Source organism: Acanthochromis polyacanthus, chromosome 14 (genome assembly GCF_021347895.1).
Source record: "Acanthochromis polyacanthus isolate Apoly-LR-REF ecotype Palm Island chromosome 14, KAUST_Apoly_ChrSc, whole genome shotgun sequence".
Lineage (NCBI taxonomy): Eukaryota > Metazoa > Chordata > Actinopteri > Pomacentridae > Acanthochromis > Acanthochromis polyacanthus.
Genome location: NC_067126.1, coordinates 23,861,079 through 23,920,997, shown reverse-complemented (window position 1 = coordinate 23,920,997; position 59,919 = coordinate 23,861,079). Strand labels below are relative to the sequence as shown.

Genomic DNA, 59,919 nt, shown 5'->3' with positions numbered 1-59,919 from the left:
TATCTTGCAAAGAGCTGGTCCTGAACACGAGGTGAATGGACCGCTAAGCCAGATAAATTGCTCTGCAGATAAAGAGCGGCGAGAGTAGTTTCATTTTGAAATGTGTCTTGGCAAAATGAGCCGGCCGCTTGAGAAATATATACCCTATGAGAAAACATGAGTGATTCTCTCAAAGGAACCTGTCATCATTGCAACATCCTGAAACAACACTTGCTGCATGGAGAATTACTCATTATCCCACATCACTGTAGTGGGTGAATAAACATTGTGATGACCTTACAATGTATCTTTTACTCATTTCTCTCGCTCACGCCCACTCCCTTAAATCTCCTTACATCTGTCCCGCATCTCTCTTCCTCTCTCTCTCTCACTCCATCACACACAAACACAGTTTTGCTTATGACTGTCATTTATCAAACCTCTCTGCCCCACATCCTCTCCTTCTTCTCTGTTATCTTGGGTTGTGAAAACATGGCTGCCAGAGGTTGGTGGGAGACAGAGGGGGTCTGGTGTCTGTTGTGGCTGCTTTGGCTCAGGGTCTGCTCCTGCGTGAAGACAGGGCAGGCCTCATTCTCTTTAGGAAAGAGATAATAAACATGGTTATTTGTACAATAACAGTCGTGGAATGCCTTGATGGGAAGCAGGCAACAAGGTTAGCAAAGTGCTCACACATGTGCAAGGGCAACTGTGATCAGTATGCATGGCATCTTTTGCATTTGCATATTTTTCTAATGGAGTAGATACTGCAGGTGATAGGAAATAATGTCCCACAAGGAATGTATGATTATCCTTAGCCTCAGTTAAGTGGAACTGCTACAGCAGTTGGGCAGTAAAAGGTTCAGTTGCTGCACAATACTGCAAATTCACTTTAATTCAGGTCCAATATGGCAATAATCTGAGCAGTGTTCGTTTTTTTTGTTAGTCCTGAGCAGTGCATGATTTTGGTGTTTGAACACAAGATGGCATCCTTGGAGCAGAAAGCTGATATACATGCATGCTCTCCCTCTCTCTCCCTCTATCTTATCTGGCCTGACAGACTTTATTGAGAGGACTGATGACACTAATAACACTAATACTGATGAAAAATAACATCAAATACAGCATCAATTGCACCTAAAGTAGAATGTCCAATGTTTGGCTCTGCCAGACAGCTCAGTGCCCAGTGGTAGTGCTTAGATTGGTTTCTATGCTTCTATGCCAGTGTCACATGTAGCCTCACATAGTATATTGTGCACCGGAAGGAGAAAGAGATGTTTTTATTCATTTTTAGCTGGGCAGGCCGTATAATTATCCAACTGTTCTTTGTATGCCAATTTTGCTCTGAAGCTATGATGGGGCTTTGTAAACACATTCTTGGGACTGCTACCTTGCATACCGCCCGAGTCGAATTGCACAAACACAAAAGCACGTACTGAGCCTGCACATACACAGGCACTATGACACAAGCATTTTTGCAACAACAATCCCATGCAAACATGTTGTAATCATCCGTAATTAGGGATACCCAGGAGTAAGTGAGCCAGTAAGGAAAACAAGCACATCTGATTTCTCTGAGCAAAAAGTTTTGAATGATTTGAGCTGAATGGGGGTGAATAAATACATGCATGCATTTTTTTCTTTTGCATTTCATGTGTTTTTAGAATAGCGCTATTTGTCCTTCCTCTCCAGCCTCCTGCTTCTCCAACAGCCTTAGCGAGACACCTTTCTGATCTGTGATTAAGAAACAAAACATTTACAAGGGTGAATGCAGATGTTGAAAATGAGTTTTGATGTGCTGTATTCTTTTGGGATCTGCTTTTGAAGCAATTCTTGTCAGCTCAAGAGACCATGGGATAAATCTCATCAAAGTGTCCTATTTGGCCTTTATTGTAGGTAGTAGTGAAGAGAGTGAGCATTAAGGCAGAATAAGGCCTTAGAAAAGTTGTGGATTGGGCTTAAACCCAGGAAATGATGAAATAAACAGTATCAGGTAAGTGTGGCCAACTGCAACCTGTCAAAAAGAGGTGCTATTTTTCTAAACTTAAGTGAAACTTGGCTTTTTTGTCTTTTCTTTCTTTCTTTCTCTTCAAATTCACAAAGCAACATAGATAGTTTAAATGTAAGGCAGTTTTAATCAATCCATTATTGTGACCCAAATAAAATCCCATGTGAGCTGGTTATTGCAAACACGCATCCAAACTTTGCTCAAAGCCACTAAATCAATAAATCAGGTTTAAAATTGAAGCCCCAGAGTCCAAAAATTCAAAGTTTCCACAAATGCAAAATATGTCAGCCTGATTGATGATAACATTTATATCAAATGATGCATATTATATCTGGAATATTTCCTTTTGACAACAATAACAAGGGTCTTGGGTTAGAGAATAACAGTTTTCCTAATGGAGAAAAATATAAAGCAGTCATCGCAGGGAAAAAAGAAGAAAGGTGACACTATAAAAGCTTGTAATTGAGTAATTCAGTATTTTCCTCTGTGTAAACATCATGTCAGTTTAATGTAGTTGGACCAAGTGATGTTGAGTGATGAAAAAGAGCATTTTAGCAAACCTATCTAAAGGTGAAATTTGTGCATGCTTTGTCAGATTCAGTTATTATCATTTCACAGTCTGTTAGCTGTCTGTTCCATGTGTGTGCTAAAAAACAAACCCCAGCGTACGTACACAACTCATACAAAACGGCTTGGATCTGTTTGCAGTTCTGCAAATACAGACTGGGAGGTAGGATGTGGGAAAGGGGGCAGTCAGAGCAAGCGGGACTATAAAGGTGCCACATGCAAACTACAGTTGCTAACTAGCTTAGCTTTCTCCAGTGACGCAGACTCTATCTTAATAGGAAACAAAAAAGAGGAAAATGTCTGTTTAGGGGTTAAACTAAAATGTTACTGTAGCACCTTTAGGTTTCCAAAACATGACTGTTTCACTTTCTCCCCATCCCAAAAAATACAACCTGAAAATATTTTCTTTTCCATTCACCAGGGGGAGAAAAATCATGGAAGTTCAGCATCTCACTCTGGTGCCTGTTTTGTTAAAGGAACCTCGGTGAAGTGTTATCTCCCCTCAGGCTTGTGTTCTCTGTACATTCTGTGAATCATCGTGATCATCCAAAATAAAGCCAGTTCTCACTACCCTAGGATATTTTCATTCCCCACAAAAATGGGTTAATTGATTAGAACCACGCTGGGATTGCAACATAGATACAATACGTTACAATAAGAAACAACTTTGTTTCTGCTCTAATAACATGCATGTGTTTCTGACACTGCAGCTTCGTTACATCTACAGCTTGGATGTTTATGTTGTAGGTTATTGAAAGAAACTGAGATCCAGAGAAATATAGAATATATAATATTAAATGTCAACCATAGTGAAGAAATTGAAACCCTGCTGATTTACCTGCTGATTTAAAATTCTGTCCTTTTTCTGTTGTAAGATAAGGCAAAGTTATGCAGTTGTTTTATTCAGTGTACTCTGGGCAAAGGGATTCAGAGGAAGAATGAAGTGAAGTGGTATGATAAAGGTGAGCAAGAATGCTTGGATATAAGGGCTTTGTTTTTAGCTTTCCTTTTCAAACCCACATTTCAATCACATGCCATCGATCTCGGACACAGATTGTTTAACTGGGAGCCCTGTCATTTGTCCCAGCATGATATAATTGCACAGCTGTTCCTTCCTTTGCTCTGTTTGTCCTACCCTGCCTGTTTTTCACGTTCCACAAAAAAATCTCTCACAAAACATGTGTCCCTGTGCAAAAAAACCACTCTCAATTGACAGCCTCCTGCACCTACACTGTTATTTTTCTCTCTCTTCCTCTCACTCTCTCTCTTTCTCTGTCTTCTGTGCTCACACAAAAACACACACGGATCCAAAAATTTGCTTGTTAGAAGTTTGTTACGAGAGTTGAGCCTTGTAATTGACTAACCTCTGCTCTGCCGCACTCCTCTGCTTTGCTCATTTTCGTCAGCTCAGGCCAAAACTCTCCAAGAAACGTGAACTTCGCTTGAACTCCCTTTTCAGAGACACACTGAGAGCGAAGGGTGTGACAAACATAACTTATGTTAGTTAAAGCTTCACAGCCTACTGTCACAGTGTTATTGGTCCATGTGCTGAGGTAAAGCGTGAGGTAAAGAAGGGCCAAAACCCAGAGATATGCGGGGGGATTTTGCAAAACATCCACAAGCTATCTTTAAATGGCTGCATGTTGTAATTAGTCCTGAATTTCTATCATAAATCCCATCAGCGTAAAACTACCTTCTACTTAATTTTTGGGATGTATCAGAGTTGGGGTTCGGAGATGAAAGTAACCAGGATACCCGCTCTGCAATTTCTTCAACAATGAAGTTAATCTTAAAAAGTTTACGAGTGTAAAAAGAAGAAAGGCTTTAAGCTAATGGAAGCCCATTACTGAACTGTATAAAATGCACCAAAGTACATACACAATAGGAAGCCTCGACAGTGTAAAAGGCAGGAATACACTACGCTTCCATTTACATATCACCTTTGACTTTACAAGTGTGAAAGACGTAATCAGACCACAGTTGCTATGGTTTTCAACCAGGCATGAAAGCAGCCATGCAGCTGAACTATGCAGTTAACAGGAAGGAAATCATCCACCTGCTAAATTTATACGTTCTGGTGCAGTTTAAGCAATACATGACATAGTAGGAAACAGCACCTAAATATGAAGATGCAGCAGACCACTGGTTAGCTTAGCTTAGCACAATCATTGAAAACACAGTGAAGGAGCTAGACTGGCTCAGCACTAACCTGAACAAAATAATGTCAGGTTAAAAAAAAACATTTAAAATGCAACAGTTTGAATTGATCTTTCTGAGGCATGACAACCTCTAATGAAATTATTCATCAATTTACATTAAAATAAAACTGAAACTGAAATTGTCCAGAATAATTAAGAGAGCAGGGGACTAGAAATCCTGCTGTCAAGGTTAGTAAAAATAAAGTTATTAAATCAATTTCATGAAGTTATCTGAACTTAAATTTAGTTTTAAATTAACAACAATGAAGAAATTTTACTTTAATTACACACACTATTAAGTTGATACAGTTACCATCATTAAGTCAACCTCAAACATTAAAATAACATCCGCAACTTAAAACTTTTATTGAAATCAGTGAATAGGTCCCTTGAATTGCTTTTCAGAGCATCTCCGAAGGTTAAAGGTTGCATCTAAAATTCAACAATTAACTCCATGTATCCGATTTCCTGAAATAGCACAAAAAAAACAACAAAATCTGAGCAGCTCATCAGGGTCTGCTGTTTCCAACATTTTCCCTAAACTAAACTACTGATAACTGGTGATTGCTTCATATTTAGAAGACACGCAAGAAAGCAGTATTGATCTTCTCATGTGATTGTGGTTTCAGTGACAGCAAATATTTCAATTATATAATAATTAAGAACCAAACCATTCTCCTGCTAACTCCAAAATTAATCTATTTTGCTGGGGAGCAGCTGTGGTGTGATTATGCTTTCACACTTTTGAAGTCAGCCTGATATAATAATTACTCCGCCAAGGAATGTGGTAGAGTTATGTGACGATCAGTGTATGATTGTCCTTCTGTCTGTTTGTCTGTTAGCAACATTACTCAAAAATGAACCAACGGATTTGGATGAATTTTTCAGGCAAGGTCAGAAATGACACAAGGACCAAATGTTATATTTTGCCAGTGATGCGGCTTATAGTCTGGATCCACGGATTTATTAAAGATTTCTGTTTCATTGTAAGACAGCGGCACAGTGTCACTGTAACTACGTTATCTGCCTGCTGATCCTACGACGAATTGCGATCCTACTACTTATCAGGACTTATCCATCGGAAATGATACAAGGAACAGTTGACTAAATTCTAGGGGTGTGTCCAAGTCCCATCAATTCCCGTCACCCGCAGATGTGATTTGATATCTGTACATAACATACACATGCATAACACCAGCACAAGGTCATTTTGTCTGTGAGTACATCTATATTAAAAGGCCACATTCTATGGTGCCATGATTTCTGCCACTATTTATTTTATTTTTTTAAAGATTTGAGCCTTCAGAAATCATACAATGACTGAGCATCCTTGGCAGAGTACTGCGCTCTCTGAGTGCTTTTCTTGTTGAATATGTTGTCATTGATGTGTGTATCATGGGTTGAATTCTAAATGTGAAGGAAATCTTACCTGTAGATCTATTTTGTCTTGTAAGTTGTTTTGCACAACAAGTATAAACTATAATTTTAGAATTGTTTCAGAGGAAAAAGCCTAAGATGAATGTACTGGTAATAAAATGTTGTATTATTTGTTTTAATTTGGTTTCCAATGAATGTTGTTATTAAAAGTTTCCCTTTTTATAATATGGGAAAAGATGTGCTGAAGGGGTGTCTGGCTTTGTAGAACATATGATATAAATTTGCATACAGGGTGAAAGGTTCAGCATTCAGGTCAGTGGAAAACAAGCAATCACTGTAATGGTGCTAGAGACTGTCTTTCGAAAGCCACTCTGTGTTTTGGCTTTAACGACACATGAACGTAAGATTCTAAAACTGGATTTCTCAAGAAAACAAACAGAAGAAGCGTCCAGTTGAAATCCTATATTTCCCTATATTTCACTTTTGTGGTAAATCATTGCTGTTCCATCACACCACCACACTAAAAGTTAACAATCTGATTGCACAAGACCATAAACTATATATGCATAGATGCTGTATGACCTAATGTGTTTACATGGCACTCGCCACTAGACTGTGAAAACTTAGCTCAGTCATGTCTCTCCCTCCAGGACAATAAAGATTCAGCTGAAGCAGACACTGCAACTCGATAAAAATACAGGCGCTATTGGGAAACTCAGTGTTTTAGTTTATTATTGAATTAAATGTTTGGCGGTTTCATATTTCATGTAGCAGAGCAAGTGAAATTGGGCAGTGCAAGATAGAAATAATAACTGCTTTTTAGGGGCTATAGGAATATCGTGTTAAAGCAAAAAACCTTCAGGAACAAAACTGGAAACTATGAAATGAAGCTGGCATAAGCGTCTGACAAAAATAAAGTCTTTATGTCTCCAGACGCTAGAGTCAAGTTGAACTGAGAATAGCACTGTGGTGTTTCCCACATCAGTTTTAATGAATGTAACTGAACAGGAATATACTGGCTGATGAAGTATGGGAAACAGTTAAAGGTGTGAGCATGTGTGCGTGAGAGACAGAGAAAGATTGAGACATGAAGACAGAAACAGAGGAGAAAAAGGAGAAAAGCACAGAAAGAGGTAAGAGGAGAGAAAGAGGAGAGAGGAGAGAGAACAAGACGACCGACTCAAGTCTTTGGCAAACAGCTCGGGTCCAGATGTGGAAGTTGTCTGAATTATATTCCTGCATGTCTGTGAGTGTGTGCACACAATCTCCTTTTTCACTATGAATATGTAAAAGCGCTGTTGCCTGCTGGGACCTACACTTGCCATTCACATTTTGAAAAATGGGCCTCAAAGTCATCATCCTTGACGTGTTTTGCAAATATTGATGTTTAAATAAAAACAGGTGACCATTATAGTTTGTAATGATATTTGCTTAAAGTCCCTCTCTGGTCATTGATTAAATCCCTAAATAACCATTTGTGATGTTCATCAAAGTTACATGTTTTCTTTCCTCCATAAAATGAATCCCTTCATGCCTTATAATGGCTCCAATGTAACTCTAGACTGCCTCCTTTAAAATGTGCAAATCTATGAAGTCTCCATCCACGTCCTACACTAATCGCTGCAGCTTAATCACACCAGCTCACCGACAAGTCGGCTGAGACACCTTAAAACTCCTCTGCATGACACAGTGATTCAGCCATACATGTTTGGACTGAGGGCAGTAGCTTGGTGGTTTGAAATTTTGCCTTGCAGCGAGAAGATCCCAGGTTCTCTTCCCGGTGTCTTTCTGCATGGAGTTTGCACAGTCCAAAAATATGCTGAGGTTTATTGGTAATTCTGAATTGCACATAGGTGTGAATGTAGATGTGATTGTTTGTCTGTATATGTAGTCCTGCGATGGATTGGTGACCTGTCCAGGGTGTCCCCTGCCTTCACCCTAAGTCACCTGGGATAGGCTCCAGCCACCCCTGACTCTAATGAGGATTACGCGGTGTATAGATAATGGATGGATGGATGGATGTTTGAACCAGAAACCAATGCAGAGGAAGAAGAATGAATGATGAAGGAAAAACCCCAAACTCCAAGTTGCAGAAGAAGTTCCTTTGGTTTGCTGTGTGTGAAAGCTTGACTGTCTGAATCTATGTTTTTGAGGCTACCACCAGCACACTGCAGTTTTGAGGTGGGAATGCTCAGCCATGGTGTTGACTACTAATTTTGCTAATGATCCAGCATATAAAAACACTATATGGATGTTAACAACGTTAAAAAAACAACTTGATTTTCACCAGAGAAGGTCTTCAAACCACCATGACTAAGTCATACATGAACAATTTGAGGTCGATGACACTCAATCTGAGCCAAAATTAAACAATCAACTTAGTCATTATAGTAACCAAAGTGTTGATGATGAGTCACACTTGTGAAGTACTGATCTCAGCATTTTTACTTGCTGCGTCATCATTTCTACCAGTAAGTCAGGAATGTAGTGCTTCTCACGCACCTTTTAATTGATTTTCACTTCTTTAGTTAAATTCATCATGTATTGTTTTTTTTCTGCTTTTTTATTTCTTGAATTAACACTTAGAGTTTCTAATCCCATAGTTTTCAAGTAGTGCATTTGTTTAAATTAAAATCTCACTGTATTACAGATTCGACTTACAGACATCCATCCTTTATCTATACATCGCTTAATCCTCATTAGGGTCGTGGAAGGCTGGAGTCTATCCCAGCTGACTTAGGGTAAAGGACACCCTGGACAGGTCACTAGTCTATCACTGGGCTACATATAGAGACTTTATTCACACCTTTTTAATTTAGAATTATCAATTAACCTCAGCATGCCTTTTTAATTTATGAAGAGAAATTCTGATTTTCTTTTCAGAATTTTGACGGAATTTTTGACTCACTATTGGCATATTTGACTTCATCAAGATCCCATTTTTAAAAAATCCATTTAATCTTTTTTTTTCAGTACAGGCTTCCATGCATTCCAATTTCTTTTACAGACCACAAAAAGTCCCTTTGACACTATTTCATAATTTTGTGTATAGGACTGCCTCATAGTGTGACAATAAAGGATCTCTCTACTGCTGCTTTTGATTCTCCACATGAGGAGAGAGGGATAATGTATCAGTCATGATGATAAAGACCCGTGATTCAGAAAGTAATGCTATTATCAGTCATAATGTGAGTAAGAGACACTGAGAGACCCAGATGACAGCATGTAACACATCCTGCTAGAACTGGAGTCACAGTCCCAAAACCACTAAGTCTACTAACAATCCAACCCTTCTTACATGTCTTGAAATAATTAAGCACAAAAGTTGCCATCTCTGCCAAATCTCCCAGATCAGGGAGCTGTGATAAATCCCTCTGGGAGAAAATTTGATGTGGGATTGTTTTCCTGATCTTCTAAATTTGTGTATGGCAACTTAATTGCGTCTGAACGCGAAACTCATGTAGTGTTTTACTACTCTGGTGACTCCATGCTGGCAGAGTGCTCGCTTCCCCCTGCAGTGGAGGGGGAAAACCTTTTTATTTGTGGTTTCTGAATCTTTATTCTAAGCTACTCATAAAGCAGTAAGATGAGTGATATCATGTGGTCTTCATCAACAAGGGAGCTTTTTTGTTATACTTTATAGTCGCTTAAATGGAAAGATTAAAGAGCATGACACAGAGGCAAGGTTAGACAGCAAATGGAACCAACTATTTTTCAACAACCTCCCATTTCTTCATTTGACTTCCACAGCGCTTCACATTCACAAAATTACAAACGTTGCAACCCATGTAAAATATACATTTTGTATTATTTTCAAAAAAGTGCTTTACTTGTTACAGTTAGAGCAGAGCTTGTGAACAAGGGGTTTGGTTGGCTATGGAAAATGATCTGCCCCGATGATGTAAGGAGTCACCATGCAGGGTTGGTCTAATGAAATTATACTGCTGATCATATTAGAGGAAGTGTATATCAGGGATTAGTTACCCATACTAGGGTCTACAGGTCAGGATATCTCAGCTTCTCCTGCTTTCATGTTGACCTTTTTTGTTAATATGCTCTCAGAGTGTTCCTTGATTTCAACTCCAACAAGTAGAAGAATAATCCTGGAGGTGCTGAATGATATTATCAACTCAAAAACAAAAAGTTTGAACCGACTTTTTATTTTTTAGTTTGAGTATTTCATTTGAGTGTAATGTTTGGAATTAAACACTGCAGGTTCCACAAAACACATGAATATAGGATACCCAGCTGCAAACATCCACAGCAGCTGAAAGGAATGATTCAAATTAAGAATAAAACTTTACAGAAAATCAGCAACTTTTTTTTCAAAATAAAGGCAGAATTTATTGACTCCCTCTTACAACCTATGAGCAGAATCCTCATCATTCTTATTTTCTCCTTTACTGTTCACTTCATCCTTAATTTAAACAACAACAAAACGATTTCAAACACCCCCCCAAAAAACTTTTCCCTTTGTGCCAAACTGCCTCTCATCCTCACCATCCTCGTCCTCAGCATCGCTCCTCCACTGAATATAAATGTTCCGCCTCACAGAGGGCGCAGGCTAAGTGTTTTTGGTTTCCTTATCTTGAGGGATCTCTATCCTGCTTTAACAAGGCACTTGACCTCCCTCGGCGCTCTCCTACTCCCGGAGTGACGCAAAAAAGTGGGCTGGCAGAGCGCTAAGTGCAGTAGTTTAGAGGACTATCGGTGCGCACCGAAACATCACTACTCCAACAGACTCCATGTAGAACGCCTATAGGTTCTGTCTCTCTCTCTCGGATGTAATACTCGTGCTTGTTGGCGGAGATACCGGCATGTGTGCGGATGTGTTTGACAGGGAAAACACTGACTTTTCCTCACACTTGTAGCAGCCTCCTTCATTCAGTAAGTTGGGAGGTTGGTGAAACTTTTATTGAATGAGTATCCCGCCGCTGGCTGGCGCATCTGGATCTGGAGCTGTCAAGTCCAGCGCGAACTTTTAAGCTGGACCTGATCTGACCCTCCTCTGTTTTTTTCCTTTTTCCCCCTTTTCTTTTTTATCCCTAAACTTTGAGGCGGAATATTGGAATTAGTTTGTATCAAACCCTTCTTTCGTAATTTTTTTATAACTTTTTTCTTGTATTTTTTTCTTTTTTTAATTGCAAGGCACAAAAATGGACTCGGTCCTCAGAATAACATGCGTCTTGGTGGTTGTCTTTCTCCTGGATAAAAGGTGAGTTAAATTATAAAGTGGTGTCTAAATTCAAAGAGTAATAAAGTTAATATATGTACTGGTTTTGTGCAGTTAAAGAGAATCTTTGGCTCATAATATTGTTGCTAATTTATCAGTGGGATATTGTGGACATTTTTACCAACTTTAGATGCTTTAGAGTTGTGTTTCATTAATGTAAATACATGTTAAATAACTTACTAAACAGGAGACATGAAGCATCAGTCTACTTTATTTACTTTTATTTGTATAATTATTATTACTTTTACAGTTATATTATCTTACAAATGATCTGCCTCACTTGCCTGCTCATTTCGAGACAAAGTGTAGTTTAAATTTTTTTTTTAAAGTATTTTGTAGAAGACAGTTGTTGAACATGATCAATCCCAAAGTAGGAATCCCAACAGGTAGCAACATAAGCCAAACTGGTGTTACAGCGCAAAGTCACCTAGAAAGTGCAGCAACACTGTGGAAATGAACAACATTTGATGTCACTGCAAACTGTATTTATTGATTGGATTTAAAGCCACAAATTCTATTCAGAGCTTAAAGTGTTTTGTGAAAGTTGAAGTCTGTGTTTTAAAGGCTTGCACTTGCAGAATTTAACACGTGTTGACAAAACTATGTCAAAAAGGAGTATGCAAAGTAGAGCATGCGTGTGTGTGTGTGTGTGTGTGTGTCACTGTACACTCTGCCCCACACCTGGGTATTTGTGTGTGCATGTCGGGATGTGCTTGAGCATGTGCATATGAGGATGTGTGTGTGTGTGTGTGTGTGTGTGTGTGTGTGTGTGTGTGTGTGTGTGTGTGTGTGTGTGTGTGTGTGTGTGTGTGTGTGTGTGTGCCTGGAATTGTGTGTGTGTGTCTCAGTCATACAAACAGTGAGGCGCACAGCCTGTGTTTTACTTGTGATGAGACGGAAAAGAAAAGCCGGACACCTTGCAGCTCTCAAGCCATCATCGGTGCAGCCTGTGATTTCCTTGTTACTGCCGTTGCTGTTTCTCTGTGAAGTAGAAAAGAGCTGAGGCTGCTGTCAACTGAATTACTGGTGTTCATATGATTGATTTGCAACAGAAGCATCAGCCAGTTGAGTACAGAGACACACCTTACAGCTAATAAGAAATTATTTGCTAAAGTATTTCCTTTAGTGATTTTATGAGGCAGTAAGTTTGTTTTCTTTGTGTCTGTATCTGAAAAGTTTACAAAAACAATCATGCCTTGAATGAATGTTCATGCAGAAAATGTTGGTCATGAATCTGAATTATGACTAAAATTAACATGGCATGCAAGTACTTTTCTGCATACATTTAAATCGGCATTTTATTCTCCCACAGGAGCAAGCAGTCCTTTCTTTTTCACTGTCATTATGCATCAACTATCTTATCACTGTAATATATAAATTTACATTCTTAGTTTGATTTTGGCAAAAACTACTCCATACCAGCAGATATAAGAGTGCACTCCCCCCCTCTAACCGCCAGCATCTGGAGAAGTTTTGTTTTGAGTGTTAACCCTCAGTATGTGTATTTTTGAGGTTTTACAGGAATCAACTGTACTGGGGACCATCAACTCAGGGCATCTTTTTGGTACTGAGGGAACTGAGTCCTGTGAAGACACCCAAAAAACAACAACAAAAACCTTACTATTCCTAACAAGGCATTTGTGACTAAAACGGAGGGAAAAGATTTGAGTCGTATGTTTCTCTTGTCTCTAACCTGACCTGTATCCTCCATGCAGGGTAGACTCCAATGAAATCTTGGGCCTGAAGCTCCCCAACATTGACCCGATCCTGAATGCCAACACGGTGTGTCTGACACTGCCAGGTTTGACTCGGCGCCAGCTGGAGGTGTGCATGCGTAACCCAGATGTGACAGCCTCAGCAATCCAAGGAATCCAGATTGCCATCCACGAGTGCCAGCACCAGTTCAGAGGGCACCGCTGGAACTGCTCCAGCCTGGAGACTAGAAACAAAATACCCTACGACAGCATAGTCTTTAAAAGAGGTCAGTTTCATGGCGGTCACTATCTGCAATATGGGCCTGATGTGTGAACTCATTTGAATTCACATTTCAGTTTCTGCTCTTGTAGGCATTTTGCATATGTTCCATGAAAAAGGTGGTGGAAGCAAAGTTGCCAACTTTTAAAAGTTGCGCAATACCCATTATGGAAAATAAACCTGACGCTTAGTCTAAAAGGCTAAATGACTTTAAAAGAGGCGGTTCAGTAGAGGTGAAATGTCACCACAGGCAAAAGTTTTGTCTTCAAACAGACTGTGATTTCCTCCTTAAACACACTTCAATGGACAACCTTGAAAGGATAAGCTTAAGAAGATTATCTGGCACAGAGATACAAAAGGTCCTGAACAAGAGTTAATATAATACAATTCTTTCAAGCAAAACCATACAAAGAGATCATTTTCCCTATAGTTACAATTCATCAGGGCCATCTCACAAGACATGTTCCAAATGGTCAGGTTATCTCTAGTCACCAGCCGACTGATATATACTTTCTAACGATCTTCGCGTAACTTTTCAATAACCCATACAAAAGAGCAGGTAACTTCAAAAGCAGTTAGTCACCTCCAGATTATCAAACCTCATGCAGATCAGTTTTCTCTGATGCTTTGTAGTGCTTGGAGCTTTGCAAGTCAGCCACAAAGGATGAAAGCGGATCTTCAGAGTTTAGAAGCCTTCAGATGGTCTCAACCCAGGTTATTGACTGGAAAAGGCATCAATTTCTTAGTAGCCTGAGCACCTGGATAGATAGAACAACATGCAGTGGGGTTGGTAGTTTGAATCTTGAGTTCAGTTGGCTTTCAGTTTTTCAGGAAATGTGTCAGATCTGTCTTGTGGGGAGTTGCTAGAATTAATTTTGTCCTTATAGGTAGAGTCAGCGATTTTAATCACATGCAGTTTTTGTCAAATTCATTGAGTATCTCCTCACAGTCTCCTAGTCCTGGCTCTGTAAAAAAGAAACAAAGAAAGTGGCTCTGAACAATCCTCACAACACTATTCCACTGCACCTGTGCATGTTCATGCTCTTGCACGGGGGAAAATGGGTGGAACGGGGCCAGCGAGAGGTATGGCACTTCGATCTAAATATTACAGCTTCCTCCAGAATCACAGACTCACCTTTCTGCACAGCACTCATTTAACTTCAGTTTTGTAACCCTCACTGAGAACGACGTCTTATCTCTGCAGTGGGACCTAAAAATCCCCTCCTAACTAACTACAACATACGCTTACACACCTCTGGTCTTACTTTCACTCCTCACTGACTCATTGAAAGGCTGTTTGTCATTATTAGTAGAGGCAGTTGCTGGTTGTCTGGCATCCCTGGTTTGCCCCGGGTGCAGAAACTCAAAACCACTGACATAAACAACCTCTTTAAATTGGATGATTCATCTGTTACATGTTGATACGATCCTCTCTACAGAAGCTAAAAAATGGATACAAGTTAACATTCTGCAGCCGTTATTGCATGCGGCTACCGCAAAAGGGGCAGTTCTTAGAATGAGAAACATTTGCAGAGATGGATTAAATGGAATTGTGGAGATTAGCAGAAGTTTTCAGTGCAACTTCCCATAAAAAATAAATGGCAGTGTCACACAAGGCGTATGCGAACCAAACTGGTATTTTTGTTTTGCAAATCATGTGACTGTAACAAGTTTATCTGTGGTTTTTAAAAGCTTGTGCAGCACAAAATCATTCTAAAAAAACAGATTTAGATGAAATAATCTGTTTTTGGAACTTCGCCTACTCAAATATTCTTGCAGAGCTTTCCCAAATCCCATATCCGACATTCTGAAAAAGTTTCTGCGAAGACTGTCAGGTGCTCTCGATGTTTGTTTTGGTGCCTAATTTTACTGCATCACATGCTGCTTGGATCCTCTCAGGCTTTGCCACGGATCTCTGTGCTGATGGTCTCTGATAACTTTTATGGACTCATCCCCGGTTAGCTGGCATTAAAATCTAGGCTAAAGAGGATGCCAGGCAAGAGATGGATAGACAGAAATAGGAGAATTTGCCCCTCTCTCTCTGCGTCTGTCTTTCTGTCTCCCTCTCTTTCTCTGTCACTGTGTCTGTGTCCTCCCTCGCTGGGCTGCTCCTAATGCTTTTACTTCCCTTGCCAGTGCAAGTGCTTGTGAATTTGCTCTCAGCACTTTCCCAACTCTCGGCGGCAAAAGCATAAACCTGTTTAGTCGGTTTCTGTAACACAAAGTGACAGTTTCCTTTGAATCTTTAATTCATTTTGCCACTTCCTCTGCCATCAGTTCAGCCGGGCGTGCCGCAGCCGGTGAATTATTTGTTAGATTGATTTGTTCCCAGTCTTCTGGGGGACTGCGTTGTGGAGCCTAGCTCAGAGCAGGGCAAGAGCTAAAACAGGCTTTCTATGTACGAGGATGTGCCTAAGTGCCATCCCTCTCTCTCCTCTCCTAACTTGTGTGGGTCAAGGTGGTCGGGTGGAGGAGGGAGGCAGGTCGCGAGTTAGTGACTCAAATTATACATAAAGTCTTTGCAATTTCAGAGTTTACAGGTGTGCATTTCTTTCTGGGATAAAAACAAAATTATAATTGCTCTGAATCAGATGTTAAACATGGAGACAGCTGTTATAAATGATTTTACAATGGCTGCGGATCAAATGACTGCTTCTCCCCAAGGACTGAGTGGAGACCAGAAACAGAGCTGTGAGGACTGTGGATAGTGAACATAAAATTGTCAGGTGGCCAGACACATGACTCCAGATGAGTGTTGCTACATAGCGCTGGTTTGTTCACATGGTCACTTTAGAAGTGACAACATTTCAGCGCTGGCAGAGGTGTAAAATCAAACTTAAGTAAAAATAATTTAGCATTAGCAGCAAAATGAAGTAAGTAAAGTAGTAAAGTAAAAGCGCTGGTTTGGCCACTCTTACTTGTGTATAGTGTGAAATAATTAGATAATTAATATTGAAGTATCAGCGTGTCAGCAGCATGGTGTGCCTGCTACAGGTTGAGCTACTTTCTATGCAGTTTCATATACATGGACAGCAGATGCATCTCAGGGCTCGTTACATGATTAACTGAAGAGAAAAGAAGAATTTTTCACACAAATTTTTTTGCAGTCTTTGGACTTTTTCTTCCAGTCTTTGATTTCCAGTGAGATGTTGGATCATATGAGTGTTTATTGCAAAGACTATGAGGGCTAAATCACTATGTCCTGGAGTTACCCTTTTTTATGAAGCCAGGAAAGTTGGAAACCACTAGTTGTATTTTAAAAGCTTGTATAAAATCTAAGTCTTCAACATAACTAGTAACTAAAGCGGTCAAGTAAAGAAAGTACAAGCAAAAGTACATTATTCCCCTCTGTTGTCCCTCTAGAAAATGGTATAGAATAGAAGTGCTAAAGTCAAAATTGCACAGAACATGACTACATGTACTTAGTTTTTTCCACCACTGATTACTTGTTACCTGTTAGCAGCGTATAGACATGAAAATTAAGCTGCCTCTGGTGAGCTCACTGTTAAATTAGAAGCTGCTACTGTACAGCAACGCCAGTTAACCCAAATTTAGATCAGGAATGATACTGTTTTGCATCAGAAACTCCTTTATTTTGTTGATTTTAAATGGGAGAATTGTGAAAGTGAGTTTTATTAGTTTTGCCATGTTCATAACTAATTGATTATGCTAAAACAGAGCACATCAGTGGCCATATATGACAATAAGGCAGACAATGCAAGTTTTGTAAAGTTTGAATTTTAAGTATGGAGCAACAACTGGCTGTCTCCTGCTGAATGGAGGATTTTTTTTCTCATGTTTTATTAGACTGCCACTGAGTTCACTGTGAAGTATGCAAAAGCAAAGAAGTTCAGTGTTACACCATATCTCACAAAAATAAAATGGCATCAAGTTCATTTGAAATATATAAATAAGGAAGCAACATCAAACAGTGCTAAAAAGAAGTGTTCCAGTTAATAGCTTTTTATTTGACTCCATCAAGCAGCCTGAATCATTTCCCCCCTCAAGTACCGCGCTATAAACCTCTAAGTGGTTTCTTTTCATGTTTCCTTTACAAGTTTCCATTATAATCCTCGCCGTTTTCTAAACCAGTAAATGACTGCCGGTGGAGCGGCTTTGATAGAACCCGAAGGCACCTTCACATACAGTAAGCTGAGATCTAACAACAAACACTGTCGAGGGTATGAGAGCAAGTGAGTCTGTCGCATTTCATTCGTCAATATTCACGGATTCCACAATTGGACATGGATTTTTTTTTTTTTTTGTCGCAGAAATATATCAACCTGGATTGTATGACTGTGTATGTATGTTTATGTTTCCAGTGTGTAAAGGAGAGGTCTACTATAACATTAGTCTTATGAATTACAGATCAGTCATGGTAGAGTTGCACTCATTACATGTGCTGCATGGAAGTTAGAAGATCCATCATGGAGAAAGGGGTGTGTTCAGATGTGAAGGCAAAAGCAGTCCCATGTTATATGCAGAGATTACATGCATGCTGTATTTAACCACGTCCTGAACATGCAGTAGTCCGCCTTAACCAGTTTGAAGTGATTACAAGGCAGAAGCCGCGGTACGTCATAATCAGCCCTTCTTAGCTAAACATGTGTACATTTGGTGGTAACTTTTCATCACAATATATTTAATGACAAATAAATCTGGACAGAAAAACAAGAAAACATAAGTTAGTGACTAAATCTGCCAGTCGGCTCAGAAGAAAAAGGTAGAAACTATTTCTGATGAAAATTTCATTTTTTGTTTTACCTTGTAATCATGTCCATATGTTTTCTTTTTTACATGCTGGAAGACATATCACGTGTAAAATAAGCAGTTAGGACCATGGCTAAGCATTTCCACCTTGAAACAGTGGTGCACCAAAGATTTGCATTTAAACCTCGTAATGTACGTAGAAAACTTAAGGAACCAATTCTGACAACATGCATGTTTGGAACTTCCTTATATTTTTTCTTCTTTAGAATTACAGTCATAATTACTCCAATATTACAAAATCTCTCGTTAAGTCGTAGTTTTACAGCATTTGAGCTATTGAGTCATAGGTGAGCTGCTGTGCTTGAGGTGCTGTGATTAACAAGTTCTAGAGAAAATAATTATGCAGAGCTGCAGTTAAGCCTTTTAAAGATAGGAAGGGATTATTTTTATGGCATAAAAGGCTTCTAAATATGTCACTTTGAATCACAGAGATGAGTTTTTAGGGGTCAAATCAGTGACCATAGAGGTATTTTAACTATGCAGATGAAAGATCCTTGAAAGATGAGCAGAGATCAAAAGGCAGGCAGGTATACAGGGCAAGAAATGCATCTGCTGCTATTCCCTGGCCATGATGTACAGTGGTGCAGAACAATAGTTTGTCTAAACAGCTGAATATCTTGTCTATGAGCAGTAGGACAGACAGAAGGAGACACAGCCCTGTTTAGTCACACTGTGTGAGTCCCCTGTGAGACCTCTGATGGGAGTGGTGGGGGTCTGTTCATGTTCAGCGGGTCCATAGAGACAAAGTACGCAAGTGTTTGGAACACTTAATTGCCATTGTCCCAGATGTTTCCTCTTGTTTTATGAGTGTTCGCCTGTGTGCATATAAACGTGTGAATAAACTGTTCAGTATATTACTTATCTTGTATAAAATAATGAGTGCAAACCAGCAATGAAGTGCGAACTCACACAGCATCTGGACACATGTTGCTATGTGACAAATTAAGAGTTTGTCTTGATTTGAGCTTCAGGGTAAAGGAAACTTCACATCTTTAGGTTGCATCCATAACTTTTACAACTTTAGTGAGCAGAATAAAATAGCCTTGTTGCTATTTATGATGTTGTTTTGTGGAAAAGTAGGAAACATACAGCACTTAAAGAACATACTTTCAAACTGCACCTTTGTCATAGTCACATGAACGTTGATTATTATTATGCAAATTTCATTTTCCTTCCTCCATTTAGCTTTTAATCCACTCAGTTCAGCTGACAGGCTCATGACACATATGCGTTGGCATGTTCTGCCTGGAGGTTACTGAAAATTCTACAGAAACTCAATCTTAGAGTAAAGCATGTAATGCCTGAATAGCGGCTTCTTAAGAGCTCAATGGCTCATTGCCATATACTACCATGGACCTCATATCAGCTTTTCTAGGGCTTGCGTGTGATGTTTGTCATTTTGGATACAGCAGTAAAACATTTTGTCATTTTAGAGAGTGTAAATCCATCTGCCTCTTGGCAACTTAACTGAAAGCATGTCATTCGTTAAACCTTTGAAACTATTATCATCCTTTTAAAAAAAACATTTTCTTGTCTTTCATTTCCACACCCTGACTGTGACACTTCTTATAATCTTGTACTCCCACATTTGCCCATATATCAACATTGCTACACTCTCTATATGCCTGCAGGTTTTAGAGAGAGTGCCTTTGCATATGCCATCGCAGCAGCAGGCGTGGTGCACGCAGTTGCCAACGCCTGCTCCATGGGCAAACTGAAGGCATGCGGCTGTGACGAGAAACGCCGTGGGGACGAGGAGGCCTTTCGCATTAAGCTGCACCGCTTGCAACTAGAGGCCATCCACCGAGGGAAGGGTATGGTGCACGGCGTCATGGAGCACTTCCCCGCCGACCTGCCGGGGCCCCAGGACTCCTGGGAGTGGGGCGGCTGCAGCCCCGATGTGGAATTCGGACAGAAGTTCTCGCAGGACTTCCTGGATGCCCGTGAGACCTACAAAGACATCCACGCTCGCATGAGGCTGCATAATAATAGAGTTGGGAGACAGGTGAGTGCAAAGTGAGAGGATGTGTGTGTTTTTGGTTCCCAGTTGTGCATCACTGCTGAACATTGGCAATAATGTAAGATTCTGATTTAGTTTAACCACAACTTACAGGTTACCCATATCGCACCCCCCAAATCCATATGTTTGAGTGTTTTCTCAGCACATTTTAGGTCCAGGAACCATAGCTGCATCAATACAGTTACAGGGTTTTTCTTTAAATTGAAATGGCAGGCTGTGGATATTACACATCCAGCTCTGTTTGCTTTTTATATGTTTAACCACTCAATGTGTGGCTGCTGTGGAAGCTTTATCATGCAGGGATCGTGTAACGAAAGTGCCTTATAGCTGCATTATGGTGAAATGTTTTCGGAACGTGACCCACCCCTGACTTCAGTTGAGCACGATCAACAATGTAAACAGGAGGCTGCATAGGCATCACATGGTACCTCCAAAAATGACAGCTTTAGAAGAGATATACATTTGTTTCAGTTATGTTATGTTATGCATACGTATACCTATAATGACTAAGAAACATACAATTATGTTAACTTAGCTGTGGTTATTTACTCATTTAACCATTTGACATATGTGCTGTTTTCCTGGAAAGTAATTTTCTTTCAGCTCATGAAGATTTACATAGTAATTAAAACAAACTTATGTTTCTTGTCAGATATTCTCTTTTACTGTTTAAATAAATCATATATTGGGAAGCTAATGTTAATTTTGTAACACAATTCTGTTAACTACACACCTGATGATTAGTGGGTGTAAAGAATTAGTAACAACTAACCATTGTTCACTGTCTCCTGCTGTTAATATACCTATTAGGCCTTCTCTATACAACTTATGATACAATCAGACAGGTGGAGGGTGGGTGGGTCGAGTGCTGCTGGGCCAGTGAAAACATTATAGTGTACAACACAAACCTATCAAACTGGTCAGCTGGGGCCTGTCAGTGTTACACTGTGTGTTTCTGCTGGCTGGCTTGCAAGGACTGTGTGTTTGTGTGTGTTTGGACGGACTTCACTTGCAGTAAGGCTTACCCTACAGTTTGAGTCTTGCAAAATAATAGAAAGGCTCTTGCTTGAAAATAATCAATTCAAGGATTATTAGAACACTACACACTAACTGCAGCAGATAGATTAGAGCATGTTTTAAGTCAAGACGCCAAACTGGAGAAGTTTAAACAATGTTAAGAGGAATTATGCAAGGCGACAGGAGTTGTTTTCACTAAATAGGAATTATTTGAAAAGCTGAGAAACACTGATTGGATCAGCTTTTTAGTAGCTGAGTTGATTATTTTTTCATTTGTACTGGTTTGCATATTATTTCAGTTGTTGAATTTTGTTTGCATAAGTTGCACAACAGATCAGGAGACCAGATTTGACCGTATGAAGATTACGTCTCTGAAAGCAGAATTCCCAAGAAAAGAAGAAACAAAGTTATTGTTTCGCGTCAGTACGAACTTTGGTGCGTAGTCGAGCATCTTGCACGCTCTGTGCTTTATCATCAACTGTTCAGAGGGAGTTTGTCCTTTTACCCTCCCACAGAGCAGAGCAAGAGGAGAGGTATTTGCCAAGGTAGCCACAGTGGGAATTTGCAATATGATTCTTCTCTTATGTCTTAATACACAGCTGCACGCATTATCTTAATGTATACATTATGTCTGGAGTAGGTTTCCACTTAATTCAAAAAATTGTAGCATATAGTGATAATGATGAAAATATCATATTTTTAAACGAACATCATTCAGTAAAATAAGTATATTACAACACTGAATGAAATTGGAATTGAAATTTAGGGCAAAGAAAGCATTACTTAGAATTTTTTAATACTATTTTGGAATTATAACTTGGATAATGAGACTAATAGATAAAACTAACACCAAAATGTACAGGTCCAGTAGCACATTTAGCACTTGCCTAACTGTAGCTGTTACCTTGTTACCTTGTTTAATTGTTTATTTGGGGGAAATCCTGTAATCTCACCAATTTATGAAGATTTTTCATCATTCTCTGACTTAGACAGATGTTTGTTATTTAGATGATACATTTTGTTATAATTCTGGTCATATGCTGGGTATCATCTCAGTTAGTGTCAGATCAGTCAGGATGTTAAAGGGTGTAATGGCCAGAGTGTTTTTGCTGCTGAGGATTAGGCTCTCCCAGTCTTCCTCATGGGCTTTCTGACATTTTCACATTATTTTTTCTGTGAACCCAAGTTCACAAATCATATTTTTGGGATATTCCGTTTGTGTGCTGTTTATGATATTTATGCCAGGGAACACTACACAAATGTTCTTGTGTTTTAGAAACTTGGTATAATTTCAACCATTAGTTAGTTTACTAGCTCCAAAGGTTTTGGCCTCGGGCAATTCAAAAGAAAATGTAAATGACGGTGATAAGGCTTGGCAATGCATAACACTGTGGTGGAACAGTGACAAGAAGCAACCATAAATTGCTCATTGTTCCCAGTTTCCTCCTGAGTAATTTGGGCTTGTATCTTTTCATCAGTTTACTTCTGGTTTCCTTGATTATGCAGACAAAACACAAATGTGGAGCGCGTCAGCCGAACTCAACAACAGCTGGCCTCCGTGTAGTAGCTGCAGCGGTAGAAACAGTCATAGACGCAGAGCTGGTGACATAAATTCCAATCAGTGCGGTGGATGTGGGAGTAAACACAGGTGGGGGCTGACATGACGCGAGTAGTAACCAAATTATTTAGCTAAGGAACAGAAATAAATTGTGTTTTTAGTCCTCCTCTTTTTGTTTGAGTGCAGTAAGTAAAGTTATGAAACTCAATAACATGCAGGGTCACAGTATGCACACAAGTCGGGTTTTTTTTAATCTCTCTGTTGTACCTCTAGAGGCCACAGACTTCACCATGTTTAAAGATTTTTGGGTAGCAGACTGACATACAGCGTCTTACGGCCAACCCATCCCAAGTTCGCCTGTTTTCTCTTTGCCAGTCTATGATTTTGCAGCAGTGTAACTTATTGAAATGCAATTTAACAAGACACTAAGACCTCTTTTCTTGTGAAGAGATGCAGTTGTGAGTTTCTAATTTTGTAAAAATGCAAAATATTTTTAAAGAAATGCATCATAATTTGAAAAAAAACCTATATATGCTATTTGAAGCAATCAACAAGTTTCAGTTTTTCAAGCATATGCAACCTTGCTTTTACAATGACATGTGGAGATGGCATATATCATTGTCACTGACTTTAAATAATACCCTTTTACCACCACACGATGACACAGACAATAATTACCCTATTAGCCTGATCTTCAAGTCCCGCTTTTCTTATACAATAGGCATAACCTAAATTACACTGCGAATGTGATACATGATCTTATTACATAATTACCATAGAAGTGAGTTGGTGAAAGGCTGGCAATGAAAGACATCCCTACTCTTCTTTTGAAAATCTGACAGGATCACTGTGGAGTTGCTGAGAGTGAATGTGTTGCTTCTGTTTTGGCCATGAGTGTCTTTGGCAGCATATCTGCTTTGTGTTTGTTGAGAAAAATAAACTAATTAATAGGATGCGTCATAAATTTGTCAAACTGATATGCAAGACAAGATATGGAAACCACTTTTTCATGTAGAAGTGACTGGAAAAAAACCCCGAAAGAGCAACTTCAATGGGACACTAATATGTTAGAGGAAGCCATCTTTTTGAAGCACAAACACAATGTTGGCAACATTCATAGTGTTATAGAAATTATATAATCTCATAATGTTTTTTGACATTAAAGCAAAGTTTCTCAAATCAGGCCACTTCCAACCTTTGAGAACAGCAGCAGTAGCTCAAAGAAAGAACAAACTAAAACTGGCACAGCTCAGTTTCATTTGAATTTACAGTTTTCATCTTTCCAGAGGCTAAGTATCGGCTCTCAGATTACTCACAATAAATTTTGTTTTCAGTGTGCCAGGCTGAAAACGTTTCGCCAGACCAGCAGAGGCATCCATCAACCTATCGAAAGAAAGTGTGACTCACATTTATCAACTTTATCAATAAGAGTAATCCTCATTTACAGAGAACACTGCGGTTATGACCAACTGGAGCTCTATAAAATCTAGTGTTCCAGAACATTACTTTTGACACAAATCCAATGGACCTCATAGAGACTTTGGTTGGATTCCAACCTAAAGTCTTTTGTTATTGATTTATCTGATAGATAACTCAAAACATCTCCAAAGTTTTAGCTGGAATTGCACATGTGGAGAATCCATATTATGCTGTTGAAATACAATAGCTTAAATCAGTAGAACAGGTGACCTACCGAGAGCTTCTCCAAAGGTACTGACTAGTTACAGGCTTCCCTGGCTGAAGATCACTGCTCAGATGAGTGTAATATACAGTGGCAGTGCCTGGTCAGGGAAGAAAAAGATCAGAGAGAAAGAGAAACCCAAAAAATGGGGAGGTGTTTGATGGGGAAGAAGCACAGAGAGGATGAGGGAGAGACAGAGAGCAAACTTATGAGTCACTGCAGTGCTGTTACTGTAAAATACCACGCATCTGATGACTTCAAGTGCTATAGAAAGGCTCAGCAAAACCCCGTTAAAACCTCGCACCACGCGCGTAAACACACATGCATGTGCACACATGACCCCTATCAAACGGAGCACACTGACAGGTGGGGCCTCACAATAATGCCTACCTACCCTTCCACGGTCTTTCCTCCCACCAGCCCACTGCTACCACCACTTCACCTCCCTCCACCCCCCACCCTGCCCCTCTCCCCTCCTTTCAGAGAAGTAGTCTTTAAGCAGAGGAATGCAGTGGTTTTTTAGCGGGGTGTGCATGTCGCCTCATGCCCACCCCAGGGTTCTCACGACGTCCCGTCTTGTTTTTAGCCCTAATTAGTGGCTGCTGGCAGTTTGGAAACAGATGTTTAAAACCCTGCAAAAGATTTTAGACTTCAAACACCGGGGCGGAAAGTAGAAAGAGATTCGCCCTTCCTTCCCTCCCCTCTTCCCCCTCTCCTGCTCTGCCTCCTCCAACTTCACTCCGGCAGGCTGCAGAAATAATCCCGTACAGTGAGGGCGAACAAGAAACGCATCCACAAGTGATGTCACCATAATATAAACACTATACAAATGTAAAGTCCAAGCTTGGCCTGCTGTGTTTTTTTTTTTACACCAAACAATATAATATACTATATAGTCATTTCAGTAAGATAAAACTATTATTTAAAATAAGATTATTTTTGTTTTTATTCAGAGATTTCCAACATCAACATTTATTTTAATGCAGAGATGCATAATGCTGTGTTGTTATTTTCTAGCAAACCCACAAAAAACGCTACTGTTCAGTAGTCTGCAGTCAAGATTGACTACGTGTTTAAAGCGGCTGCTTGTGACATGGAAACACATCAGCAGGCAGTAAATTTTACTCTTTTTTTCCTTCCCTCCCTGAACATTCTTACCTATCGTTTAAAGAGCAGCACACCTCAAAACAAATGCTTGGCACGCTTTCTTGTGTTCATGTTGCAGAGCTCAGAGCCATGTTGAGGTTCTGTTGAATCCTGTCTGTTCATTAGGCAGGTGGTGACAGTGCTGGCTATGCAACAGTCTGCTGTGTTACTGGCAAGCGTCTTCTAGTAATTGCAATTTACCATCAGGGTCTGACTGCAGGGGAGTAAGGAGAGATGGTGTGCAGCGTCACAGGAAGGAAACGATGCATTTCAACTCCTTTTCTCTCGCAATTTTAAAGTACGTACACTTGGCAGCTCACAGTTAAATACTGGTAAACAACCTTTGAGACATTTGCCTTGACTCTCTCCAAATCAGTGTCAATACTTCTGTTCATGATGAAACTTGCTTTGACTCTTGGTATCCTGACAGCACCTAAGTGGGCTTGCAGGTGCAATAGTGTGTAGCTGGTCACCCTTCAGTGCAAGTTTGGCTTCAAAGTTGCAACCAAATGGCAGTAAAAGCATCATAATCATCTGTAATGTGTTGCATTTCAGGCTATGATGGAATATCCAGGGTACGGTTCCAAGTGGGACTTAAATCATATCCTTTAGATCTCATGGGATTGCTCTAAAGTGGAAAATGCCTGAGTAAATATGGTGCAATATACGGAGCTGTAGTAGACAGTTGGCCTCTACCCACACCTCCTTCACCTGCATTGATAGATCAAGAGTAGGAGGACTGACAGAAATATTTAGTTATGTCATTTTATATAATGGCAAACAAAAGACTTCATGATTAGAGTCAACCTCAGATTGTATCAGGACCAATGGGGGGGGGACAAAAAAAAAATTTGTGAAGTTGCTGGTTTCAAGCAATTAAAGACTTGCTTTGTGTCCATCAAGGGTTAACATTGCTTCACCAGAGCACTGAACACACAGATTTATGTAAGTCATAATGAATTTGAGCAGCACCCCTTCTAGGTTCATCCAAACCAGCAATAATGGGACTCCTAGATCCTTTAATAGCTAATTTAACCCTTGAGCGATAATATACTGCTCTTGAGAGGCCATTGGCATTAATTCATTGACTCAGAACCCACACAAAAAACAAAGTGTGTTTGATTAAAAATAGAAACATTAGTGCAGGGTTAGTCCTGAGCTCCTCAGAGACCTTTTTTTGTCATCGGTGGTGTGCAGAGCATTCCTGAGTCCTGACAGAACAGAGGCAGTGCATTTGATCTGACTGAACACACATCTAACGCGCTCCGATTCATGCAAACACACATGCATGTGCATATGTATGCGCACATTGACTCACACCCACTCGATCCTTACAACTCTCTCTCTCTTTTTTACTCGCTCACACACATGCACATAAGTATACACAGAGGCAAAAGTTTCATAAAGCCCAGCAGGTGGAAGTGCTTATGTTGCTAATAACATTTTATTAGAGTCTCCAAATGAGAGCTGTGGACATTGTGTGCAATTAACAGTGAGGAAATACTATACACACAGACAGAAACACACACGTTCTAATGTAGTGTAGCTCTCACTTGTATACCGTAGATATGCATTTGCTCAGTAATTGCATGTCATTGTGTTTGCATGTGTGCGTGTGTATTTGTCTGTGTACGCTTAACTGTTCTTTTGAAGCAAGGCGTTTGATTTGTTTAAAGTGATGTCTGGGTTTAATGTGTTGCTGTGGGATTTGTTTGTGTGCTTTGATATCGCCTCGGCTTTCTGCTCGGCTTTAAACGTCCTTTAGTAGATTCCCTTTGAACTGACATACACAAGGCAGCATGCAGACTAGTCTGCAGTTTATCTGCGAGAAGGGTCGATCGTGGGACACGTTAGACCATAGATTAGGATTTTCCCAAATGCGGTTAGTGGTGATGACACAGGGATTGGGCAATTATTAAACTCAAAGCGCCCAACAAAACAGGGAATAAGGCATTGGTTTTACCGGTGCAGTGTAGCTGGCTATGACTGGCAATGAAGTCGCTGATTTAATATACTTCCACATGGTGAATTACTTGCAAACTGCATATGTTGCAGAAAGTGTTGTTTCATATTACCATTGCCTGACATTGAGAGAAAATAAATGAAATTATTAGTTTTTTTAAAATGTAAAAAATCATAGTCACTATGTTTTTCCCACCAAAGGGAAGACATTGCAAGCACAGACAAATGGTAATTTCCATCAGATGCTTTTGTTGTTGTCTGTGTCATGCTACAGGACTTTCACCACATCAACTGCTTTATTACCACTGAGTCAATACTGACTGAGCCAAATCTTGATATTCAGTGAGGATGACAAAATAGGTTTAACATTAGGCTCAAAGGAGTGTGGTAACATTTCACCTTTGGCACACTGCAGCAGTGGATCACAGTATGTGTTATGACAGGGCTGCAACAGGCAAGCGCATGCAGGAATTGAAAAAAATAAAAAAAACTGCCCTATTAACTTTGTATGAAAAAAATCACTGTAATTATTGACTATTGTTGCACAGACACGGAAAAATGCAAGACCAGAATGGACTCTTCGGTTTATTGTAAGTCAAAGTAAGTAAAGATCTGTGTTAGAGATGTAGTTGTCCTGATTTTCTGGTTAAATTCACGGTCCTCGTCACGTCACCCCCATCTCTTTGTGTCGTCTCGTTTCCTTCAGTTCTGTCTACTCTCCAGTCAAGGCAGAAACAAAATTACGCTTTTACCTTATTTTTTTTACGTAATTAATGTGCTCTGACCCATACTCAAAATCATGCTGTGGTAACAAGGCTCTGATCTTTAGTTTACTTGATCCACTCCTACTCATTGCACAGTAGTCTGCTTGTACTTTTCCCTGGTCTACTGTATTATGTAGCCTGCAGTCTTAGTCTGCCACCAACATGTCGTATTTGATCTCTGTCTGGGGTTGTTTTATAGATGCCTCTGTCTACTCTCCGAGCCAATTAAAACTTGCCAGATGTTTGTTTCTAACTATGGTCCACCATTGACTTTAAAGCAATTACATCTCTGTAGCGTAAGCGCAGTGTAAGTGGCAAAGTGTACGTCATGAAATAGCATATATTAACACGTTTCCATCCTTATTCCAATAAGGCATGCTTTGCCTTGTTAATATTTAATGCAGATAATTTTACTCTTCTGTCTGCACAACAAAGACTTGAAACTCGAGAATGCAATGAGATATTACGGCCAATTGTTCTCTTTCAAAATCGTCAGCTGTTTTCCTCAGCTAACACAGTGACCTATTTTACTCATCCCTTGGCTCTAGTGTGGTTTAAGTTGTGTAAGATCAACAATATTTGTATATATCCCATTACACATTGCCAAGACAATCAGAGATAACAGATTAGATAGGATTGCAATCTAATCTTTATGGCTAATGATAGCAGGATGATGACCGAACCTAGATAGAGCATCAGCTGGATGGACAGTCGATTTATGATAACCTCACACACACCGGCACACACATAAGCAGCCTTTGTGTATCTAACAGTGTTGGGGCAGCAAAGAGATAATCCAAAGATCATCTCCTCCTCCTGTCAAGCCCTTTTCCTCTCCCCTCCCCTCACTTTTGAATTTACTGTACGCCCCCTCCTTCGATCCACCATGCTGAGCCTCCTCCACCAGCACGCAATGTCCTCAGGGCTAAATTTCATCCTCTTTAGCAGCGTAACAACAAATCATTGCATCAGTTATCTTCCTGTTTTCATTCTAAGTGACTATATCGTAAACACAGAGACACACACACACACAGAGCAGTTTTTTTTTCTTTTCTGTGTTGCCTTGCTCTCTCTCTTCTCTCTGCTTTGCTGTGTACAGCCGTAGCCCCAGGTACACAAGAGGAGGAACAGAAGAGACCAGAAAACCACAACCTTTCATCTGATCATCAATCAGCCAATCTAATTCTTTGAGTGACTCCAAATCTGGGAAAATACAGTTGAAATGTTTTGAAGGGAGACTGGAAGTGCTTGTTGGTTTGTTGGTTTCAGACCGTCATCGTCTAAAAACAGGACAAATCAACAAGTGTTTGAGCTCAGCTTCTCATTGTTCCAGTGCTTCCAACAATCCTGGAAAAAAATAATACCTCTTAGGGAACCACCTTAAATAAACAAAGAAGAAAGGCTAAAAAAAAACCATTAAATGCAATGCCACACATTTGAAAATGTAATGCTGCATTTCATAATGCTAGGTAAAAAAATTGGGCGCTCTTTTGCCTTTGTCTTTACTTGTACAAAATGTTCTTAACTAATGCTCTTTTGTCAGATGAATCAGCACACCACATGTCACACACTGACAGACCACTTCTAATATAGCAAGAGCAGACAGCTTCCTATTTCCTATTACCTGTTAAGGGTCTGAACTCTACCTGTTTGCCTTTCATCTGCACGCCAAAAGAATATTTGACATTTCCACACACAGAAAGCACATTTCACCCGCAGTTATTTTCTTTTGTTGAGGTTTTACAAGCTTGCAAACTTTTTTTTTTCAAGCCCCGCCCAGTCAGAGCACAGGGTGTGCAATGTGCCTCATGTGTTTAATGAATAAACAGACCCTAAAAAAGGAGTCCTTTGATGGTGTTGAATCTTAAATGAAGGGCTATTTCGCTGTAAATCCAAACAATTGTTGCAAGTCACCATTCTTTCAAAGTTTCAGCTGAGTAGAAAAAAATCTATCAACCTAAATTGTTGTGTCTGACAGAATAAATCACATTTAAATGATGCATCATTGTTGTTTTCTACAGACACATATTTCATACAAAACCAGTGGCTTTCTCTGTACTTACCGCTCATTATTTTTTTGGCATTTTTGAAACAAACATTCACAAGCTTGTAACATCTGGCTGCCTAGACACAGTTGAGTGTACGGCCCTTTTCAGACATGAGATATGTAACTTTACTGGATTCATTGAGCCGCTAAAGAGACAAAAGCCTTCTGTCTTATGTTACCTATATGTTTATTTTCTTTATGGCTTTATTCAGAAATACCCACAACTGACAGACAGCCAGGTTGAAGGAGCTATTATTAATCAGAAGACTAAACTTTAACTAATAGTCACTTCATCAAACTCTCCAAATACCTGGCATTTACTATTTGATAGCCGCCCCATAGTGTAGCAATTAGGCTACGCAAAGTTGATAAAACTCACTTGGGCTACTTTTTACATGTTCGTTTGGAAACAGTTCGGTCTAGTGCCATCTTGAAATGGAAAAATGACCATGGTCCTCATTCAGTCATGAAGCTAACATGTTCAGTTGCTGCCAGATCATTTCAAAGAACTGCATGTCTGAAACTGTTCAGTGAAGGTTCAGTTCCATTCTGTTTCTGGATGTATTAAAGAAAACTGAATACTATTTTAAAAGAATAATTCCTCTGAAAACTGCAAATTTGAATGTGGATTAGCATCCTTCTCCACTTGAGGAGGCTGAAAGCACATTTTCTGTTGGATATTCTAGACTTTTTAAAAAATGTTATTAGACTCAAGGCACAAAGAGTAATTTGAGCATTTGTGATGTTCAGATTATTTACAGTTTTACAGCTGCTCCCTTTCCAGGGTTAGTGAACAGGAAATATACTCTCTGGTCAATGGCATCATGTTTTGGACATCCAAGTTGTAGTAACATGGTTTGGCCACTATGCCAATTCACAGACAGGCTATGCAACTCATGTGCAATGATTGTGAAGACACCATAGTCTTAGGCTGAATCCAAATCTCTGGACTTCACAGCACTTGCCAACTCGCGGACTTTACGGGCGCGTTCACGGGAAGTCCGGGAGTGCTGAGGGCTGTCCAAATACACAATTCATCCAGTCCACAAGGGGCCTCAAGCGGACTTTCTGCAGACTTCCAGAGAGTCTGCTTGGAGTGCAGACTTCTGCAGACTTCACCAGTTTGATTACCCACAATTCATTGCAATACGGACGTGACGTTTAAATTTTTCGATTTTTTTATTGCGTCTGGCCTATAAAAGCTGTGCAGTCTGAAGCCGAAATCATGAGCTGAGAAAAATAATGGCGGAAAAAGGACGAAAGCAAGTCCTCCAATGTAAGTAATACCCAAATTAATTAATATTATAGCGTATACATGATAGTTTTTCAAACAGTGTCACGGAAACGACTGAAACGGACTCCAAGTCTGTCTATTAGCTCCATTCATAATGCTGTAGACTCCCGCTCTTGCAGACTTTACGTGATGACGGTAAAGACGTCACATTACGTATGACTGAAGTCCGCGAGGGCTCAGTCTGCAAGTCCAGAGGGTGGAGATATGGATGCAGCCTTAGTGAGAACATTTCCATATGTTGTGTCTGCATCAGGAAGATATTTTCTCTTATGTAAGCTACTTCATTCTGGCACATCTAAAAACTTTATAAACAAGTTGTTGTCGATCGTAATCCCCAAGAACAATTTCTAATTTCCCCCCTGCAACTGTATATCTAATTGTAATTAGAAATAACACTCTCCAGCTGTTTTTGTTGCTCTGCTGTTCTTTGAAATCCCTGAGCTTGCTGTGAATGTACCATCAAACAGTAGCAATGTGGATGCAATTATGACTCCTGGGTCAGTTTGTCTCTTTAAGGTTTAAGTGGGTTGGAGCGTTTCATGATTACAGACTTTGCTGTGTGTTTAAGGCCAGCACGTTTGTGATTCTGGGGTTGCCGCTGCCCCTATGTAAAAACTGAACCAGAAGCTGCAATCTGAACTCAGTGCAAGTGCTGTTGGAGCTATTATAGTGTTGTTTACTATAAAATCTTACGGGCCCTGGTATCTCCTCACCGCTGATCACAGCTTCTTAAAACTTTCTTTTCAACACTCTCAATAACAGTGGAACTATGTTTATCCAAAAAAGAACACTTCGAAGTCACTTTCTATTATCCTTGCATGAGCAAAACATGCAATGATGCAAAGACTGAAAATATTTTGCATTCTTTTGCATAATTGTTATAATACACCATCGAATGCTTTCTAAGCTGGAGCATCAGTGACTCGAACATTTCATTTTCTCAAATGCTCTGCAATACTGGCAGGTTTGGTGACTGATGGGGAGATAAACACGTGTCCAAACATCAAAATATATTTACTGTGGACTGTACAAATTAGTAAGAACACATAAGTCACATATTCACCTCCATGGACATGATATTTCTTGAACTTTTGGAGCTTTAGCAGGATGGACCATCATTCTTGTTCCATTGGTTGTGTGACAGTAACTAGATTTAAGAAAGAAAAAAATAAAATAAAATATATATATATATATATATATATATATATACACACACACATATATATATTAATTTATTTTGACAGTGTGACTGATCACTCCAACTGTGCCTCTGTGGCAAACAGGGCTGTTTTCTTTCACTGTGCGTTTCACATGTTCATTCTGGACAGATGAGTCAAGTGTCACTCCTTTCCTCTGTATTGTTTGCTCAGCTGGTAAACTCAGACAGCACAGCATCAAATGTTGTGCCGCACACACAACAAGCCCCTTTGCGGTATGTAACAGCTTGTTCTTGAGAAAGGTAAAAAAATAAAAAAATTAAAAGCCAGGAAATCAGGTTTTTGGCATCGGTTCTACTTGGCCAGATTTGGAATAGCGGTAAATGGGATTGTCATACTCAGTAGATACAAGAAAGATCTTTCCCCGCTCTCATGTTTTGTTTATTTTTGCTTCTGTGCTTCTGTTCCTAGTTTTGCTTCTCTTGAAAAACCCTTCCAGTGAATAGCAAGGTGTCCAAAAGTGTGGTTTTTTTGAGCAGTTAGAAGACATATCATGAATGAAATAAGCAGACAGCACCATGGCTGAGCATTTCCATTTTGGAAATGCAGTGTACTGCTGACAATCTCAAAAACACTTTCCATATACATAAGAAACATAAGAAACCAATCCTGTCTGCTTGCAGGGTGGGTATCATTTTTCTCCTTCAGAATTGGTTTCCAGCTGAAGCATATGTAGCTGAATTACTCCAGTGACTATGTATAGTTGTGCAGCACAGAGCAATTTAACAGTGTTTCAGCAGAGTTCTAAGTGGAGCTGGTATGCTCGAGCTGCTATGAGTGAGGAGGGATGTGCTGAGAGCGGGAAGTACTATGCAGATTGTGCCCTACAGGAAGCAAGAGTGTAGAACTAAACCTTGGCCATTCTGAGGTAAGAAGAGAATATGATAATCGAGCAAAAGCTTGTACAAGTGTCAATGTGCTACGGAGAGGTGAGTTTTTCCGGAGTTGAATCAATATTCAGAGAGGGACTTTAATAGCCTAGCCACGCTAGACCCAGCTCTTAAGACACAAGGGTCTAGGAACGCTCGACAGGGAGGGAGGCGGGCTAAAAGGTTGTCTTTCAAATCACTCTGCAGCAGTTGGGTAGGTATACAACCAATCAGCACAACGAATAGGCTGACGTAGTTCCTAGAGCGCCGGATTGTGGCTAAGTCCCGTTAGCTTCCCAACCAGCGGAGCCAACTGGTATATTAAGAATTTGCCGTATCTCGTCGGCATAAGTCCAAATACGTCTTTCTTTGTTTATCTTTCAAGTTGAATTTTAGCTTCAAATCTTTAAGGGCTGTGGCCAAAGCCGAGTCCAAAGATAACTGTTTACTGTGCGCTGGTTGTTTCTGTCAGAATCGTTGCGCCTCTGTTGTCACTTAGTTACGCCCGCCTTCTGACTCTACACTTCATGGTGATTCGTCCGGCCAGTTTTAGGAGCATCCAACCTCAAGCCTTATGGAGGGTAACTAGACCCACCCTGGCAGAGAATTAAATTTGTTGCCGTGGGTTGTCTAGCGCGGCTAGGCTAGGACTTTAATGGATGTGCTGCTAATTAATAACAGAGAGGTTTTAAACTGTCTAATTTTAAAACAGGGAATAGATTCTACTACTTTGGAGAGATTCTCACAAGAGAATTTCAGCACATATATCACCACGTGCATGTGTGCACATAAAAACACACTAAAAACAACTTCCTCGGTCATACCTGTATGTCTGCCAGTTTAGTCTTGCCGTGTATGAGGCGATAAAGTATGTGGATTAGGCTCATATTTTGCGTGTGTGATGATAATTACCCTTATCGCTAGCATGTGTGTTGAATTTCTTTAATTGTGCGAGTGTCCACCCTGTGTGTGTGAATGTGTGTGTGTGTGTGTGTGTGTGTACTGATAGGGGCGGCAGCAGTAGCATCTGTCAGTACTCTGGGTGGCCTGTTGTTCCTGTTGGTAATTGGATCTTAAAGTTTAGTGCTAGTGATGACTGATAAACACACACACACACACACACACATACACACATACACGCACACAGCATTGAGATGGACAGGGTTCCTGCTGTGTCGGATGTATCTGTGTTTTTATGTATGTGTGCCAATGAAAGGGATGGGTAGGTCCTGCAGGGTTGGTCATGCTCCAATAGGATGCTTTGTGTTGCTGCTTGTTTATGCGTGCAGAAGAACTGTAGACACACAAAAAACATTCTTGAAGACATTTTATGAGTCAAAATGTGAGCTGAGGAGTACTTTCATACATTGTATTTATGCCTACAGCAGCCCTGCCTGTTGATATCCATGTGGCTCCACTGGCCAGCATTAAACCATTACAGTGAAAATATGTAAATACTGTAATGCTCTGATGCCTGATGTGCCGCTACATGTGGGTCATGCTTGGAGTCATTACTTCATGCCAAAAGATGAATAATGACACTGCTATCTGTTTGGGTAATGCCTGCATCCATCTGTGTTATTCGATATCAGCATGTTTAATAACACACTCAGAGTCAGACCACCTGGCTTTTTCAGCACGGAACCAATATTTCTTCAGGGCTTTATATGTCATTCGGTATACGGTGGATCAGTGGCTTGCTTAGAAGAACAAATGAAAAAAAACACTGAAGTAAAGCCAGTATGAAATATGACATCCGGTCTTCAATGTTCTGTACCTGTATATATTAAACTTCAAATGCAACCGGTAATCAAGACAGCCATTAATCTTTCTCGTTTTCTTTTTTCTCCCCTCGCCTCTGCTCACCCCCTCGCCTCTGCTCATTTCCTCACTCCATCCCACTCTCTCTTTTTGTCTGTCTGGTCTGGTGTTTTCCGCAGGTGGTGCTCGACCACATGAGAAGGAAATGCAAGTGCCACGGGACGTCGGGGAGCTGCCAGCTGAAGACCTGCTGGCAGGTCACTCCAGAGTTCCGGGTGGTGGGCTCAATCCTCAAAGAGCGCTTCCACATCGCCACGCTTATCAAGGCTCACAACCGGAACACGGGACAGCTGGACCACTCCCACCACAACCATCACAACCACCACAACCACCACAACCATCACCACCATCACCATCATCAGCACAACCACCACCATAACCACCACCACACGCATCGGCGGCGGCCCAGCATCAACGAACTGGTCTATTTTGAAAAGTCGCCGGATTTTTGCGAGAGGGACCTGGGGTCGGACTCGGCGGGCACGCAGGGCCGGATCTGCAACAAGACCAGCCCTGGCATGGACAACTGTGAGAGTCTGTGCTGCGGGAGGGGCCACAACATTCTGCAGCAGACGCGAAGCGAACGTTGCAACTGCAAGTTTCACTGGTGCTGCTATGTGGTTTGCGAAGAGTGCAGGATAACAGAGTGGGTCAGTGTCTGTAAATGAAGAAACACACAACAAAAGACTAAATAAAGACGTCAAGGAAAAGAGAGACATTTTAAAATCCAGACTATTATTCTTTTTTGCGGTGGACTGCAGTTTTTCTTTGCAGAAAAAGCGAGCAAGGACAGAGTGTGAAGCAGTTGAGCCAGCAGAAAGATAGGTGTGCATGTTGGTAAAGAGTGTGCACATGCAGCATATTTTGTAAAAGCTGGCACAACTCAGAAAGCTTGGACGTGTACTGCTTTCCCCTTGAGACCACGGAACATAGTTATATCAGATAAATATCTGAAAAAAAAATCTGTTGACTGACATACAGCTGCATGAGATTCAAATGATCAAAAAAGGAACTTTATAGTAAGCAGTAGATTGCAAGCAGAAAGAAAATAAAATTGCTTCTTAGCAACAGCAACATTGTAAGATCTGCATGAAACTTAAAAATCTGTTTTATTTCTCAAACAGATCACACACTAAACAGTAGTTCCTCAGGCACCAATCCCACAGCTTACAGTACAGCAAAAACCTAGTCACGAAATACAGCATTTGCCATGTTTCCTTATCTACTACATACAGAGACAAATGCAGATGATGTTCACATGCCAGGACTCATAGTGCACAGGATTTGACACAGCACAAGCTATCTGGAGCACTTAAGGATTCTGTGCCTTGTTCAAGGGCATTTTGGAATTTTTTTAATATTTATTTATAGCAGCTATCATGGTGCACGTAGAATACATCAGGTGATTGTCTGGCTCAGCTGGTACATGTACCAGTCAGTATAACTGTGCTGTATACATTATGTATAAACCTGCTAACAGTGGTAATAAATACAGTCACACATTTAGGTAAACAGAAGGCTGAGTGTGGAGACTAAAATAGGTCCTAGAACAGGGCAAACTACATGGACAATTTAAATTACAAGGTTGCATTAACGGTCCAAAGTTGGCCACTGTGGAAAGATTACAACAATGATAAATCTGAAGTCAATCAAAAGACTGATCTCAAATAGTTTTGTGCTGCTTCCGTGGATTCCTCATATCAGACCCTCGCTCGTAAAAGCACTTCCTTTCCTCTAAGGGAGGGTGTTGAGAAAAATTCAGGCAGATTAAGGAGCTCCTCGTCTGCACACGATAAGATTAACATTGTGGACCTGTTTGAAAAGCACAGTTTGAAAACCTTTAAAACACAAGCTTGTGCTCGTGTTTTCAGACTAAACACAGTACAGATATATGGTCCTGAATTATCCAAAATGTGCCATGTGTGGTCTGTTTGGTGTGTGGTATGAAATACAAGAGGAGTGCCTGAGTGCACAGTAAACCTTCATTTAACCAGTACAGTTTTCATCGTTAACGTAATCTGAACACCAATGTAAATAAAAATGAATAATGCTGCACCAATGCCATCAATAATTTGAAAGTGCCTCAGGAAACTGAGTGCACATGAACAGACTCCAGTTCCTCACTCTATAAACATCCTAAACTGTCATCAATCAAAGTGTTTCCTGTTTTGTGATGCAATGTACTGTGTGCAACACTGTAAGCTTCTAGGAATATATCACACCTTCTTCACACTTCTTTGACGTGTACAACGAGGATGTCAACTTCAAAGTATATAAGTAAGAACATTGATATGGATTTCTGCCTATGCACATTTATAAGATCATATTTGGTCTCAAGAGACTTGTATGAGTTAGGCTCCTTATCAGACAGTGTAATTTATTTCAAGCAAATATGTTTCTGTGTCGAAAGCACAGAGCAGATTCTTTGGACTCTGATAAGTAGTTTGCACATACAGAACTGTGTCCAGGAAAACTCTGGGAAGATATCAGCAATATGGATTTTTTTCATGTCATAAATGTAATGTATGTATGTATTTGTATGTTTTAATATGGTTATTATCTAAGTTATTTTATTTTTGTTGATAACTTAATATTTGTAAGACAATAAAGACAGACCATAATAATGAAAAGGTCTTTAATGTGATGAATAATAAAATACATGACAATAGTGAACTTGGTGAAAGAAACATTTTATGTGTATATTTTCACAAGCCAACTGCTGTCAGCATGCTAATGATGATGATGTTACTCTGCTACAATACATCACTGGTTAGAGGTTGCTAGCTTTCCACTCTAGAAAAACAAATATTCCAGTTTCCTGAACTATTTTTACTGTTTAGCCTGCAGTTTCACCATCTTCGATGACACATGTAGTGGCCATGAAATCAACATAAATTACTGTAAAAACATTTTTAACGTCTTGTATCAATAGGTAAAGTATCTAACTCAGTAATCCTTCCAGCATCATGTTTAATTTAAAACATATTTTTTTGTTGCAAGTTTGTTGCATTTGAGGATCACTTCAAGCTGTTAGAAGTTGCTTTCACAGGACAGAAAACATAATAAAGATGAAAAATAATGATATCAATGCATTGTATTGAGGTGCCAATGGGCTCTCTTGGTCTGCTGAGGACAATAGCTTGAGCCTTGTTTCTTCAGCCTAAATTTGATAACATGTTAGCAAATTTAGACAATTAAGACAAGTTCAGTTGTTGAGAACAATTTAAAATCAGAAGGATTTGAAGGTAAATTCTGGAAGCGTCTTTTAAATTTTTTTATTGTTTTTTAGGTGGATCTATGAACTTTTGAATCTATTTTAATCAACAGATTTGTGATGATCAGACTTAATGATACGCTTGTGACAACGGCCCTAAAATATATGTATTACATCTCTGTGTTAAGATTTGATGATTTATGATTCCAAAAAAAGTCTCTAATTTTGGAAACAAATTAGTTTTGTGATGTATCTTTGCCTGTCTCTCTGTGCTCCCCTTCAGCCGTCCTACACCACCCTTTGGGACATACCTCGCAGTTTAAAAACCTTAATGCAACACATCAGCGTGAATTCCCAGCTGCGTAAATGCTCATGACTTTCAAACTCTGCACTTTCAGTTCACTGTCTGTTATAAAATTGTAGTCCCCGAGCTCAAACTGCAATAATGACGTCACTAGATTTTTTTTTTTGTTATGATTAGAAAGCTGCTCCAAACCTAAGAACACACCTGTTTTCATGGACTGAACAGCACTCTCTGTGATAAATGCAATGAATTTGATGTTAAAAAGCAAATGGAAAGATACTCTGGGTTTTTATTGGCAGGTTCCAGTCTGGGAACAATTGTTTCTTTTACAAAGGGATTTGAACAGAAAGCACAGCAAATACATATCTAGTCTGCTGGGGAGAATGTATGTCTGCAGTGTAGTCACAGTTACTACAGTAATTGGTTTTGATAGCACATAAATAGCTTTGCTAGGAATTTTCAGATATACTCAGACCAGATAAGACCACAGCTCCGTGGTCAAGTGCGGACCCTCCCTTACCAGTTGCTGCTTGCGTGCAGAGAGAAATCCTGTTGAGTGTCCCGACTCACTTATATATTCTGTGCCCTGAGCGAAATGATGAAGTCACCAACTCAAGTGTAAGAATGCAAGAGATACACTTTCAAAGTAAACAGATGTGCAGTAAAAAAGGTGCTATTTCAGAGTCATGCAATTCTATTCTTATCCAAACATACCACTCCTCTTTCTGTCTTCTCTCTCTCTCCGGTGTACCATCTGTATGTTGAGTTAAGCATGCACAGAGCATCTTTCAGTGCACTGATTTAAGTGAAAATGCTCTTCACCTCCCTCTCTGAATGTAAAAATAGTTTATGCGCTATTGTGTACTTGCTGTGTGTGAATTGCATGTGCATGTTTGTTTATGCAGGCTCAGTGTGTCACTGGATGTATGCACGCCAGTACTAGGTGTTCGCAACGACCTAAAGCCAATGCTGAGTAACCTGCTGCAACTTCTGCTGGGTTCCTCCACCAGCAGGGTTCGGTGGCAGCCAAATCAAAGTTCAGCTGATCCTCTGTATTGTGATCTTACAGAATTTAAAAATGCTTACATCTCATTTTTTCTGCTTTAATGGTTTCATGTTGCTTGGAAAGAAACAAAAGAGAGAATGAAAAAAAAAACATTAATCTTCATGAGAATAGCTCTCGCCTGTGAATGTCAGAAACGCCAGGCCTGGGCTTGTGTGCTGAGTTTATTTGAACAGTGGCTGTTATTTTGATAGAGAGCAGGTCCCAAAGTGACTGCAGATTTGAGCTGAAACAACATCATGCTGGTGAATGAGATTTATTATGTTGTGATCCCTTGACATGAGCTAGCATGTCTGCATCACTTGTTAAACATTCTTTAATGTTTTCAAGGACAGGGTCAGGTTGTTGCGCAATGATGCCTGAATGGACACTCACTATGCATGTAGATAACAGGATGTGATGTGTGTCTTCACGCTGCGATGTGCGCTGAATGAATTCACTTGTAAAACCATTGCTTTATCCTGTAAATTAGCATCTGTAAGCTAAGATATCATTTACATATTTACATAAGTTGGGGAGAATGCATGAGTTTATATCAGTCATTTCCGTAATAAAATGTTGTTACATAACACTGACAAGATTGGCCCTTTGGCGCTACATACCAAACTGTCGGCAACTGTATTCATCAAGCTTAACCTTAATTACTTAATTGATATTGTTGTTTGCTGAGATGCTGGTAAAGAACATTTTAATAACCCAATTGTGGCAGAAGAAAACAAACTACTGTAATTAAAGGTAGAGATTTTGCATATTTCTATGAGCAACAAGACCACAGCATCCAAAGTGCTAAGGATGTGTCCACAAGACACAGGTAGACAGCGAAAGTGAAACAAGGATGGTATGTTTCTATATGAGCATTTGTGCATGTAAGAGTGTATCCATCGCTTGTAAGCATGTCTTTATCTATGCAAGTATGTGTCTTCCTTCTTGTGAATAATGTTTTATAATACCCAGCATATCCAGTCTTTGTTGTCTGTCCTCAACTGTCAATCACTTTAACCATCAGATCCCATCCATCCAGTATCTATACACTGCTTAATCGTCATTAGGGTCGCAGGGGGGCTGGAGTCTATCCCAGCTGACTCAGGGCGAAGGCAGGAGACAGCCTGGACATGTCGCCAGTCTATTGCAAGGCTACATATACAGACAAACAATCACAGTCACATTCATATCTACGGACAATGTAAAGCTACCGTTTAACCTCAGCATGTTTTTGGACTGTAGGACGAAGCTGGAGAACCTGGAGAAAGCCCACACATACACAGGGAGAACATCCAAACTCCATGCAGAAAGATCACAGGCCGGGACGCAAACCAGGGATCTTCTAGATGCAAGGCGAAATTGCTAACCACCAAGTCACTGTGCAGTCCAGAATGCTCACCAGTTCAAAAGATATAGCAGATGCATTGCTGACATTAATGACATCAGAGTTGTTTTTGGTAAAATAGTTAAAGTTGCAGACACAGACAGCTGGTCAGGCAAAGTTGAGTCAACAAGATCAAACAATCTGAAATGAAAGACATAGGGAGACAGACAGGCAGCTAGCTGCTACAAGCTTGATGAGGAGTAAATGTTCTCCTTGCCTTTTCCCTCAAGGGTGGATTGAGAAGAACAAATGTGAGAAGCCAGTCCCTGCAAGTAAATTCATGAGAAAGAACACTGAATGGTGCATTATAACAGTAATCCACATGAGTTGCGTGTGCATGCCACATGCCGCAAACAGAAACTCAAGCAAAACAACATCAGCGGTATTAATGACCAGCGGCGCTAGCTACAGAATCGACAGGCAACAGCACTGTCTGACTGATCATCTTAGGTCGACTGAACACTGAATCATGAATGACTTCAATGTTGTTATGCCTTTAAAGAGGAGATGCTACACTGGTGGTCCTTAAAGTTCGGTGTACATTCTATGCTGGATTAAGATTTTCTAATTATTTTTTTGCTGGAAAAATCTGCAGTGTTTACTCAAACAGAGAAAATAGTTCTGTAAATGTGTGTGTGGTTTATGCGATCTGTGCATAAAGTTGTGGAGCACACCTTCTTTTCTGCCCAATAGTGATGCTAAAGTGATAAATAATTCATACAGAGAACAGTCGGGTAGCCCTACATAGTGAGAAAACTGTGACAATTTGGAAATGGTTCAGATTTTTAAAGCTAGACAAACAGCAGAGCAATATTCATGACAAAATGTGTGAATGACCTGTGACCATGCAAAGGTAAGTTAACACCCTGCCATATACACTAAAAGCTAAAATCTGTGCTCATAAACCACTAGAACCAAGTTCAAAGTGGTAACAATAGTTCAAACCCGAGTAGCAGCAACACTGTTTGTCTTTTTTTATCACTCTGTGGCACATACAAATAAGTGCAACTGTCAGTATCAGTGTACAGTAGCTAATATATGCAGCAGAACATGCTGATCCGTGTGACTGCTGGTTACTTTGTAGAGGCATAAATGTTCGACCACATTGGTGGCAGAGAAAATTCAGTTACTGATTCAAAAATAAATGATAGTTCTGAACCTTAACAAACCTTCCTTTGATTCATATAACGTTCTATCCTAAATTATATCTTGAACCTCAGAGTAAAAGGTACCCTCATAACTTATGTTTATGCTCGGTGTTACTTCCCAGAACCCACTGTGTGTATACATGTGAATGTGTTTCCTTATATTGTCATAGTTGCATATTCCTTTTTTTAAAAAGTGGTATAAGTTTATCGCCATATCACTCGGCCTTAGCTCATACTGAGCTCTCCACAGTGCCATGAAGTTATGCAATGATTGTATCAAAGCAACTTCAGCAGATGCTCTTTCAGTTGCATTGCTTATTCCTAAAAGTTTGCTAATGAGCTCTTGTTCCAAATTCAGCAGGGACTGCTTAAAATGCATGTTACAGAAAACACCCCGTGTTATTTTAGACATACCACGTCAATAGATGTTGGCTGCAGTAAATCAGAGAAGACCACACATGAGACAATATTTGATCCAATTAGCTGTTGCAGTATTCCACTTGTAAGTGAATTTACAGACTTTAAATGGCATTAAGGTTTTTTTTCACCAAATGACTGATTGCTATACTCTCCTCACTGAGAACTTTTTGCAAACAGCTTTGTAAAATGCTTTTTGAAGACATTTCTGTCTAAAGATAGGTCTTGTGTTAAGATAACTAATTCATCATTCTTTTACCTGGTAGAATTCCAGTCCAAATTAAAATTCATTGTGACACGAACAGAGACCACGCAAGGCACATCCACATTATCTCATAGGGCCTCTATAGCCCTTTCAGCTTCTTTACAAATACTTGATCCGCGGTAACACTGCAGTTTGATCTGTGTTACTAATTCATGCCCTCTTCCACCAGGGAAGGATCGAAGAGGAAACAGGGATCATTTTTAGTGTGCCTTCTCATATTAATTATTGAGAGCGGGGGCCAACGAGTACATGCTTTTAACACCATTTGCAACATGTTCCGCTGGACCTAAGCTGACACTTGCTCCACTGGATTTGAGTTCCACTTTCTTGAAGCCTGACAGGGAATGAGATGGTGTAGGGAATGCTATGGGCCTGCTGACTAATTCACTTTAACTCAAACCTCACACACACACACACACATACACACACTACAATCATGTCCTTGTCAGCTCGGAGATGGGGAGTGACACGAGGAGCAATTTTCTAAAATATTGATCAGCGGAGGTCAAACATTTCCTCACAAGAGGGGCTATATATGGAAAAGGGCTAACCCCTCCGCTCCAGTGGTTTTCTCCAGGAAGAGCCTACTGATGCTCCTAGAACTCCTTGAAATCTTGCACTTTGAGCTCAACAAATTAGAGGGCTGCAGAATTTGGGCCGAACTTGACTAAATACAAACTTTAAATTAGGACAGTACTTCAACAGTAATATGATGATGTTTCATAAGTCTGTGAGAACAAAAATGCTGATTGTGAATGGCCGATTCTGGCTACAGAGTAACACTTTTCACCGGTTCAAGAAATCTGTATTAAGGCCATCACTCATTCTTTTTCTGATACCAAAAAAACCCACAATTGCTTAAGACATAAAAATACATGTATATAAATAAACATAAATTCCAACATCACTCTCAAAGACAAAACCAGTGTGTTAACCTGTGAGCCTTTTCGGTACTAGCAGATGGATTTTGTTACCTTTGGTATCAATCTTCTGCTTTAACTTGCTATAAGACAGCAAATAATCGTATTTCACAAACTGCTTTAAACTTGGAGGTCTAGTCTCATTTGAAAACAACTTCTGAGGATCAACTGATATCTTGATTATTGCCCGCAAACGGAGGAATGAACTTAATGTGCCATTGTTTGCTCTTTTATCTCCGCATTCTTTCCTCATCTGTCATGCATTCTCTTGAGTTGCTGGAAACCCTTTTGCACCCACCATGCCAATCGCCGCATATAATGAAAGCAACACATTCATCAAGACAGACCTCATTAACATTCTTTCATACACTGTTTTTCAGGACTCTGCAATGCTTTAGATAAGATTTAATTATTATTAATGCGTTACTGGTCATGAAATATGAACGTGTGGAAAGGCGCCCTGTACCATCCACATAGTCAGCAGTCTAAATGTCTTACATTCATGTCACTCTGTTTATTACAGCCGTGCTACTCATACAGTGCAAATATATCTGTTGTAGCAACCAAAATTAAAGCCTAGAAAAAATGCATTCTATTTTCTAAAGCCTTCTTTTTCTCCTAGTTATGACTTTGGACTTAACTTTGCACTTGCCTCAGTGACTGAGTTCACTGCTTCCAAGCTTTCCAACTAAACTACATTTTTATTTTGGAAAGCTTTTTAGCATAATTTCATTAGAAAAACTTTTACTTGTGCAATTTTTTTGCAAGAATCAAATAGACATCTAAAACAAAGAACAAGTAGAAGAGCAATGTGCCAAGAAAAACAGCATACCTCAAGTAACTGGTGATGTTCCTGTGGTCACTGCTCTTCAAAGCTGTTTATGCCAGACTTGAAAAATCTTGGCATAATCACAGCTGCTATAACAAAGGCATCTGCGGAACTGATCACCATTGCCATGGTGGATACGGTGCCTCACACCCTCAAAATAAACTGCAAGGAAACACAGAAACTGGCTGAACCCACCAGCCACGTCTCTGTGCATCTCAAAACTCACAAATCTCCTCTGCAGGTGATGACTGAAAAGTTAGCAAGGATGGCAACAAATAATTCATGCATTAAAACTTTGCAGAATCATGTTTAAATTTGGGTCACATTGAATTTTTATGCCTTGTTGTCTTCAGATGTAAGCCCACATACAGAATATAGCTTTAATTCTTTTAGAATTCTAGATATTTACCCGACTTAATGAGGAAGTCAAACTCAACTGAAATTGTAACAAATGTACTCTGTTTAACCCTCTGTTATGCATCTACAGCATACAGGTCTCTCTCTGATTTTCTCTGTATTTTTCTGTTCTCATGGTCTATCAGCTTTCTCCTTTATGACCCAGGCGGGTGTTCTGCTTTGATCACTTATCTGCCCCAAACAAGTTGAATTGCTGCATCATCAACCGAGCCTTCAAACATCTGAGACAGTATAATTAGTAATTCCAGCATTAATAACACAACGAGGGACAAGCTGTGGTACCCTTTAATCTTATGCTGTTCAGAGGCTTGTTTTATGTCCTTTCTCCTCTCTACTTCCTACCTTCTTCTTTACGTCTACTGACCCATGATAGAGTGCAACCCACGGCCTTTAACCAGACCAGACTTCAGACCTCAGAGAGAGGGTGTGTATGGTTCAAGAGACAGATCTGAAAAGTAGTGGTGAGCCAAACATCTTCGTCGGTAATTTCTTATTTGTAGCTCTGTAATCCTTTATTATATTCTCTCGAGACCTGTAGTGCATCAAAACATTTTAATGGATGCTGGGGATTTGCAGAGGAGTTTAAGTTACTGAACGGCGTCTGCAGACTTGGTGGTCCGTCGTGATTGGCTGATCTGACATAAATTGCATGTTTTGTACTGTTTGGCTTAAAGTTAGTGAGCGCTGTTTGTGCTCATGGAACCAGAGCTGCTCTGTGAAACTTTCATTATGCAATCACAGACAGTGGTTCATGTATGGGCATTATGCTTGCATTTCATTCATTGTAGCACATTGCAAAAAAGAAAAAATTTTTTTGAGTTACCACTTCTATTAGGGTGCATCTATTGCTTAGGAAGATAACAAAAAATTTACCATTTTTAGAAGCTTGGCAGGAAGTAATTATGGCCGTTTTGTTGGAGATTCAATGCAGCAAAAGAATTCCAGCTATCATTCCAATGAAGGTCAACGCTTTATCATTAACTTTGTAACCTCAATCATGGTCATTAACAAAACCGTTTTCAGCTGCATATGTAGTCTTGATGAGAACTTAAAAGAAATCTGGTCTTCATGGAAGCTAAATTTCAGTGGTTACACTTACAGAAATACTTAAGAATTAATGGGCATGTCAGCAAGTTTATGATGCTAAAGATTTTAAGATTTATGTTCTGAGTCTCCTCCAGTTGTCCAAGCTTTGCATCACTAAAACTAGATGTTGTTTCTGTGAGACGTGAGAGGTAGTCCACAGGGTTTTTTAAGTCACTAACACCCCATTAAAATCAGTTGGCTGCTGCTAGTATTGACCCTGGTGTCAGTGCTTTGGGGAAATACATAATAATAACTAATATCCGCATCGTCATGAGGATGTTTTTATAGCTGTTGAGTTATGTACTGGCCTCCCCAACAAATCACAACATTTCAGTTACACTGATCAAAGTTCACAGCTTTAATATTCCCTAACTAGAACTTTTTTGGTCACCAGTGCTGATAACTGCTAATATCTCTCCAGAATTGCCAAATGGGCCACTGCAAGATTCTGTGGTATCGTTGGTGGTACGGATAAGGCACATGTTATGTAAATGTAAGTGAAGCACTGAAGGATGTGTTTGAAAGTGTATAGACATATCATTTTGGATGGTAACCCCTGTATTTGTAGTGAGTTAGCCCACCCTTTATGAGAAAAGATCATTTAGTTTGAGGAATTGCTGCAATCAGTGGATTTGCTTGAGCTGGGTAAATTAAACTGGAATGAATCACTTGTGTCTTGCCATGCATGAACAACAGCTGGCCATCTTGATGACACGAATGGAGGGTACTATCATAGTTTCGTATTCAGTTTTATAAGCACATCTTTCAAATAAATTGTGAGTAATTCAGTTTGCAGAGGTCTAATGTGATGTGTATTTGGGGTTCATTTGGTACAGGATGTTTAGATCCCTAAGAGACTTCCTTAATCAGTATCCCCTATGATCCAAACATTTACTGTCAGAATAACCCATTTCTGTCCACGTTCTCTCATTCTCGTAATAAAAACTTTACAGACACACACAACATTTTGACAGTGCACAATTAGCAATCATCCAAGCATGCTAATAGGGTGAGCATATCAAGTTGGACAAACATCGTGAGATTTCCATTGATCTCATGCAATTAATCTTGTGTTAAAATATATTTCATTGTTCAATCACATCAAGGACATGCTGCGACTTTTTGGTGATGCTCTGAATGGGAGTACAAAACTCTTATGTTCAACTTCAGTGACAAATTCAATTAAGTTTATTCGAACGAGGTAGCTGTGTCCTCACAGCTCGCATAAAATTGAAAAGGAGATAGGCGGCATCACTTTGTGCAGAAACCTTACTGCTGGATTCAGTCGTTAGTGATGGATTTACGAATATGTCATTGCACTGTTAATGACGTATCTGTTTTTTGTTGTTTCTTTTTCACAATATAGCACCTATTTGCCTGAAGTGTTATACAAACAGTTATAGCCTAAACACCAGTTTTGAGCATTTTTCAAAATATGACAAAAATGCTATTTACTGCAGTTGTTGCTAGTCTCTTCAGTAACTAAACCATGACCTTTAAACTGAGTTACACACTAAACTGTGTAAAATTGTGTCAGTTAGTGATCATTTGACATGCTACAATGAGTATTTGTTGAGCTTGCAAGGCTGCCAAAATGCAGGTGATCTCCAGTCAGCACTGTTCCTCAGATCATTCTCTGCAAAACAGATGAAGAACTGAAGATGCTGCAGTTGCATCACAGTAACTTACAGAGCCCTGTAACTCTACTAACTGGGTTAGAAGACTCTTTTAGTTACTGTGATGATCTAGTTTGAAAGCAAAGTAATGTGTCTCCATCTGCGCTTCTCTTCTAGTGCTAGTTAAACGGGCATTGAGACAGACAGATTCACTTCCAGGCTTATTTTTTCAAAGTTCAACCAAAGAGATGCAGACAGTGTCTAAAAATTGACGTGAGAGTTGATGCGATATAGGTTAATCAGTAGCAATTTCTTTGTGCAAAAGAAGAGACAAAGACGTGTCCCGAGGCCATTTCTACTACCTCACCTCGAGTTCACTGCACATGCTGTCTCTGCACAGACCTGCCGAGCTGAGCTCACCCTTCATTCCTCACATTTTTCCGTCCTCCGTTTCCTCCTGTCCATCCCTCCTTTCCCTCTCCCATGATCCCGCAGGGCAACTCTTCCTGCAGACTGTGGCACAACGTGGGCAGATCTGCTGCTAACAGACTGGATCACCCAGTCTTCATCCATTTAATGAAGGCCTATACTCAGTATTTCTCTGCTTACATGTTTAGATTGGCTGTTAAACTGTGTGTATCAAGTATATTTTACAGTGCACACATTTACCTCCCACATCTGTGACTGAGGAATGGTCACTGATCTGTCAAGTGGATGCTTCTACAATTTTTCAAATTCAAATAAATTTGCACTTGCAGACACATTTTGCCAACAGGAACAGTCTTTATCTTTTGGTTACACGTCCAAGCCTCGAACTGCTACAGCTTCAACATGCACACGCAGTTTCTCATTGTTTTTTTACACATATACGGCATACAGTACATTCCACGTGTTTAACTAAAGGGAAGAGTGTGAGGAATGTAGCCTAAAAACTTTCGCCTTCTGTTTCATACAGGTGTGACTGCAGCTCGCAACTCCTGTTTCGTGTCAAAGCCCACACCGGCACCCCACCACCCCCTAAACCTGCAAGTACTGTTTTCCAGTGCTCCTCCAGTTGAACTCAAAAGCACTTTTTATTGATTCCATATTCGCAAACAAACTGCCAAATCCTGAAAGAACACACAGAGCGCATCACTTGTTGTTGTGCAACTCCTCCCTTCCCTTTTTAATGTGACAGACAGAGGTGATCAGGTACAGCTTAAATAGAGAGTCAGTGATGAGGACAGATTTGAACATGTCAAGAGGGGAGTGCCAAGGCTTCACTGCTACCACGGTGTTCAAACCTGTCCCATGCTGAAGGCGGGTGTGTGAGTGTGTGGTTGCAAATATATGTGCATGTACACACATATACAATATTTTTCAAGCATGTATTTCTGCGGACAGGAGACCTCCCAGCGAGCGAGGCTTGACTCAGTGAATGCTTCCAAAGTCTTGATTAGGAAGATCATTAATCATTGACCTTCAATTCACCGTAAGAGACACATTTTTGAAATCTCAAAGGACAGTAAAAACAGTGAGACTGCAGTGTGCACAGGATAAACAGCTTTTAGAAGAAGGTAATTTGCTTTCAGAGTGACATTACGCAAATAAATACAAATACAAAAATTAATATATCTCTGTGTTTATGTTGTCCTCCACGGATTTAGCATTCCACCTACAACATGAACAGAAATATGATAAGCAGGTTTTTTTAGTGATCAAAAATGATACTGCAGCAACAAGAGATATCTATTTTATTTCATGAAATGTTCTTTGTCAAACATCATTTACTTCATTTTTAGCTTTGCTGCCAATAGTTCGATCAGAGATTACTGCAAAAGGCAAGCAAATTAAAGCATGCTGAATGGTCAAATCAAACACTTTCTAGATACATTTGATCTTATATTAGTACGTAGCGTTAGAACAGGTGAGCTCACATACATCTGCTTGCTTACTGCAGGAAAAAAAGCTTCTTAATGTATAGAAGACATGACCATTGCAACATCGCACGGTAAAATGTATGATGAAGGTACTATTAAACTCACTGGTTATCGTGCGGGAATCAAAGTCGTGGAGCTATGAATAAAATGATGCAACCAAACAACTTTCTACATGACAGAGAAAGGTCACCATAAAGGTTAACATATAAACAGTCAGGCTGATTTATTGTATGAAACAAGACGCTAACCTGCTACCTGACTTACTGGTTTTACAGTCAGATACTGATACACCTGTCCCCCTCCCAGGCATCGTTATCCTTACATGTCCTACATTTCCTATTGTAACATAAAAATGTTGCTGACAATCAGGATCATATGTTTATTTTATAGTGTGTTTACATCACATTTTACAGCCATCCAATTATCTAATCAGTTGTCTCAGTCAGTAATGCTATAAGGTTTTATCTATATTGGCACATCTTCTCCTCTAAAACAGAAAATTAGGTTGACAGTTAGGTCACACTAAAGAATGTTTTTATCAGCATAAATCATTACATGTCACATTGGCAATTTGCCAAAATTTGTGGAACAAGTTTGTGACATTTAACTCTAAATGACCCATGTGGCACCCATCTAGGCACCAAATCCACAAGGAGGAATCTGCTTTTGTACTTTTGTTATTGTCATAAAGTAGGTGTGGAATAAACACCTCGTAAAATAAAACTGTAAAACGATGCTGGATAATTTCATGGGAACATCCGCGCTATGTCACAGTGAGACCATTTACGTGTGCATTGTTATTACACACGTGGACAAAATTGTTGGTACCCCTCAGTTAAAGAAGGAAAAACCCACAATTCTCACTGAAATCACTTGAAACTCACAAAAGTAACAATAAATAAAAATTTATTGAAAATTAAATAATCAAAAACAGCCATCACTTTTGAATTGTTGATTAACATAATTATTTAAAAAAACAAACTAATGAAACAGGCCTGGACAAAAATGATGGTACCTCTATAAAAGATTGAAAACTATTTGACCAGAGTGACATGATTAACTCAGGTGTGTCATTTAATTGACATCACAGGTGTTTCCAAACTCATAATCAGTCAGTCTGCCTATTTAAAGGGAGACAAGTAGTCACCCTGCTGTTTGGTGAAAAGGTGTGTACCACACTGAACATGGACAACAGAAAGCGAAGGAGAATTGTCCCAGGACATCCGAAAAAAATTATAGACAAACATCTTAAAGGTAAAGGCTATAAGACCATCTCTAAACAGCTTGAAGTTCCTGTGACAACAGTGGCTCATATTATTCAGAAGTTCAAGACCCACGAGACAGTAGCCAACCTCCCTGGACGTGGCCGCAAGAGGAAAATTGATGACAAATTGAAGAGACGGATCGTTCGAATTGTATCCAAAGAGCCCAGAGCAACCTCCAAAGAAATTAAAGGTGAACTCCAAGGCCAAGGTACATCAGTGTCAGATCGCACCATTCGTCGTTGTTTGAGCCAAAGTGGACTTCATGGGAGACGACCAAGGAGGACACCACTGCTGAAAAAAACTCATAAAAAGCCAGACTGGAATTTGCAAAAATGCATGTTGACAAGCCACAAAGCTTCTGGGAGAATGTCCTTTGGACAGATGAGACCAAACTGGAGCTTTTTGGTAAGGCACATCAACTCTATGTTCATAGACTCAAAAACCAAGCATACGAAGAAAAGAACACTGTCCCTACGGTGAAACATGGAGGAGGCTCAGTAATGTTTTGGGGCTGCTTTGCTGCATCTGGCACAGGGTGTCTTGAAAGTGTGCAAGGTACGATGAAATCTGAAGACTATCAAGGCATTCTGGAGAGAAATGTGCTGCCTAGTGTCAGAAAGCTTGGTCTCAGTCGCAGGTCATGGGTCTTCCAACAGGACAACGATCCAAAACACACAGCCAAAAACACCCAAGAATGGCTGAGAGAAAAGCGTTGGACTATTCTTAAGTGGCCTTCTATGAGCCCAGATCTGAATCCCATTGAACATATGTGGAAGGAGCTGAAACATGCCATTTGGAGAAGACACCCATCAAACCTGAGACAACTGGAGCTGTTTGCTCATGAGGAGTGGGCCAAAATACCTGTTGACAGCTGCAGAACGCTCATTGACAAATACAGAAATCGTTTAATTGCAGTGATTGCCTCAAAAGGTTGTGCAACAAAATATTAAGTTATGGGTACCATCATTTTTGTCCAGCCCTATTTCATTAGTTTGTTTTTTTAAATAATTATGTTAATCAACAATTCAAAAGTGATGGCTGATTTTGATTATTTAATTTTCAATAAATTTTATTTATTGTTACTTTTGTGAGTTTCAAGTGATTTCAGTGAGAATTGTGGGTTTTTCCTTCTTTAACTGAGGGGTACCAACAATTTTGTCCACGTGTGTAGCTGAATGTGAAGCACAGAGTGTACACAGAGTGTACAGAACATTTTCCTTCCTCTTCACCAGCACCTAAACATAATGACATAATATTTGATCAGGTTACATTCTCACCTGCACCAAATGTCTCATGAACAACATTCCTTTTCATATGAGGCAGCCACTGCTGGTGTGTCACCACCTCTGTACCACTGACATGATCACACCTCCTGGCAGGGTGACGAGTGTGTGTTTGTGTGTGTGTGTGTGTGTGTATGAGGTAACTGAGAAATATCTCTGATGTAGGGAGTCAGCATTCATTTTATGTGATCAGCCCAATACAATGATACACAAACCAGACATCTGGAGGGCTGTGCCTTTATCGGGGTTGTGACATTAAGAGTATACTCTTACAGGGATCAACAAATGGCATGAGTGCGTGCATGCTTGTGGGATCGTGTGCGCTTGCGGGTTCTTCCCCTCACTCACTGGTGTTTATGTGTTTCCACTCGTGTACGCGCGTTCCAGAGTGTGGAGAACAAAGAGATCAGACGGATCAGTCACACAGAAGGAGCGTTTAAGAGTGCGCCTACCTCCCGGTGTCACAGCAATAGCCTTCATCTCACCTAAAGAAACCACAACAGAGGATACGGGAGGGGATACCTCACCGGCACATGAATGATGGCTGCCGCCTATTAAGGGGAATTCCACCCTAAAATAGATTTTATGTACAGGTGGGTTATATAGCAGACACCCACTGTTTTATAGTGGCCCTTGTGTTGCTGGCAGCCCAAGTGAGTTAAGTTTGAGCACAGGACAAAACCAGTTACTGTAGAAGATGCTCAGCTGCTCTACTTGAAGTTAAATTTTTAACTAATGCATAAGAAGAGTAACAATTTTAAATAAAATGAAAATAGAAGTTTAATACACAATACTCACAGGAAAATGAATTAGAAATAGTCATTGTGGATCTGTCATTGGTCTGTATTCATAATGTTGCTTACACTGAAATGTGTTTTTAGTATTAGGTGCTAAATCGAAACAAGATTAAAACTCAAGCTCAAACATCAAACAAGCCACTACACCTTTTTCCAATTTGCTGCAGTCTAATGCTCCTCATTGCAGTAATTTGTCTGCATTTACAGTAAGCAGCTATTATGACAACAACAAAAGCAGACTGGACTCTTGGCTTGATAACACTTTTGTTTAGACAACTACATACACTGCACTGTCTGAGGCTTTTGAAATAAATCCATATACTTCAAGAAATTTTAATTAACAATGGATTTAAAAAAAAAAAAAACACCTGTCTGATATTGTGTAGCTTCCCCTTGTGCTGTCAAAACAGCTCTGACCCATCACAAGGTGGACATGGGGCTTCTCAAGGTGTCTTGTAGTGTCTACCACTGGGATGTTGGTAGTGGATCAATAGTGTCCTGTGGTTTATGGGGTGTGGGCTCTATGAATCTGGCTTTGTCCGGAACATTTCCCAGATAAGCATTTCACGGATTGGGACTTGAGGAGTGTGGAGGTCGTGTAAATTCTTTGGGCTCTTTGTTGTGTTTCTCAAGCCATTCCTGAGCAGTGTTTCAGTAGGCACACTCCTGCAGGGGGAGGCTACGGCCATCATTGGGTGATACGTGTCAAATTAACCTCCACAAAAATGCCAGGATGCAAAATTTCCCAGCAGAATGTTGCGTTGTAAAGACATGAGCAACATTATTCACTTTGCTTGTCAGCGGTTTTAATATTGTGGCTGATTGGTGTGTACCTGAACTGATTTGACCTGGGGGCCCGAGTATCTCTAAAGTAATTATACAGGCATTTATAAAATACATCTTTTATTGAACTTCAGTGGGCTTGTTTAGTCATCTGGCTGTAATTCCCTGAGTCAAAATGACACGTGGTTTAGGTGTTTGGGTGGAAATGAAACAGAAGACGTCTTTGTGTTGAGCTGCTATAGAGGTCACATAACAGCCTAGAGGGCGCTGTCATGTTAATTGCTTCTGTCAGATTAACAGTTTCTTTTTAATCATCCATCCAGCTGTGATGCTTTGCTCTTTCAGCCAATGTCAAGATTCCAGTTTTCGTGAAAGTGAAAGCTGGGGAAGTGAGCAAGTTTACAGCATATGAGAATGCAGATGCCTTCATATTGTATGATGTTAACAATTATAAACGTTTACTGTATGTCACACTGTGAAACATGGATCTGAATGATCTTGGTCTCACTGTGCGTCAGACATTAAAATATCGACAATGAATATAAGCAATTAATGCGTGGTCAATTGTAGCACCACAATGGAAACAGAAAAAGTTTCTGAGAGTAGAAGCATATCATGTTCTTGTGCCATCGGTCTTACTCCTATGTTTTAAAAATGCAGCTCTTGGTGGTTTTCTTCTTTGAAATTTTCTCCTTTCTTTCCATTTGACTTGTATGTGTGCACATATGATATAAAAAAATCGGAATATATGTGCTGGCTAGCGTAGTGTACATAATTTCATGTTGTATTCTGATTAGTTGGTTTATAGATGTGGGTTATAGCGCAGTCTAAACTTTTGGACACCATTTGTAGTTGGTTTCTTTGGTTGCCAAACTTCCAGATTGGCCATCAGTGGCTGTATCGCTCAGTGTGATCTTGGAACAACATTCTGGATTTTACCACATTCCCCTGACAGCTTTCAATGTCCTAGACAGTTCACACGGCGTGAAGGAGCCTTAAGGGGAGCCTGTGCAACTGAATCATTATCATGTACAGTCAGAACTACATGACTTCACTTGAGAGAAACTGACCAACCAACAAGCAAAAGCCTTTCTCGGGTTGAAATGTACATTTGATTAGACTTTCAGATTCAGTTGCACAGGCTCCCCTTAAGGCTCCTTCACGCCGTGTGAACTGTCTAGGACATTGAAAGCTGTCAGGGGAATGTGGTAAAATCCAGAATGTTGTTCCTAGATCACACTGAGCGATACAGCCACTGATGGCCAATCTGGAAGTTTGGCAACCAAAGAAACCAACTACAAATGGTGTCCAAAAGTTTAGACTGTGCTATAACCCACATCTGTAAACCAACTAATCAGAATACAACATGAAATTATGTACACTACGCTAGCCAGCACATATATTCTGGGGCGGCATGGCTCAGTGGGTAGAGCGGCCGGCTTGTAACTGGAAGGTTGCCGGTTCGATCCTTGGCCCATTGAGCTCATGTCGAGGTGTCCCTGAGCAAGACACCTAACCCCTAATTGCTCCTGATGGGTTGTGGTTAGCACCTTGCATGGCAGCTCCCGCCATCAGTGTGTGAATGGGTAAATGTGACATATCATCATGTAAAGCACTATATAAATACAACCATTTACTTTGCCGTTTTGAGATGATTCAAGGCATCACATCGTTTAAGTTCACAGATAATTCATCTTGTCTCTTCTTAGCAGTGATGGCCTTAATCATGACCCATAACTGAGACACTGACTGACTGATGCAACACATCCTACTTGGACACTAATGAGTCCAAAACCAAAGAGATAGCTATTTTAAAAAATGCAATGGTCATCTCTCATTAGGTTGCAGAAGTGTAAATATCTTGGCACATTAATAAGATGAACTTGAAGCCTTTTATGGATGCTGATTGTTGTAAAACCAATCATTATACATACTTTTATCATCAGCTTAGAAGACCTTTGTAAAAAAAAATAAAAAATCATGTTTTATTGCATGAATCCTCACATTCTGTTTTTGCAGCTGCAATGAATAATTTGCCTTCAAAAATAGCAACAGAATGCAGGGTATCAAAGTGGGTCAAAAACTGAAACAAAATTGTTGGCATGACCTCGAATGACCTTTTTCATCTGTACATGGCCAGGACTCAAGGTGAAGAAGAGCCAGTTAATCCAGGCTGATTCTAGTCACCTCCTGTTCAAAGAGTTCAATTTGCTTCTTTGTGGCCACAGATACAATCTGCAATCATGCAGGACAAATAGCCATAAAAACTCTTTTGTCCCTGATGCCATTTGGCATTTAAAATGACTCAGTGTGATTCTTTATATTGTATGCATTGTTTATTGCTTGGATTAATTGCTGACTGCCGCAGTTACAATGATCTACCACACAACAAAGATGTCCTTGATCCTTCTGAGATCCCAAAGTCAGTTCCATCTTTAGACAAAAAGTCAGTTACATCTTCAGACAAAAAGTCAGGTAAAGAATAATATATGTCAGCCGTTGTATTCTGATCTTCCCATTCTAGGATTAATTACAGAAAATTGGAAATTTCTTGGTTTTGGTTAGAACAAGACTATACTCATAGTTATCAAAACATCACTTACATGCAGCGTTAGCTTCTATCGCCGCACAACTATACATCCAGACATAAAGCCTGGCTGTAATGGCTACTTCCACCATTACAGCTGATAAAGAACAGATGTACACTTGTATAATCACAGAGAAGTAAGTATGTGAACAAACAAGCAATTTTGTCATTTTTCTGGTAAGGAAAAAATCCAAGTGACACTTTTACAAAGCCAGTGAGGTTTTTGCTGTTGTTGTGGTTCAGTGAAAATGTGAAATGTGTCATTACAGTTCCTGACAGTCATAAAATTAACAAGACACCAAAAATGAAAGATGGAAGAAAAAAATAAGGGATTGTTGTTACTTTGTTGTTGAAATTTGATATATGATTATCAAAGTCCTTTGAAGACACCATTAAAATACCACAAGCATGGCAGGAAAGGTAATTGCGTCATTGTAACTCTGTTTGATTCTCACCAATGCTCTCTTTTCAAGTGGCTTCCTCAGTTTAGTCATTTTAATCTCAGCTGGTTGAAACTCGCACTATGTTCCCACCTCTGTTTCCTGTCATCGTTACATACATAGCTGACATTGCTCGTGGACTCGTTTCTTCTCTCGATCCACGAATGTCTAGAGCCTATGGGAAAAGTGCGCATTGCTCCACTGTTTTGTGGTCCAGCACACATGGAGAGATGTGGCATTTCCAGCATTTTTGTGGGAGTTCTTTAGCTGAAGCGGTTCTGATTCTGAACAAACTAAAGACTTTTAGAGCATCCGTTAGGTTTTGGAAAATGTGGTACCCCTTTCCTTTTCTCCAGTCGTGGCCACATGAGCTGAATGCCAGTGTTTTCCAGGAGAGTGCACATTTGCAAGATCTGCTGGCTTCCCAAGTTTGAAGTATGTTCTAGAAAGCTACTTATAGGAGCAGGGTTGATGCATTGGGTTATATTGCGATTACTGAGGTCCTAACTTCTCTTGAGACTGCTGATTGGAGTTTTATGACTTTCCGCACACAGTGGCTTTGTCGTTTTCCATGTTGCTGCTCTGCTTTTAAAGAATCCGCCACTGTGAGGTTAAAATAAAAATTATATCTTTTTCATTTTTCCTCCTGTATGATGTTCTTCAAAGACTCACAGTTACATATACTTCTCAAATATAAACTCCAGTTACAATACAAATAGTTCAAGCAACATCAGAGAGCTGAGTGCCTAATTGAAAAAAAATCAATTAGAGGAAGTATTTTTCGCTGGGCAGCATTCCTGTAGTGTTAGAATCCAAAGCTTGGCAGGTATACCAATTGTATCTAAGAGGGGGAAGGATTCAGTTCCCAACCTCTTGCCACCATCCATCCATCCATCCATTTATCCATTCATTCATCCATCTATCCATCTAACCACTCAGTAAGGGCATCCAGTGCAGTGCAAGCCTCTAATCTGTGGGCCTGAGCAGCTGCTGCCTTGTGGCTGACAGACAGCAGGGCTCTTATTATTGTACACACATGCATGCACTCACACACATGCAGAAACACACACACATGCGTACACACATACGTCCACCAAAAGTCCTCTAATGTGGTAGGCCAGCTGCCAGTGGCGTGCCTTCCCTCCGCCAGTGTGACCCAAACAGTACTGCTGCAGCTACTGGTGCTACTGCTAGACTCAGGGGACTTTCCAGTAGAAGAGGTGAAGGAGAACGGCAGAAGGTGAGAGTTAGAGGCTGAGGAAGAAATAAACAAAAATGAAAGTTACAAGGTGAGGAACGAGAGAAGCTGAGAAACAAACATGAGATTGAACGATAAGTGCAGATGGACAAGGAGGGAGAGCAAGTTAGCTCATCCTCTTGATTTAGTTGGACAGCAGAAACAGTAGTCAAACAGAGAAAGGAGGTCATTTTAGGTAAATTTTACCTGGATGACACTTTATTCGAAAAGCATTGCCCCATTTTTCTTCCCTTTCCTTCCTCCTTCATATCAGTTCAGTGTTGCCCATATTGGCATTTCCATCTTTTGCAAAGTTCTTCACATTTAGCTAGCTGTGCTGTGTCCTGTACTTTAGCTGTCTTATGCAACCCCCATCAAGAAAGCATTCATGTTCGACCCCAGTGTTCTAGCTAGCCATCCAGTTCTGTGCATTCCTAAATAACCATTCAGTTATAAATGTAATAAGCATATAAGCAAACTCACCATGCAATAACCTAGATGGGAATATCCATGTAATTTCAACAGTCCAACTCTTCCCTGCCCAACCCTGCCAGGCCCATCCCAGTGAGCAGACTGCACATCTGCTGGTGAGGTCAGCAATCGCTTCCCATCGCGGTAACATGAGCATGATGGATGCTTTGGCCACAGAGGTTTTCTTTGTGGTTTCCTCCTCTCTAGATCTCAGATCCAGACTCACTCTGCCCACCTCTGCCCTCCTCCTCTCATCTGTCCTTCAGTTATCTTTTTGGCTGCCATCTTAAGCGCCTATGTCATTCTCAGTAAACATTTAGCTTATTAATTATTCCATCTCCTAATGGATTTATCTTTCTGCCTCTCAAATTTTAGGCCAGGTTTGGGCAGGTCTAGAAAAGTTTAGGTCTATATAAAGAAAACAGAGCAATATCCATTCCGCATTTTTTGTTCTGCATTGCCACTGGCTAGCAATACTAGCGCAATGTGTTTAATAAGTCTATAATTCTCAATATGACGTAACTGTGAGAACTGTTGAACTGCAAAAATCTAATCAGCAAATCACATACGAGAAACTTTATGCATTTAGGAATGTAGACATGGATCAAGAGTGTCTTCTGAATTTCAAACCAGGCATCAAATGAGTTGACAGTCACCACATTTCAGTCCAGTAGACAAAACACCTTTAGGATGTGATCACAAGTGTCATGCACAAATCTCCAGCTGTTGGAAGCAAGGGTTACCTAATAAAGTTATTAAATAATTCCTAGTGGCTCATATTTATTTTGTCAGTGATGCAGCTTATAGTCTGAATCCACTTATTTGTTCAAGATTTCTGTATCATTGCAAGATAGCGGCACAGCATCACTATAACAAATGAACACTACATCAGCTGCCTGCTGATGGCACACATGATTCTGATCCGCTGCACACTTATCGGGACTTATCTGTTGGAAATGATACAAAGAATTTGCAGCCTTGGCAGAGTACTGC

At 40.0% G+C, this 59,919-nt stretch overlaps 1 protein-coding gene across 1 annotated transcript; it reads left to right on the top strand.

The window, feature by feature from the left end:
- The first annotated feature begins 10,870 nt into the window (after positions 1-10,870).
- On the top strand, positions 10,871-38,158 carry wnt10a (wingless-type MMTV integration site family, member 10a). Its single transcript, XM_022220170.2, has 4 exons — positions 10,871-11,341; positions 13,075-13,340; positions 19,735-20,108; positions 35,619-38,158. The coding sequence occupies exons 1-4, from the start codon at positions 11,283-11,285 to the stop codon at positions 36,165-36,167; spliced, it is 1,248 nt and encodes a 415-aa protein (XP_022075862.1). The 5' UTR covers positions 10,871-11,282; the 3' UTR covers positions 36,168-38,158.
- Positions 38,159-59,919: the final 21,761 nt, after the last annotated feature.

Coding starts and splice junctions, on each gene's coding strand:
- wnt10a (XM_022220170.2), top strand. CDS start 11,283: ATGGACTCGGTCCTCAGAATAACATGCGTCTTGGTGGTTGTCTTTCTC. Junction 11,342..13,074: donor GTCTTTCTCCTGGATAAAAG/GTGAGTTAAATT, acceptor TCCTCCATGCAG/GGTAGACTCCAATGAAATCT. Junction 13,341..19,734: donor CAGCATAGTCTTTAAAAGAG/GTCAGTTTCATG, acceptor ATATGCCTGCAG/GTTTTAGAGAGAGTGCCTTT.